Source organism: Dendrobium catenatum, unplaced genomic scaffold, assembly GCF_001605985.2.
Source record: "Dendrobium catenatum unplaced genomic scaffold, ASM160598v2 fragScaff_scaffold_292, whole genome shotgun sequence".
NCBI classification, from domain to species: domain Eukaryota; kingdom Viridiplantae; phylum Streptophyta; class Magnoliopsida; order Asparagales; family Orchidaceae; genus Dendrobium; species Dendrobium catenatum.
In genome coordinates this window covers 330,670-402,423 of record NW_021318754.1, presented here as the reverse complement: position 1 = coordinate 402,423, position 71,754 = coordinate 330,670, and the positions used below count along the sequence as shown (strand labels likewise).

Sequence of the window (71,754 nt, the reverse complement as noted above, 5' to 3'; positions counted from 1 at the left end):
ACTTCCTCCCGGTAAGAAATCTCTCCATCAGAGGAGCAAAAGAATCCAAGCAGAAGCTTGAGAAGGAAATGAAACTAGATCAAACCATATTAGTTTGAGAACTCCAATCAATCTGGCTGAGCTGCAGTTGAGCTTCCAGCAATATCCATGGGAGCCCAAGCAGAGACAGTATAAAGTGGTTGTTCTTGCCACTTTAGACAAAGTGCTTCTCCATCTTCTTCTATCTTCTCCACAGAATAGCTAGAATCTGAATACATCCTCAATATCACCTGGCTCTGAACTTTTTCCCTATCTCCAATGCCGACATTTTTAAATCTGCAATCCTTCATCTTCCTACTCCATTGGCTGAAACTCTCATGTCTCTCAGTTCCTTCCCGAGCAATGATATTCCTGATCTTTCTCGCAAACATCTTCTCAATCTTAGCTCTCTCCGAGCTATCCTCCGGCAGACTAACATTCAAGGCATCGAAGATGGCGGCATAGTATTTCAAAGAGTTTGCAAACCTCAACTGCAGTTGATGGTGATTGTGATCAGCTTCTTCTTCTGCAACGAGCACTATTGCAGGATTCGTGCTCCCAATCACACACATTAGATCCCTTAGAGAACTTCCAGTGTCATCATAGAGGGTTTTGTGCAGCTGAAGAACACAATTTACAGCCAAGCATTCTCCCTCCTTCACATGAAGCATCCAAAGCCTGACATCCTCTAACTGGTCGACGACAGCATGAAACTGGAAAGGAAGTTTCAAAGATTCTGCAAGAGCTGCAAGCCTTGCACCTGTGTTCTGTAGCTCAGGCTTTGATTCTCCAATCCCTGTGACCCTTACATGTATTGGTGGATTGGGTCTGGAAGCTAAGCTCTGAAACAAACTTGGCCATTGCAGTCCTTGCTTGATGTCCAAATCAATGATGTGAACTTTATCCTTCCCTTCAAAAGCTCTCATCAATCTTTCATTTAGAGTAAAATGGATGAATTTGGGAATAGGGGTGGCTTGGTCGAGGAGTCTAAGAGCCGTGGCTTCGTCGTCGTCAATCGGCTCTACGACATCTCTTGGCGGATTGATGGAAAAAATATGAGGCCATAGCTTTACTGCAGATAAGGCCAAACCTTCAGTGAAATAAGCTGCAAGTCGATGAACTGTACTTCCAGTCGGAGAGGCCATTTCTCCAAGTCTAGATAGGAAGTAGTTTATAGATGCATGATCACCTGTGATGATTGCTTCTGTGCAATGTGTGAGGAAGCTCACAAGCTCAAGGCTCTGGTCCTCCGTTTGGGTATTTTCTTGCTGGCTACTTAGCCCAATAATCTCACGCAATAATCTGCTCTCGGAGGATTCATTATGAGGCTCATTCTTGGCATTAGGCACTTCAATTTTGTCAGAATCCTTTGCAGTTTAGAAGAAAACTTTGAAGCATTAGAAGGGCTTCACAACTTGAGGAAGCCAATAAGGTTCAGTGATCTCACTCCATTGTTGCACCTATGTGGCTGCTTGGCCTACAATATATTAAGAATATTTTAACTGTTAATTATTGCTTGAAAGAATGAATAATTCTCCTTTATGAGGGATAAAGCTTCGCTTACGTTGGAAATTAAGAGTTTGCAACTGAGCATAGGCGTCGAGCATCTCCATTGATCGCTAGAGCTGAAGCAATGTGGAGAGAATGCAAAGCGACAATATTTATAATTCTTTAACGCAATCAATCTCTTCTTTTAACATGTCGTTCTGTCAAATCTTATTGCAGCAATCAGTATGAATGAATAAAAATTGATCCTAAATAGTTAGAAATAATCACAATAGGACTATTGATCAGGATTTTTGTATTTGGCCTAACTTTTATCTCCCCTTTTTATTCATATTGCTTAACAAGTTGTATTAGAGTAAACTTCTCAAATCTAGTAGTTCATATGGATTACATATATTAACTTTGTTTATAATAGATGATCAATATTTATAAGCCATGGGGGCTCCCAAACATACACAATTTGGGGAATTCTTGATGCATGATTTATGATGACATCAAAATATATTTATTAAAGAAGAGTGTTGAGTACGAGGAAGAGCTCTCAAATGATCGATAGATTAATAAGACAAGTGAAAATATTGAGTTTAACCCTACATAAAATAGTTGAAATGCGTATATTTACGTATAAATTCAAAATACTAAGCCCTAACATATAAATTTAAAATTTTGAATTAAAAATATGTTTTACACAGGTTGTATGAAATTGAACTTCAATTCTCTTTTACTTCATACTCCATAATAGATGATGATCCAGGGGCCTTTTTTTCGTTTCGAATTGTTTTATAGATATTGATATTATACGCATAACAATATTATCTAAATAATAACGCTATTTACCAAATGTTGTTATTTAGTTAAATGTTATATTACATACATAAAATAATATTATAAAATCAATAAAAATGATTTTATTATGTATTTTTTGTTAGCCTTAAAAAAAATCATATTTAAATGCTATTAAAATATGAGTTAAATATCATTTATAAAATAGCTATTTAAAAAGATTAGTAAATCAAATAGTTTTAGACATCTATTATTAACATAACATTACATACCGAATAATTGCTAAATCTTCTTTGCTTCCATTCCTTCTATTGTGTTTCATTATGAATTAAAAGGAATACTATGTGGATTGCTTTGTAACCCTTTGAACTCAACAACATCATCTATATACTTCAGGGATGAACACTCTAACTACATGAACTTTTGTACCACTACAATCAAATAAATCTCAAACCTCATATTCCCTTCTTCTCTCTCTATACATGCATTTGTTTGTTTTTATGGTAGAGATCTATATAAACAAAATATGATATAAAAAAAGAAATAACTACCTTGAAATGAAGCATTTCTTCAGCTGTAAACGCACGCAAGCTGCTTGCTTGGATTCTCTTGTCAATATATCCGAGGATCTCTTGAACAAGCTCATTCAGCATCTGCAGTCTCTGCTACCTATGAACATGAATGGAATGAAAAGAGAAAGTAAGGAACAAAATCAATTTTTTTTATCCAGCAAGTTTGGAGCTTAGAAGCTCGATTTCCTTCTCTATCTACGTCAAAACAGAGAAGTAAAAAATTGGAAATGTGAAGGGAGAAGGAGAGGTTTTATCAGTTCTTCTTCCTCCTCTGCTTCCATCCTTCCTTATTCTCTGCTCCTCCGTTCTTTCCATGGGAAAAATGCCGCAAAACCAAAAAAAAAGCTCCCGCCGTAGCGTCCGGCAGCTGCGTGTTCGCCGTCTGATCAGAATCATGCGGCGGAGAAACCCTTGCAAGTGACCGTTGGAAGCTCGTGTCAACTTCACCGTTAACGACAAGGTGGTGAACGGATCGCAGGCGGTACCCGGGTCTACGAAGCTTCCCGTCCATTCTTCCTCTTCTCTCTCTCGCACGTGCTCCGCATGCGACCCTTGTTACCGTTAGGGTTCCCCAACTGCTAAGAACGGTAACCTAATCCGCTGCATCTTTAACAACCGCGAACAGCCCAAACTCCCTATGACAAATCTACGTATCACCGATCTGATGGGTGATTCGCTGCATCGTGTGTTTCCTGACATGGTTGCGGGGACAATAATCACCATGTCTCCCTCAGCATGTTTTCCCTCCGCTTGAGAAATAATTTAAGTGAAAAAATATGAACGGAACTCATTCCATTCTTTTTATGTTGGTTTGTGAATAATAGAAATAATGCATAGATTTTTTATTGTTTTTTACTGAAATAATGTCATTGTACACTGATTGGTAGGCATGATGAGAAGTGCAGCTACCGTTCATTCATAAATCTTTAATCCAAACTATAGATTAAATTATAATAACAATATAGATTATATGACTTATTACTTTAGGCCAGACTTCTGTTTTTTTTTTTTTCTTTTTTGCTTAGTTAATTCTATTGAAAAGGTTAATTTTTGCTTAAATTAACATAAATATGAGTTTACAAAGATAAAGACTTGTATGATTCAGTCAAATTGTTTGAGGTGATTTAGCTAGAATTTAGGCTAAATCAAGCTAAATCTTTGTAGCCAAACATCTCAAAAAAGAATAGGCTTGGTTCTTTTTATTGTAATCATGCTTAATTCTTTGGTGTGGCCTGCTTCTATCCCTGTCTTACGTACCCTAATCCTGTTGGTGCTTCTCTGCTAGCCTTATCTTCCTAGGAATGTCTACCATCGTCGCCACTTAGTAATTGCTACTTCAATAGTTGAATATTGCATTTAATGACAATTTCATTCACCGACACCTTGCGCTTTGGCAGACATCATAGGAAAGGCAGAGGCCGATGGCCAATGCCTCATCGAAGAGCACCATAATGTGTTTGATGTTCCTCATTATTGCATGTGATAGATCGTGCATTTGCTTTTATTTATTTGTATTATTTCTCTCTAGCCTTACTATGTGAAATAATTCATGATATTGACTCTTCTAAATCTAAAAATGGATGAGAGCCTATTAGGCTTTCAATAATGGTAGCCTCAACGTGTCTGTGATGTTTCCTCTACCAAACGTACCCAATGTTTCAACTCCATTAAGACTAGCTTGATCAGTTTATTACTTGATATTAGACAATGATGAGACTTTGAGGTTTTATGGTTAGGATAATAGATTCAAAATGTTCAGTGGTGTTTTTGAAATCTTCCTTGTGATTATGATTATCAAGTTTCTTTTGGTTAGTATAAAATTTTCTCAATGAAGTTGACAACAAAGAGTTTTTCAAAGGTCGGAGCGTGGGCTTATTTGCTTGAGATTTTGTTGATGTGCACAATTATGTTGTTTTTCCTGCACATATGTATTTTTAATTCATATAAAATTCATAATAACTTGCATATCCATCTTTATAATCATTTAGATTTAAATGTGATGTTTAGTCTTGCTGTTTTAAACATTAACCTATCAGATTTTTCCTATCTGCTTTAGTACATATGGGCTTTTATTAAATAGGAAAGTAAATTTTTAATAACAAATCATTGATTTGTCAACCTTTTTTATGTGGATCTTCTATATCCTTCCTTACCTTGGGGCATTTCTGGCCTGACCAGTGCAAACATTTCTCTTCATCTTCTCAATGAATTCTCCCTTGTGAGGCTCTTCTCTTAACCTGAATCTAAGTTTTTCTCATTCTCGGAGAAAGGGTTTATATAATTTCTAATTCACTCTTTTCTAATCAATTAGAATGACAAATTATTTTAACTTATTTATATGGTAAATTATTTCATCTAAGCAAATCTCTATAAATTTGCTCTCTTTATAAATTTTCCATATAAAAATATTAGTGTCTAATAAATTACCTAATACATTAAATCTTCGTGAAAAAATAGGACATAAACAAATTTATTACCATGAATTTTCCGATGCATGACAGACATTTTGTTATGTCCTAATTTTTCTCGAAAATTCAATATTTCACTGTCACTTAAAATCATTAGCTACTAAAAATAATATATATATATATGATTGAGGCAAATATATTTTCCTCAACCATATGGAGCCTTATATGCACACATTTCAAAGAGAACTCCCTTCAGAAGGAGTGCTTAACGTCTGTTAGATCTGCTTTAGAAATCTGTGCAGTGTGAATCTCAAAGCTGATCCAAATAACGAATTATACTGTTTTATTTTAATAAATTTATTTTTTAATAAGACTTTTTTGAATTTGCTGAATAAATTATGAGCACATTAATCTGATAGAGATTAGAGATAAAGAACAATAATTTATGTGAGTATTGCAACTTCGAAGATTTTTTTTTTAAATATAAAATAAATAAAATGTTTGCCGGCGCGTTGATCCGGTCAACGCCGCTGCCATTCATTTTCCCTTACCCGCACGTTCCGGTCACCGCAATAGGCAAACCGCAGCCAGGTTCCATGTAGCACTCCCTGTAGCCACTACCGGAGCAGTTTACCCCTCAAAGCCGGATACACGAAAGCCAGAGCTGCCGTGGAGGGAAAGACAAAGCCTTTGCTTTCACTCGTATTCGTCGCAATCTGCTCTTGGGCCAACATCGAGGGGCCTCCGATTATAAAGGAGATATCTTTACCTAGGTTCTTCGATTTTGTACTATTCGATGGGAAATTCGCTGGTTTGTGCTGCCGCCGGTGCCGGCGACAGGTTGGTGGCGGCGGCGAGGGACGGCGATGTCTCGGAGGTGTTGGCTCTGCTGGAGCAGAACGCCGGCCTCGCGAGATACTGCACCTTCGCCGCTCAGAACTCACCCTTACATTTTGCCGCCGCCAAGGGCCACGTTGAGGTTCTTCCCTTCGTATTCTCCAGCCTTCTCCTCCATTTTTTTTTCTCTTTTCTACAAATACTAAGAAAACATGGTATGATCAGATAGTAGAGTCTCTACTGGAAAAGGGAGCGGATGTGAACTCCCGCAACTACTCTGGGCTGGTAAAAAAAACCATTTTTTGTTGTTTTCTGATCCAAGATTTAATTTTTAGTTGAATTTTACCTTAATTTATCTTTTTAATGGAATAACTATGTAGACACCATTGATGCAAGCATGTCGGTATGGCCACTGGGAGGTCGTGCAGGTTCTGCTACTATTCAGATGCAACGTATGTATATTTAGTATTTGCCATTCCCGCTTTGATTTCTATATTCCCAAATTGGCTTATGGAGATGAGTTTTAACTGATAAAGGTTTCGAGGGCTGCGTACTTCACTGGTCAGACGGCGTTGCACTTTGCAGCTGCAGGTGGCTATGTCCGGTGCATCAGGCTCGTAGTTGCAGACTTTATTCCAAGTGCTCCATTCTCAGTGACTGTTGAAGGGTTGAAGGATATCAAGAGCTCGGAATGTTCTTCCACAGTTGAATTTGATCAATTGTATGTTGGTTTTGATCGTTAAATTTTGCCTGAAGACTTTTTTTGAGCTGATTTTTGACTTGTTTGGTTGCTTGCAGAGCTCTGTCGAGGTTGGTGAACAAGGTGGCTGATGGAGGCTTGACAGCGCTGCATATGGCAGCAGTAAAAGGGCATTTTGATTGTGTTCAGCTGTTACTTGATTTTAAGGCAAATGTGTCGGCAACAACTTTTAATTATTGCTCCTCTTTCAGGACCATAGGTATGCCATTTTTTGGTGAAATTATTAGGTCCGGACAGAGAAAATCATCCAGATTTAGATTTCTCTCTGTCTACAGTAAAAGTGCATTACATTAACTGTGTTTTGACTACGCTTTTTATTGTAGGCAGAGAGAAATACAAATGATTTGTATGATTTTAGCTTTTTATGTTGTTTCAGGACTTTATTATGATTAGTTTTGAATCATATACAGGAGCTGGTAGCACTCCTCTCCATTATGCGACATTCGGAGGAAATTTTAAATGTTGTCAGGCAAAGTAACTAGAACTTTTCATGTTCACCATGTATATGTTATATCTTCTCTGCTGCATTTGCACTTACACATAAATCATCGGCTAATACAGGTCCTCCTTGCTCGAGGAGCTTGCCGATTGACCCTGAATTCTAATGGGTACCCTTTCAATCTTCTTCTACTGCTATACTTAATTGAATATTTTAATTTGTCTTCAAGTAAGAATCAGATAAAGCTCCTTCAATGTTCGTTTTTTCTTGTTTTTCCTTCTTTCAGTTGGCTTCCTGTTGATGTAGCTAGGATTTGGGGACGCCATCACCTTGTGCCATTGCTATCACCCAATTCTGAGTTGAAATTACCTTTATTTGCTCCATCAAGCTACTTATCTTTGCCTCTTATGAGCATTCTTAACATAGCAAGGTACATAAAGAGCCTTGATTTCTGTTTGTATATTAGTGCTTCTTTCTTTTACTGCAGCTGATGCTTTCATTCTTGATTATTCTGAGCAATGATATCTCTAAAGGGGTCTTTCAAGAGATTAAAAAATGGCAAATTATTAGTTCCGGACACCAGACAGAAAGAATCATCCGGATTTCTCTCTGTCTACAATACTTACGCTTTGACTGTGCTTTTACTGTAGACAAATAAAAATCCGGATGATTCTCTTTGTCCGGTGTCTGAACCTAATAATTTCTCTTAAAAAACAGATGAACAGTTTGGGGTGAGGTAATAGTTGTGATATAAAGATGGATATCTGCAGAAGCCATTCTAGTTTTTGGATGATTTATTAAGAACATATGCGGCATAATAATTGTGATCAATCTTTCCTGCTATGACCTCTTTGATTTTAGCAGATAGTGTGATTTGTCCAACTCCCCTGAGGTTATTCTCCTCTTATCTAAAGACAATTTTGTAGTCCCATTCAATTGATTTTTTCTTTCTTTCACAAGTGTTCATTGCCTTATAATTTCGGATTCCTCGTCCTTTTTCCATGCCTAATTTTTTACTTTGAATTCATAAAATGAAGTATGGTGACTGCTTGTTTTCTTCACAGAAATCACTGATCTCCTCCATATGCTGTACTTTTTAGGTTATTGCTTTTCACTGAATAATTTTTTCTTTTGTGTGTGTTTGAGAAAATTCTTGATTTAAATAAGTTGAAAGGAATATTGACATTTAGGAAACCCTTCTGAAAATATCGTCAGAAATTTTGATTTTTAAAACTTTTGAGTCTGTATATAGCTTATTAAACGCATTTAATAGACAATGTTCTGTTGTATTTTGAATGATGTAAAGATGATTTTTTTTTCCTTTATTTTCAACATATTTAAGACTTTGATAGGTAACACTTGAGATCTCATGTGAAACCTAATGATCTTGACAAAGTCAGCGAGGATACTCAACAAGTAGAGGAAAAAAAAAAACAGTCCATTTTATTGAGAAAAATTAACTAACCGAAGAAAATCAAACAAGATATAACTGATCCCAATTCGAGAGGAGGATCGATCTCTCCCGATTCCCTAGACGCCGCTAGAGCTCAAAAGAAACATAAACCTAAGAGATCTCAAATTTCAGCCAAATTCAAAATGCCCTAACCCTAGGAAAACCAACTATTTAATACATACAATTCAAAAAGAAACCTCTAAACAGTCCCTACATTCAAATTTCCCTTCTAACTCCCTAAAAAATCCTTTCAAAACGGCTCCGTCAAATCTAGGCGGTCGGCTCCTACGTACAGGAGGCGGAAAACCTCCGCCTGTTTCACCCGTAAGCCGGTCCCGTGTGGACCGGCTAGACCAGTCCAGTGGATGGGTCTAACAGACTTCTTTTAGAAGAAATTTTCATTACATTTGCTTTGAATATGTTACTCTTCTGCGATTCTTTATTTTGCTCACATAGCTCAATATAACAACAAAGAAAACAAAAAGTTGTTTAAAAAAACAAACTTTATTATCTCTGACACTTCATTGGAGCAACTTTGAATCTTGTAGAACTAATGATCAAATATTTGGCTAGTAAAGATTAGTTGATTTACTTATTCTCATAATCATCTCAAATTTTCATAAAATGAAACTCCTTTCAGAGAATGTGGCGGCCTACATTCTTCATTATCCACCTCAGCTGATGAAAGTGATCTTTGTGCTATTTGCTTAGAAAGGACTTGCTATGTAGCCGCTGAAGGTCAGTTTTATTCTCATCTTTTCCATTTCTTCCATATTGTTCACCATCTTATGACTTTATCTTTCCATTATATATACAAAAATTGTCTTTGACTCATATAGTTATTCAGGTTGTGGGCATGAACTCTGTGTAAAATGCGCACTCTGCCTTTGTTCAGCAAGTAGCAGCTCATCTGAAACTACTGGTCCTCCAGGAGCAATCCCATGCCCTCTCTGCCGAAATGGGATAATTTCTTTTGTTAAATTGTGCTATAACTCACATGAAGAGATCAAGCTAAGCCAAAGCCAGTGCATTTACAACTCAGACGCTCTAATGCTTCGTACTTCAGACCCACTGGCTATTTCTTGTGTATCCTAAGCTTATATGATTCATTTCCATACAATTGATAAAAACAGCTCTGTAAATTCTTGTCAACTTCATACCAAATAAGGCATCGTTTGGCATGGCTTTCTTACTGCTTTTTAAAGTCTCTACTTTAAAAAGCAGTAAGAAAGCCGTGCCAAACGAATCTAAGTCTACAATACAGGATTGTAAATATAAGCAGTCTCAAAATAAGTTTTCAGAATATAGATTGGCAGTCTAAATGGCTCAACAGCACTCAGAACAAAGCATCGCTTATGGACATTGGCATTGTTTCTTTCAATTTGGTAGGGGTTTCAGTGTGGTTTTCTTAGTATTTTATTTGTATAAAACGTTATAAGGTACTGTGGCTATTCTTGTATGAAATAAATACCCATAAAGATTGAACATTTTAATAGTTGGAGTATATCAAATTGTTAAGCTGAATCTTATATATATATAAAGAGTTTAATGAATTGAGGAAGGTTCTGTATTTCTAGATTTAGCATAGAAATTCTTATATTTATTTATAGGACATAAAAAATTTAAAATAATAAAAATATGACTAAAGTTATTTTTTAAAGGTAAAATATACATTTTCATTTGGACATTTTGATATGATGCAGACATTAAAAAGTTAGATAAATAACTATCAAATTTTAAGTATAAATATATAATTACATAGAAATTTTATGATGTGTTTAAATCTTTTATTCAAGAATTCATGTAAACAATTATCATACTAAGTAAGAATGATGGATTGCCAAATTTAATGGGCAAAATTATCCATTTTTTATTTCTTTAAAAAGAAAATTATGTCATGAATCATGATCTCTTACCTACTTTTAATCATAATAAGCTTAATAAATTGACACATGATATTTTGACGAAATTATGCAAAAATTCAAAATTAGTAAAGATATTTATAATAAAATGTATAATAAATAGTAAAATGTTTAAATATTTATAGTCATCATAATTAATATCATATAAAATTTGAAAGATCTCAATTGTTTAAGACTATTTTGATGACAAAAGGTAAAATGATAATCAAATATAATTTTGTTAAATTATGAATTATAAAATATAAAATATAGGGCAATGATATTAAAAAAATCATATTCTCTAGGCAATATGCATGAATCTTTCAACTTTCCATTTCTTCTAATGGTACTTTGCTATTTCTTTTTTAATTTACATTTATGTTTGTTACATCCTGGAGTATTCGCAGCAATAGAGAAATATAAAATTTAGCGACTTAGCGTTGTACGAAAATCCTGCACGCACACAGATCAAAAGAGAGAGGGTGTAGCATTTACTAGAGACACCAAGATTATTATGCGGAAAACCTCTGAAAAGGTGGAAAAACTATGGGGCCTAACCCAGTTTGAATGAATCCAATATTATTTGCAGTCGATTACAATTGAGGCCCTTCCTTAGGGGGAAGGTCTTGGCTTGATGTACATTATATGAAATACAAGATAGTAATACAAAGTGTCAATATTGACGTGTTTGTTTGGTAAGAAGGACCGTAGTTGATGGGCGACGTAAGTCGAAAGGACTGTAGTCGGTGGGCGACGGAGGTCGGTAGGATTGTAGTTAGTGGGCAACGTAAGTCGGCAGACGATAGAGGTTGGAAGGACTGTAGTCGGTGGGCGACGTAAGTCAGAAGGACCGTAGTCGGTGGGCGATGAAAGTAAGAAGGACCATAGTTGGCAGGCGACAAAGGTCAGAAGGACTGTAGTCGGTGGGAGATGGAAGTCAGAAAGACCGTAGTCGACGGCCGATAGAGGTCATAAAGACCGTTGTCTGGCGACGGAGGTCTAAAGGATTGGGTCAGATATGAACATAAATCCCGCATCAGATAGATGACGGCGAAAACCTGACAATGGGCGTAAGTTCGATGTTGGGTATAAATTTGGTGATGAGCGGAGGTCAGGCATAGGGTAGAAGTCCAACGTTAGTCGGCGGCCGGGGATAACACCGGTGTTAGATGGTATTCGGGCAAAACTCCAGAGTCACTTGGAGATCTCACAGAATTATGGTGTTAATTGGAGATCGGGCGGAGTTTCAGCGTCACTTGAAAGTTGGGCTAAACTTCGGCGTCCTGTGGAAGTCGGCCAGGATTCTGGCATCCCGTGGAAGTCAGGCAGAATCCCGTCGTCCCGTGGAAGTCGGGCAGAATTTCGGCGGTGGTCGAGGTGGAGTTTCTTCCCTCCTACTTTTCTCTTCTTATTCTTCTTGCTCTCCTTGCTTGGGTCCCCTCTCAAGAGAAATGAGGGGCAATTTATAGTTTTTTTAGGATGGCATGACTCGTAAATAGGAGGAGGATCAAGGGCAAATGTAGAGTGGTTTGGATGGATAGCTGATATTGAATAACTTGATTTTGGACTGTTCGTCAGACATTTGAAGATCTTAATGATATCGGAATTTGGCAATCTTGGGCTCGTTGGATTCGTCACGTTGAGCCGCTCTATTCGACTATAAGCATGTCATATTTGAAAACTGTTTGGTAATCCAAATTATAGATTGAACCTTCTAAATGTGCTTCGGGCCTTTGATTCGGACACATTTGGGCTCGGATTGAGCTGAATTTGGTGTCGTTGGGTTCATATTTCCGAGACAATCAGTTCGACTATAAGTTTGCTGAAATCGGAGTTCAGATTATCCCAAATTTAATTTTTGAAGTTTCCAACTTTATTTTTGCCTCGAGATTCGCGTCCGATCAATATAATTTTTTGATGACATATCAACATTAATTAAAATAAACTCACACATATATCATATATATAAGGTTGAATTTAATATCTCTTTATTGATAGTCAAAACTCTCAACCAATAGAATGACGTCAGCTATCTGTGAAATAATTCTGTGTGGACACTGGACGGTCTAAAAGGGGAATAAGAGTGCACCACGTCAGCTGGTACACAACGTATACACAAACAATGATACATAGCAAAGGAATGACATGGGGTGCTCGAATTTGCCTACGATGTCCTGTGTCCCCCCATAATAATTTTTCCTGCTATTGAAGGCAAGTCAAACTTGCACTATTTTTCCACGATAAGTCAAAACCAATTCATTCGCACCACGTGTCCACCAAAACCCCCACGTCCACCCCACGCCCCCTTCTTCCACCGGAAAATGCGGTCCTCACCGGTATCCCTATCGCCACCTGGCACCACCCTTCCTCTTCCGACGGTGGCGCCACCACCGTCGATGGTGGCGGCGGAGGCGGAGCTATCCGTTCGACGGAACCAACCAATCGCACGCTCAAGTGAATCAGCCCTTGCAGCCCACCATGCGGGCCCGACCGCAACGCATAGCTCAACCTTCGAGGCAAACCCGGCGGCCGAAGCCCATCGACAACGTGGCAAGGCAGTATTTGACACCATCCCAGCTCTGTGGGGTCCATGAATCTCCGCTTCGACAACACGCTGATGTGGATAGCTGCGCTGTCATCCTCCTCCTCTTCCCAGCCACCGCTGCAGCGGCGGCGGCGAGGCAGACAAAAAGCTGGGTCCACCGAGATGCGAACTGTGTCGTTCCACGTGGGATTTTTCCCGCCTTTCTCATCGACATGCGTGACGTGGATCTGCGGCGGCGGCGGCGGCCACTGTCGGACATCGGCTCCGCTGCTGCTGGCGGAGGCGGTGGAAAGGATGACGTAAGGACGGGGGCGGTGGCGAGGTAGGAGTAGGGAGGAGGGGAGCTTGAGGGACTCAGCGGAGAGGACCGTGACCACTAATTCGAGCTCGGAGTTTCTCTTTTCCTCAGACATGGCGGCGGAGGATCGAGTGGTTTAGAAGCTGAAGAGGGTAGATTATATTGCATGGCAACGTGTGATGGGAAATCACGTGGATTTTTCTCATGGCAGCTTGGGCTGGCTCTGGGAAGTTGCTTTTATAGCTATAAATTAATAAAAATCTAATATCAGATTTTAGTAATTATAAACTTTTAAAGTATCTATCAACACGATTTGTGTATGCATTTAATATTGCTACGCTCACTATTAAATAATGTTACAGGCTAGAAAAATCAGGACAGAAATCTATAGTAGTACCACTAGTACGACCCCTAGAGAAGAAATTATTAAGTAAGGTGTCCAAATGCGTCCAAAGGTTAATTTTGACGTGTCATATCATTCAATGCACAATATATTGGAACTCCTAAGATATAATCATCCAAACTTAGCAGTAAGACCATACAAGTTATATGAAATTCAAAATATAAGAATTTTTATTTATTTAATGATGCATAACACTATTTTGTATTTTGGCAGTAGAATAAAAAACTAATAAATGTAAAAGTGGAAATTCGTTAGAGTATATTTCATCATTTTTTTATTTTAAGTTTTGGCGTTATTTATTTGTATGTTATTTAATATATTTCATTAATTTTTTTTCTTCTTGGTTCGTGAGAGTGGTTTGGCCCATTAGGAAAAGCAAAGTGATGAAATGGATCCAAGAAAATTCCAGCCAGGTTCTATTTTGCACTTAAATTCGTGCAGTTTTGGATTGGGATCACAACGCTTGATGTGACTCATTTGCTCAATTGGTTTGATGTGATTGAATAATATTAAGGCAAGACATTTAGAAGTCCATTGAAGGTGCAACCAATTTGAATTTGAGCTTGACTAAATAATCAAATTTGAGAAAGAGTTCGGGTTTAGTTCTATGAGTTTAAAAAAGATTACAAGCTAGTTTATTTATTATGAAAGAGAGAAATATAATAACATTTTAAAAAGAGTGTGAGTTAGAAAAGAAAAGAAAAAAAAGTGTATGTGTGTATATATATATATATTGTTGCGTCCAGGAGTATTCGCGGCTGTAGAGAAATATAAAGTTTATCGTCTTAGCGTTGTAAGAAAATCCGGCACTCAATCAGATAAGAGAGAGGGTCAAGCATTTATGAGACACCAAGATTTTTACGTGGAAAACCCCTGAAAAGGGGGAAAAACTACGGGGCCTAGCCCAGTTTGAATGAATCTACTAGTATTGCAGTCGATTACAAATGAGGCCCTTCCTTGGGAGAAGGCCTTAGCTTGTTGTACATTTTATAGAGTATATTACATGATATGAATACAAAGAATCACTATTGATATGTTCGTTTGGTAGGGAGGACTGTAGTCGGCGGGCGACAGAGGTGGGAAAGACTGTAGTCGGCGGGCGACGTGAGTCAGGAGAACCGTAGTAGGCGAGCGATGGAGGTCGGAAAGACTGTAGTCGGCGGGCGACATAAGTCAGGAGGACCGTAGTCAGCTGGCGACGGATGTCGGAAAGACTGTAGTCAGTGGGCGATGTAAGTCAAGAGGATCGTAGTCGGCTGGCGACGGAGGTCGGAAGGCTTGTAGTCGGTGGGCGACATAAGTCAGGAGGACCGTAGTCGGCTGGCGACGGAGGTCTAAAAGATTGTAGTCGACGGGCGACGTAAGTCAGGAGGACCGTAGTTGGCGGGCGACAGAGGTCGGAAAGACTGTAGTCGGCGGGCGACGTGAGTCAGGAGAACCGTAGTTGGCGGGCGACGGAGGTCGGAAGACTGTAGTCCGACGACGAAGATCAGAAGGACAGCGTCAGGTAGAAGTCCAACAATGAAAAGAAATCCATCTTCGCATAGACGTCCAGCGAAGTCCGATAACCATAGAAGTCCGGCGTCGGGTATAAACTTGGCGAAGAGTGAAGGTCCGGCGTCGGGTAGAAGTCCGACGTCTGTTGGTGGCAGAGAAGAAATCAGGCTTCACTTGGGCGGAGTTTTGGCGTCAGGAGGGAACTCTGCTGTAAATTGAGAAGAATTTCCACATCCCATGGAAGTTAGGCAGAATTCTGGCGTTCTCCCGAAAATCCGGCAGAGTTCCGACGTCTTCAGGCGGCGGTCGAGGAGGAGCTTCTTCCTTCTCCTCATTCTCTTCTTCTTCTCTCTCTTCACTTGAGTCCCCTTTGTGTAGAATGAGAGCTCTATTTATAGTTTTTCTGGAGTGGCATAGCCCGTAAATAGGCGTGAGATCAGGGGCGAATTGGGAGTGGTTTGAATGGACGACATATATATATATATATATATATATGTGTGTGTGTGTGTGTGTGTTAGAAATTTTGAATCGATAGAATGTGTGTTTTATATCTCAATGTTGTAAAAAATTTAGCATGCACAAATAAATTCACTTTTCGTAGAATTCACTTCAAAACACATACATGTCTTTTTCATACACAAAACAATTTCAAACACATGCAAAAGAGTTCAAAATATAGAAATTGAAGCATTTATATCTTCAAATTATATCAGAACAGGTTCAACTGAATACTAAATTTGGAGGTATTACCCGACCTACATCGCTTGAGGTTCCTGCGACCTCAGTTATCACCCGACCTGACTACGTTCTTTTGACCTTTATCACATGACAATGGTTCCTCCGACCTCCATCGCCAACCAACTACGATCCTTCGATATTCGTAGCTTGACTACGGTCCCTCCTACCATAGTCCTGTTGAATATGATCCTTCCAACCACTGTCTCACGACTACGGTCGTTCCAAGCTCTGTCGTCCAACTATGATCTCTCCGACCTACTTCACTAGCCGACTACGATCCTTCAACCTCTTTTGCCAGATTGTGATCCCTTTGATCACCGCCCCCACTATAGCCCCCCCAACTACAATGGCCCTACTATGGTCCTTCGACTTCAGTCACCTAATTAACGTCTCTCCAACATTTGTCTGTCGTCAAATACTATCCTTCAGACCCGTCACTCGACTACAATCCTTGTAACCTTCATCACTCATTGATTACGGTCCCTCCGACTTTCGTCACCAACTATAGTCCTTTAGACCTCAATCATCATTACAGTACTTCTGGCCTCCTCCATTCATTGACTATGGTCCCTGAAACCTCAATCGCTAGCTACAATCCTCAACCTCAGTCTCCTAACTACGATCCTCAACCTTAGTTGCCTTACTACAATCTCGGTACAAACTAGCCAACGTTCTCTTGAGAACAACTCTCATGTTATTGGATTCTTCCTACTATGATCAAGTAATTTACTTAATATGATGTATATTTGCTACATTGAGGCAACACCTTCCTCGGAGGAAGGCATTTGTAATCAATGACAAATACTAGTGGAATCATTTTGACTAGGTCACGCCCTGTGAGCTTTCCCTTTCTTGAGCTTTTCCATTTAAAAAATTTGATGTCTCTTATAATTGTTGCACTTGTCTCTCTTATCTCTGTTCATGTGTGTTAGATCTTCGTACAAAGACAGATGAATGTTTTGATACACAACAATATATAGATTTAATGCATAGAAAATAATTTATCTTAGGATAGGAAGATTTACATACATGCAACCTATTTTTTGTATTTATATATTTAGTAAATATAAAAACTTTCAAATTTATCTATATAATATTTTAATGTTTAAATTATATCAGAAAAAAATGAATATTTAATTATAAAACAATGAATATTAGTAATATATTTTATTTGATATAAAGATTTCGGTGTTAATACGATAAATATTAAAATTTAAGACAGCAATGACACTTATGAGATAAAAGAATTTGGGAACCCTTGCACTATGAAGGCCCTCTCTCCCGATCTTTTATGCAAACAGAGAAAAATATTTGTTTTTTGTTGATTTTCTCCCAACAATCTTACTGCCGTCGGATCTTGAGACATCGCTGAAACAGAGAGATCGACATCTTTATCGCCATGGGATTCTTGGATACGACCTTTATCTTTCTCATCGCCGGCGTTGTGGCCTCTCTCTCCGTCAGCCTCTGCCTCAACCGAGGCCCCTCCACTAATTTGTAACGCTTAATCCTCTATATTCTTCGCATTTATCTCATACAACTGTTGATTCCACACGCTGGTATGTGAACGCCGTAGATTTTATAAAATTTTAGGGTTCTTGGAGTTTGAAATCTGTTTGGATTTGTGCTTTCTTAAGTTAGCATTCTCTTTTCCTTTCTTGTGTGGGGAATTCGTGTCTTTTGGATTTATGGCATATTGATATGAGGAAGGTCTGAAATCTGATCCATATGGCTTCTTTGCGGTTCCTTGGGGTTATGTGGTTGGAAAAACAATGTAATTGTTGCTCTTATGAGACAGATATTGTTGCACCTGAATTTTAACTGTTGCACGCTCTTAAGTAGGTAAGGAAAATGTTATCGGAAGTTCAGTCGCTTTGTTGTGACAATGAAGTTAGAATATAAGTAATGTTTTCATCATTGCAGTGATTCACAAGTTGCTTGTGTTTGATTGAATCATAAATCTGCAAGGTCAGTCTGAAATTAGTTGCTAGAATTATAGCTTAATCAGAATCACAAGTATTTTCTTTGATTTGTTAGTTCTTTGTGGAGTTTGCTGTTAACTTATATTTCAATTCCATCGGTGGAGCTTGATGAGGAGCTTGTTGGGGGTCGTAGGGATAGCATGCCTCCTGCTCGGGGGTTTGAGGGTGAAGCCCTTGAAAAACTTTTTGTACAGCGCCGAGGCATTTTGAACCCCACTGAGTCTTTTTTTTTTCTTTTTTGCATTTTTTCATACTTTTTTTTTATTGTGTGAGTTGTAACCCTATGAAAGTTATGCTCTGACATATGAAAGACTATGAAGGCTGCAAGAGATAGTAGAGAAAAAGAACAGTACAAACTTGAATGACTAGATAACCGCCTAAATGGTTTGATCACATAAAATGGCGGCCTCCCGTTGACCCGATTAGGAAAGTAGATGTAGTAGATTTGACTTATGTTAAGAAAGCTAGAGGTAGACCTAAAAAGACTAAATTAGAAAATATTAGAAATGACCTTTCGTTATTAGATTTAGATTAGAATTTAATTCTTAATAGGACTCAAGTAAACTTATAGCGGCCATTTCTAATTCAGAATACATTTTTTTGATCCAGGTTTCATTCGACGTTGATAATTACTGCTACAATATGCTGTTGGATGATGTAAGCTCTCAAATCTCATCAGTACCTTATTGAACTCCTTACTACATTGATTTATGATCTTTGCAAGTTTTCCGTAGTGCTTCCACTTACAGGAGCACAAAGACCCAATAATATTCTTTTTAGAATTAGTAATGGTTTGCCATTTTTTGTTGGAATTGAACTTTATATATGGCTTCTGCCATGAAAAAAATTTCCTTGTTTTCTTATCATGGCTTTCAACTGTTAGGTGGGCGATTGTGTACATTGCACAGATGAACCCGTTGATTGTTCCCATCCTCAGTGAAGGCGAGTGACTTTGCTTATCTTGGGGCAGCAGCTTTCTCTTATCATCTTTGTTGCATGATCTCCATACAGTCTTAGTAGAACAGAGGTTTTAATGAAGGTTTCGTGTAACCTGTGGTACATTTGATGCTAGTTTCTATGTTTACTAAGCAAGCATTGTATTCTTTCATAAATTATGAAGTTCAAATTTCATATAATGCAAACCTATGGTTTGTTGTCCTGTTGTTTCTTGGACTGAATAATTGGATGTCATGGAAATCTTATCTCTCTTTAATCAAGTCTTTTAGGTATACCTCTATATTTCTTAACTTATGCTAGATCTATTACATCTGCTCTTTTAATGGAGTGAAGGCTGACATTTTATGTGACCAAACTTTTTAAGACGATTCACTCTAATCTTATCTGCCACTGAAGAAATTCCGACCTTTTCAGGTATATGCGTATATTGCATTTTGTCTCTAAATGCAAATTCACTTATCTGTTTGAGCATCATTATCTCTGCAACACTTAATTTTATGCTTCTATTTTAATAACAAAAATACAGTGGTTTTTAAAATTAGGGTGTTTGGACGACTATGTTTCAAAGATAAAATATTTTGTGAGTGAATTTGAATCACCCTATAGTTCAGCCTGAGTAAAAATATATTACCCTCTAATGGCTATGGTTTTATTTTTTATTTTAAATAAAATTGTGAGATCTATGTTTTATTCAATATTACATGAATGTTTTAAGCTTAAATCTTTTATTTAATTAATATGACATAATAAAGATAGATTAAAATTTATCAGCTAAAAAAATTAATAGTTGAAATTAGTATAAATATTTATTCAAGGATATTTTAATTTTTTTATGATCATGACGAATTTCTCACTACTTCTTAAAATAATTTTTTTTAGTAAAAAATAAAAATTTTATGCTAACAAATCGTTTTAAAAAATAATGAAAAGCTGTTCAAAATAAAACTATAGTTGATTTTTAAAACTCCCAACCTGCGTTCAGTGTGAATTACTTATTATAATTTAATTAACAAAGATTACATATTGAGCATGATTAGGAAGTTCTTTAATTAAATTTCATCTTTTCACAGTTTGAACGGTTAAAGCTAAGGACGTTGAGGAGAGAGACTCTATTTCGTATCAATCTCCTGAAAAGAGATTCCAATTCAAAATCCAGCTTTTGAATGCTGCTGAGGAGAGCTACCAATGATTCCCCTTCACTTTCAACCTCATGCACACCGCAAGCCACCTTCTTGTGATGCAGCTGCCTGGTCACAAACGACGACCACCTGCTGGCCTTCGGCTTCCCCGTCGCCTCCGTCAACAAAGAATAAGCGGATCCAAAGAGGGAAACAGAAATCTCCCTCGCCTCTACCAACATTGCCGCAACGCCTGAGCAAGACGTGATCTTTCTGCCGTTCTCCGTCTGTTTCTGCAACGATCTCAACGAATTCGCGATGTTTTTCTTCGTTGAGCGAAAACTAATCGAAACATGATGAAAAGCTTTGATCTTTGCATTGGAGCAATCTTTTCTCCGAATGGAGAGTTGAATGTCTTGGAGATGGGCCGTCGTGGCCGACAGACCGTCCCTAATGGCACCGCTGAGATCTAGCAGCTGGAGAGAGAGGTCGAGTTCCTTCTCCACCCATTTCCTATGATTCGGATGGGAGAAGGATTGTTGGTTTCCGGGTTGCCGGAGAAGCTCATCGATTTCTTCGTAGACTTCTCCGAGCCCTCTTAACCCGTCGCAAACTGACTCTGTAGTTGAGGAAGCGGCACAAGTCCTGACCTTGTCGAGTTCTTCTTCCACTCGGAGGGTGGCAGGGCGGGATCTAAATGGAAAGCTGATTGATCGAAGGTTGAAAGCTTGATAGGCCATGCTTGGTCGATGAGATTGGCTATTGCAGGATGAGCTGCAGGGGTTCTAAGGAAGATGATCTCTTGACATGCTTATATATAGGGTTGTGGTAAATTGTGGATGACAATGCGAGAGATTTGGGAGGGGAGGCATCAAGAATCTTTACAGCGTGGTCTGCCCAGGCATTATCGACATTGATTAGAGCTTGGGATGTGGATCTTGCTACTGGCCTCAGGTAGCTTAATTACACCTTGTACTTGATGTTCTTGTAGGCAGGGACAAATTAATTCACCCGCACGGCTGTGATGCGCAATTTGCTCATGTTGTGGGAAACAGAATATTGAAAAAAATACATAAAAAATCTTTTTTCATCTTGTTTTTTGTAGGATCCATAAATAATAGTTTACACATTAATAATGCGTATGGAAACACCACCAATGATCGAGTTCATCACGATCATCTGTAGATTAAGAACTGAGCACCAGCTGTTTGATGAAATAGCCAAAAGAATGGCTGCAGTAAAATTGCCTGCGATTCCACCTAATGCTACTACTTATGGAGCTACTTCAGCTTCAGAAATTTTTTTTGTGAAAGCAGATACCCTAATATATTGTTATGGGATCGAGTTCAAGTGAGTAGAAATCAGCCATTTAGCTTTTGACTTGAGTCAAAAGTTCATAGTCAATTTTGTCAATCTTTGTGTTAGATCTAGTTAAGTTTATGCACTTAATAGAAATTTTTTTTTGGAGAAATCATGATATGATTTGCACTAAGTTTAAATGTGTGCTAGAAAACTTGTGATGATGGAGAGTTTTATGTCATAGGTTTTCATGAAATCTGCACGAACATAGGTAAATAGTAGAAAAGCTACATGAAAAATCTAGAAAAAAAATTCATGCAGCCTAGCCCAATTAAAATGATTCATCATATATTTGATGTTATAAAAATTCACTTTTCTCCACAATTATAGAAGACGGGATTATAATACTGGGAACACTTGCTAAGTCTTTTTTAGATATAATCGTTCATATGAAAACATCATTTGCAGCTTTTGCCGTTCCATAAAGATCATTTAAAACAATAAAATTCAATTCGTTGAAAAAATATTTATATATTTTTAGAAAAATCTTCATATTTAATTAGTTCACATGAGTGTCGCACATTCGCAAACAAATGTACAAACAAAATTGACAAATCAAATTATTCTCAAAGGATTAAATACACACTTTGAAAAGAATGGAATGTAATTAGCTGAAGAGCTTTCCAAAGTACTATGAGTTTATTGTACTATGCCAAAAATTATAATAGGAGAAACACCTTATAATCTATATTTTTTAGCATAAAAGCAATTATTCTTGTTGAGATTTGTGTCCCAAACCCTAGGGTCAAATCATTTGATGTGGTTAGTACTGAGAAAAAGCTCCATTATTATCTTGATCTTCTTCTAGAAATATGTGATGCGGATTCATTTATAAGTCCTTCTTACCACTGGAGAGCAACTCTTTACATCAATTGAAGGGTGAGAGCCCGACCTATCTTTGTTGGAGATCTATATTTAAGAAGTCTTATAGCTGCTTGGAAAGGATGTTAATGCAATAAACGTTCGCCCATATAGGAAGGACCTAATGTAGTGGATTTCATGGTCAAATTAGGAACATTTAAACATAAAGATTTAGATGAGAAGATTCTACTTCGAATTTTGAATGCTAAAAATCTTTGGAAATAATATTAATAACTCCAAATAAATATAATTTATAAAAGGTTCATATGTGATCCCTGGTTAAACTTCTACTGAATGAGCATAGTTATGTCCAGTATCTTGAAAGGGCATATATCATATATGGTCTAAAGTAGGCCAATTTTTATCTTTGATTTGAGATACAAATGGCGTTAGCTCCATCCCAATAAAAGTTCAATCGATCATAAGGTGATTGGAATCAATCTCTTATGCATAAGTTAAGACCATCGAGTAACACTCTACCAAATAATCATTGATAGGTCAAAAATCTTTGGTGAATTTTTTTCAGTATCTTCTATCACACATTAATGTTGGAGAATGCATCCCATCCTAATAGGCTAAGGGAGATAAAATTTCAAATGGAATACCTCATGACACTCCTTAGGAAGGAGCTTGATTAAAATTACATTCACAAACATGTCAAAAGATTGACCAAATTTATATATGAAGGAAAAATAAAGCATAGAAATATGAACTGAATAATATAATCTGTGTATCTTCTACTAATATCACGAGAGGATGGTCCACTTTTTGCATCAGCATCTATATCCCGTGTTCAGGGAAAGTTTTCATACACCTGAGTACCTGGCTTGGTGTAAGACCATCTATGTTAACTCCAGTCTTATAATGCACCAATGAGCTCTTTTTAGAAAGCCCTAAATAAAATATTCTTCAAGTCATTAGCATTTTAAGTACTTCACCTTTACATTAAATATATGATTACGAACTTCTTGAATGTGATTTTGAGTCATCCTCTTGTAAGCCAAAAGTTGGGAACTAAGTGTCATACAAGACAAAATGCTACGCTATGGGAGCCACCTCTTGATCTTGTATGGGATAAAGTGCTACGTGGCTGGAGTCACCAATTGAACTTTTAGGGATCGCCTCTAGAATCCTATCTTCCTGGTAGATGATTATGAGCTAAAGATATTCATGAGGATGTCAGTTACTTATGTGGGAAAGATTGTGAAACCCTTTAAGTAAAAATAAATTAAATTCTTAAACATCTAGGCACCTTTTGGTGTAATGGTTGGAATTTCAATAAGAAACTCCGCAGTTAAGCGTGTTCATCCAAGAGAAATCTTGTGATGGGTAACCTCCTTGGAAGTTATACCAACAAGACAAAATCATGAGGCCCTTAAACCAAAGTATACAATATATAGATAATTAAGAGTTTGGGTTTTTACGAAGGAGAAGGGGAGGAAAGAAGAGGGGAGAGGAAGAGAGAGAATTTGAAGGCTAAAGCTTGAGTTTCGTTCATCGGGCCAGTTAAGGTTATTATAGAGCATAAGGTAGACTTCTGAACATTTCTTTGATTTTAATTTTTGCTATTGTATAAAATGTTATGGATTGGAATGCATTTTTCTCAAATTTTAAAAAGTTTTCACCATTTAACTTTTTATATATTGTTGCATTCTCTGCTTTGAACATTTTGACTATAAAATTTTGAATTTTCATCAGATGGTTTTGCCTATACAAATTTCTGAGGATATGACTTGATTGAGATTTTTCTAGCAATCACAGTAGTTATATAAATGTCTTAAAATATTTATATAAATATTTTTCTCAAGTTGGAAATTGATCGGATAAATTTAGTGGATAACATATTTCACAAGCACCATGGCTTTTATTTGCAATTTATGCATTACATATATATTGCATGGTAAAGTACAATTCATTTACTCTTGTAATTGCATTTACATTGTTCATAGCATGGCATTAGAGAAATTCTAATATGTAGAAAAGTGCACTCTCTGATGTTTGACCAGTGGCTTAAATGTTATATTCTTCCCTCATCTGTTTAGTGCAGATGTGGAAGAGATTATGACCCCATTTGTTGAAAGCAGGTGTATGAGGTTATGTAACACTATATGTACTATCATTACTATCATGGTCTCATATGCCTAGTGCAGATGTGGGAGGAATTATATCCCCACTTGATGAAAGTTGATGTGAGAGGTTATGTAATATTGTATGTACTATTCTAGCCCAATTTGTCTATGCTGATGTGAGAGGGACTCTGCCCTCACTATATATGGCGTGGGAGGTAAAAAATAGCGGCATAAGCGAAAATGAAGTTATAAATAGACATCGGGACATGTGAGTTAGGTAATTAGACGTTTAGGTATTTCAACATTTCATTAGATCCTAGGGCATCACACTTGTATTATTGTATCATCCTCTTCAAAAGTTCTCTTATCTACTTGCCCTTCCACTAACTCATATCTAGAACGATCAGTCTTTAGACATTGTATAGAAATAGAGGTTAACATAGTTGATAACTCAATTCAATAACTCGATAATTAACCTTCTAGGGCCATTTCTTCTTTGGCATTAGTAGTATACCTTTGTTTGTATTTTTCTTGAAGATATTTGATATTCATAAGTTCTTTATTACAATCACTCGTGATTACATCCAACTCATCAATATTTACTTTTTTCAACATCTTTAAAAAATATATGAATTATATTTACAAATGAAAGTCTAGTACATATATGTTTCAACACTTCCTCTAGAATACGTGAATTTTATGAATAGACATCAAGTGGATTTGAAGAAGGACAAGAACATTCATTATCTTTTCATGATCATTTGTTATGGTCTTTGGACCAGTAGAGTAGTAGACTTTATTTATGGATGGTGTTCCATCTTTGCCTCTCTCACAATTTTGTGAAGTGCGTTTAAATAAAATTTTTGAAGCTTGGATATTTACTTTTTTATTTTTATCATATTTCTTCAACAGAATTGCATGAGATTTTTTTAGATGAGCTAAAAAAATCAACTTCAAATATTTTTTCTTCATCCACGAATTGATATTATGTAGCTAGTACTTAATTTGTTTAATATGAGGAATATCAAGAATTCTTAGTATATCTTCTTCTCCAAAATGAATTGAAAGTGGTGGTTCTATTAGTTTTTCCCACTTCTCATGAAGACCCTATTTATTTTTGACAAAAAAAGAATCCCTTGATAATTCTTTATGGAATTATTTGTCACTAATTTAATTATCAGCTCCTACATGAGATATGTTCATGAGCATCACATGTAATCTTGCATATATTATTGACAAGTACTCAGGCAATAGTGTTATACCATACTCTTGAAATAGGCTAACCTAAATAAAAAGTGGAGATAGGCTAACCTACCAAATTATAAGAACCTTGATCAACTCAGGAGTTAAGGAAAATCAAACATCATAGGAAATTCATGGAATACCAATGAAATTTTCGGCTACGTTAGAATTTTTGTCGGAAGTTCTGTAAAAAAATTATGGGTGAAATTTCTGTAGAAAAAATTGTCGAAGTTTCTAGAAGAATTTTTCCACTGGAAAATCCGTAGGAAATTACCGGCATATATTTTTCCTTTGAAAATTCCATTAGTAATTTCCGGCGGAATTTTGTTGTCGGAAATTCTATCAGTGATTACCTATGGATTTTTTGATATAAATGTTACTTAATTTCCGACGGAAAACATGTTGAAAATTTCTTCATAAAAAGACCCTATTTTATCCCGAGCCCCTCTCCCTCTCTTATTTCAAGTTTTTTCTCCTCAAACCGAAGTCGCCCCTCGGGCATACAACTTGATTTAAGGATTTAATGTAATATTCGTATATCTAATTTTTGTATGAATTTTTAGTGCAAAGTAATACTATGCAGAAATCATCGACCAATACTCATTCAAGGATTTAAAAAGAAAAAAAAAAACTCTTACAAAACATTTTAAAAATTTTGTTGACAAATCTAAGCATCAAAAGATATTTTTACAAACGATTTCATCGAATTTCGATTATGAGATAAATTAAAAAAATCTTGATTTTCCTTATTTTATTTCACTCCATGCATGAAACTCATGACCTTGTCATCAAAGCTTCATTTTTATTTATTTATCAGATATAAAATTAATTAGAACAGAAGCAAATATATGATAGTGGACATGCAAAAGCCAATGACAATGAATTACAGAAGCAGCTTCCTATTTCCATTGACTTCTCCGGCTACCCCATAAGATACCGAAGCAAACGGAGGATGTGGCTCCTTATAGTAAGTGGTGGACATCGGCGGCACCTTTGGTGGCTTGTCGCCGCCTGAGGGTGGTTTGCAACAGGGATCAGATGGAACGTCAGGGACAGAAGAAGCTGCAGAACAGGTGAGCAGCAGGAGAACGATGGTCAAGACGCTCAAGAGCCAAGGTAACAGCCTCGCCATGCTTAAAAGCTACGTTGATCTTTACTATACTTTTCTCACTATCTGCCTTTTTTTTACTCTCAATCGAGCCAAGGAATCCTACTTGCCCTCTCTTATATTTAAGAAGAATTAAGAATGATACTTCTTCTTTCATACTATTTATAACCTGTGTAAGAGCTGTAAAAGGAAATAACAAACCAAAGAAACAATTAAAACCACATCATGTTCTATAGATAGGATTTCATTCTATTCTAAATTAGTAATGAACTAAAACTGAAAATTCAAATCCTATAAATATTTTTTTGGGACATTTAGGCTTAAATTAGGCCAATTAAGGCAAACTTATACGCTCATCACATATGCAAGGCTGGAACCTAAGTCCCCTATGAAACCACCGCCCACATCTCCATTCACTCTTTCTTTGCTTAGCAGTCAAAGCTCCCAACCAACATATGAAGATGAGCTGCGAAATTCCTATAATTATTCTTAAAGTTCTTCAAATACAGCTCACGTCTGCAGAGATTACAAAGATTTAAGTATGACTATGTCCACTGCTGTATCAGTGAATGCATCTAACTCAATTGAAAACTCTTAGCAGATTTAGTTGCTGACAGTTTTGAGGATTTTCTTTACATTGGTCTTCTTTCTATTTTTTGTATTTTTTGGCTAACTGTATTAAAGTCTATGTCTTTGAATAAATTTCGTTTGTTGTGCTGTCTAACTGAATGCATTATATGGTGATGGGTTAGTTTTTCCAGCGATTATTGTTTTTATCTCACTAGAGTTTTGTTCTGTGAGGGATTGTGATTTTGGGTGATCAAGTCATTAATAAGAGTATACATTTTAAATATATTGAGTCTATTATTCAGAGTGATGGTGAAATAGATGGGGATATTATTAGTAGAATTCAAGTTGGATGGTTGAAGTAGATTCGCATCCGACTTATTGTGTAATAGAAAAGCCCCCCTCAAACTTAAGAGAAAATTCTATAAGATGGTGGTTAGACCTGCAATGCTTTATGGGGCATAATGTTTGTCATTAAAAGAGAAACATAATATTAAGTTAAGTGTTGCAGAGATGAGGATGCTCAAGTGGATGCGTATATTTACTCTTATAGACATGATATGAAATGAGCATATATGTGAAAGGTTGGAGTAGCTCCAGTGGAAGATAAGAATAGAGGGAGTCTTCTTAGATGGTTTGGTCACATAAACCGGCGGCCTTCCGATGACCTAATTAGGAAAGTAGATGTATTAGATTTGACTTATGCTAAGAAAAATAGAGGTAGACCTTTCTTTACTAGATTTAAATGAGAATTTAACTTTTAATAAGGCGCAGTGGAGAAAAAGATTCATGTAACCGACCCCACATAGTGAGATAAAAGATTGATGTTGTTGTTGTTTGGAGGTTTGTTCTGCTGTCTAACTGAGGGAACCATCTTTGTAAAACTGAAACATGATGTATATAATGCATTTTACTATGCGGTGCTCATCACAATTGTGTTCATGAAATCTCACGCACATAGGGAAATAAATCTTGCGAGAAATTATTAGTTTGGTAGTATATTTCGTTAGATATTTCTGCAATTACTTGTGGATTGTAATTTATTGTTTTCCACACCCAATTATGGTCATTTATTCGCTATCAAGTCTTGTTTTTAATTACCTACTGACTACTCAAAATCCCAAAATCTTTGTTCATCATTTTCATTATTTCAATTCCTCTAATCATAGATTTACGTTTTGATTTGGTGACTCATAGAAATAGATTACCTAATTAAATTTATAATTACGAGTTTAGTTTTATATTAGTAATTAGTCTAGGTTGATTATATGACAACTTATGTTGACTTAGGCTTCGTTTGGGATAATTTTTTTCTGCTTTCTAAAACAGCTTTCTAGTATAAAATTTTCTTAAACAAGAAATTTTTGGTGCTAAAAAGTTGCTTTAGAAAGTGGAAAGAAAGTTAGGACAAATGAAGTCTTAGATGCAACTATTAGTTATGTATATGTGATTGACTTAGAGTTCTTATTATATTTTAGGACTATTATGTTGACAGCTGTGTTATTTTTATTAGATTTTAACGAGTGTTAAACTTTTGTGTTGTATGTTTCATGATAAGTAGCTTTTATTTATTAAAGGATAAACATATCATTCTTTGTGAGTGCATTATTTTTTATATTTGTAATATGTTCCTCATATGTTTAGTGCATTTATGCATATGTTATGATTCATTATTATTTTGAGGATTTATTTAAGCACTACAAAATTCTTATAAATTTACATATTTAACACCAAGATGTCAAAATCTTTATTTTACTTAAATAAAGCTTAAATTTTTAAATCACATAAAAATACCACTAATTTTAGCTCATTTAAATAAAAATACATAGTTTCATGCATATGTTTTGATGTGATTTAGGCATTAAAGTGTTATATAATTAAATATTAAATAAAAAATGTGTTGATGTGTAAATATATATAAATTTTGTGGTATGTATGTAATTCCTATTATTATTTTTCATAAAGAGGATTATTACATTATAATCATTATAGATCAATTGATGGTTTTTATCATTTATGTCTTATAATATTACTCTAATTTTGTGTTATGATGTCATTTTTAATTCAGGTATTAGATTTACAATATTATCTTATTAAATAAGTGTTCGCCTATTAGCATAATGGTTCTTATTTCAATTTTGTAAAATTTATATTTAAAATTTTCATTTCGTATGAATTATTATTTTTTCCTTTTTTTTTATAAAGGTTATTTAATTGATCACAAATTTCTTTTTTGCTACCTAAAAATGTAAATTAAATTGCATGCTGAAAAAATTTGTGATAATAGAAATTGTTTATTATCTTAGCATTATATAATAGTTATATACCTATATTGGTAAGAAAAGTTGAGAGAAGTAAAAAAAAATTATGTTGAAATATAGAGAGGAAAAACAATCTAGTTGAAATAATTCTGCTAGTGTATGTTATAGGCTACAAATATCGCATTTTCTCATAATTCATGAAATCGTCGATTCAATATTGTATGCATGAACTATGGTTGCTTACATGGTAATTGTTAGGAGAGCTTTGATGCATTAAAAGTGTCTTCAATATTTCATTGGTGGTCTAATTGATTCTTTTCCTTAAAGATGAGGAGACCATAAACCAAAAAGTTTGACATAAGACATGTAACACCTACATTTCAGTGTACCATTCCACTTGTTCTGACCCGATCTAATTCAAAGTAATTAATTGAATTTTTGTATTTGAATCTTTTTGCATGTGTCTGAAAATATTTGATATGCATGTGAAAGTCTGCATATGAAGGAAATCCTAGGGGTTTATTTGCATGATTTGAAAATCTAAAAAATTTCTTTCGGGGGCCATAATGTTAGGTCAGACGGTACAGCTGCGTTGTGCTCCTTGAAATTTTATAAATTAATTCAGCATTGTAGTGTTGTATGCTCCTTAAGGGAGGGCTACGACGCGCACAATCGAGCCCCGCGGTTGGGTCTTGATTTTAAAATAACAATATAAATTTTCACTATTTCATTTCATTACATTTGTGAAATTAACCTCTTAAGTAAAAAAAGTTAAACTCTTAAATATCGATGCGCCTTTTGGTGTAATGGTTAAAATTTTATTTAAAAAACTCTGTAGTTATGAGTGCTCTTCTCAGAAAAATCCTGGGATGGGTGACTTCCTGAGAAGTTACACCAACAAGACAATACGTATGGGACAGTGTTATGTTACAGGAGTCAACACTTGAATTTATAGGAGCCACCTCTATTCTATTTGCTTAGTGGATGATTTTGGGATAACGATGATGATGTGGACATCAGTTACTTTAGTGTGGGAGATTATGAAACCTCTTAAGTAAAAGAAGCTAAACTCTTAAACATCGATTCACCTTTTAGTGTAATAGTTGGAATTTCATTTAAGAAACTACATAGTTAAGCTTACTCATCCTGGAGAAATCTTGGGATGGGTGATCTCTTGGGAAGTTACACCAATTGGACAAAATCGTGAGGCCCTTAGGTCAAAGTGGACAATGTCTCGATAGTTAAAAGTTTGAGCGGTTACAACATTCCCTTAAAGCAACCGGTAGGAGAGAGAGAGAGGATAAATCATTGAGAGAGAAAGCTATCTTTGGGCGATTTTGAACCATATTTAATTGTAGGACAAGTTCTAAAAATTGTTCGGCTCGAGGTAGGTTGCATTTTGCTTATCTCAATTTAAAAAAAATATATGAGAATTTTAAAATTATATGATTTAATTTATAATTCTGTTATCAAAAAATTTTGATAACTTGATATTTGCAAAACTTTCACAACATTATTTTTAGTATGTTCTAGATATAATAGTTTTTTTTTTTGAAAAAAATTTCACCTGGTAAATTGAAAATTTTGAGTTTTTTTTTTCTACTAAATTAGAAAATTATTTTTGTTTCTAAAAAAATATTGTAGCACAATTAAAACTTCAAAACAATACTCTGAATAATCTCTGATAATTTGATTATATTCTGAAATATTAATTTTCTGCTTATTTGTATATTCCCCTACCTACTATTAAAACATTCTAATAAATTTTAAAATGAGTTTATTTATAATTTTCATTGCAGTGCAATGAATTATATGATCATCTATTTGAAATGTGTGATTCTGAGGAGATCTGAAAGACGTGAAGAAAGTTCTGTTTTGATGCTAAACGTGCACTGATGCCAAAGGCCATCACATTGTGATGCTATATGCATGTTTTGTTCATATGTTATATGTGTATTCTATTTTGATGTAGGGCATTGGGAGTAAGAAAGGCTTATTTCTGATATTCCGGCATGAGAGTCATAATGGCTAGAATTTTCTAAATTCTATTTTGATGGGAGGTATAATGCTTGAGAAAAATCTATTATTTTTTGCTATGATGTATGAAGTATGTGTTTATTTATTTTCATTGCACAATATATTTTAAATTCAGATATATGCAAGTAATATCATGCTTTGTATATTATATTTCTTATGAACTACTTTTAAATTCAATTAAATATATAATAAATGATTTATTTGAAAGCTTATATCAGTGAGTATAGCTTGCTGAGCTGTGTTGGCTCATAATTTATTTGCATTTTATTTTAGGGCATGAGAAAGGAAAATAGCTCTTAAGTAGCGGAGTCGAGGTCCGATCTGTCTATGTTTGTATTAGTATTTCTTTTCTGATTTTTGTATAGTCATGACTAGTTGTTTAAATTGCTCTATTGTATAGTTCAATATGTAGCCATGTACCGTAGTGCAATTATTATATATACATTTTGATGAGAAATAAGAAAAATATTAATGAGCTATTTTATGTATACTAGAAGTTGTTAGCATCTCTGTAATCTATTGTTCCTTTTAAGTTTAATTGAAAATTGAAAGAAGAAAAATCTAAATAGTTCCCCCAAAACTCTAATATTAGGCTGGTCTGTTGCAAGCCAACTCGATATGACCTATTCTATTTATGGATCTTATCGGAGTGGATTGTGATAGCATAAGTCTTGGTGTCGACGTTGAGCACTTACATTGATGTGGGTCGAGCTTAATGTTGATAATGGGCATTGGTAATTGTGGTGATGGCATGCAACAAAATTGGTAGGTGCTGGCTTTAGTGTCAAGAATGTCCATTAGCCGAATTGCCAATGGTGTTTGTTGTTGTTGATGAAGATGGTGATGGTGGGCAATTATAGTAAGGCTACGATGTTCAAGCAATGATAGTCAGGGGATATTGGTCATGCAATAATAGTCAAATAATATTTACCATACATAAGGTGGTCGGGTAACTGTAGTTAGAAGATAGTATTTCAGTGACTATAATTAGGAAATTATAATAAGGTGGTTGTAGTGGGACAATGATGGTCAATGGCAATGATCATTGAGCAAAGCTCTCTTTACCTCTAGCTTAAGTTTTAGTTCCACATATTTTCATGTTCCAAACTATCCTTCATATGAATATTACATATTTATTTATATATTTTGTGAGTAACATTTTAGTTATGTTAACAAAAATCCCAAAACAATCTAGTATGCATTCATATGATTCTTTTGATCATAGAGTATTTTTTAAGCATTTAGTTATTTTAATGATACCATAATTGAGCGAGCTTAGGCTCGTTAAATTTCTCGTTTTGACTATAAGCTCATAAGATTCAAAGATTATTTAGTCTTTCAAATAATATTATAAAATTTTAGAATATGCTTCAAATGTCTGAGTCGGAAACATTTGGACTATGATCAATATGCTTTGATGATTCCATGTTCATCTCATCAAAATATTTGATTTTACTTTAAACTTATGGAGTATTATCTACAATTTTACTTGTCAAAAAGGGGTAAATAAAAAGGGGCAATTAAGAAAAATCATATTTAAAAAAAACCATAAAAAATCATTTTATATAGTAAATAGCTAAAATTTATTCTCAAATAAAACTGAATAATACACTCTCTAATTAATTTAATTATAAAAATAACTTTTCATCTAATTGTTAGAGCATAATAATAAAATATCATTATTATTAAAAAAAAGAATATAAAAATAAAAAATTAATATAAACGAAGCAAAAAACTCTCAGAATATTTTCAAACTAATATAATAATACTACCAGAAGGCGGCGCCCAAGTTGCCAAGGAGGAACCCTAGTGTTGGCCGCCTCCCTTCCAACTCACACCGCAAGCCTGACTCCATGAAAAATTATTACAGGCGAGAAAAAGCAATTCCTGAAATTCATTTTTTTCCTTTCTTTCCACCGCAATCAAGCCCTTTTTCTTCTGTTTTATCTCCGTTTGTGAAAATTTTCTCTTATTAGAGCCCTATTTTTGGTCGTTTTAGTCCGCATAATGAGCTGGATCGCTCTGACGACCGATTGAGAGGGTGGTTTGTTTGTTTGTTTTCTTCTCCTCTCGAAATTACTCTAAAATGTCCAAATTTTTAATTTTTGGTTGATAATTATGTATTTTTTTAATAAATCAGTGTGAGATGCTTGCTCTATATCTTTCTAACCTACCAACTCCGTCACTTATATTAAATAATTTATCCTATAAATCCTCCTCAATAGCGCTTCCCTTCTTTTCCGTCTGCCGTGTACTTGTTGCGTTTGATTTGAACGTGGTAAGAAACCTTGTGAGGAATTGGGTACAAAGCAATCGGATTTGCTGTCTGATCTCTTTCTCTCTATCTTTTGTTTGGTCTGGTTCCATTTTTTGTTGATTGTTGATGTTTTTTAATCTCTATGATGGGATTCGACAATTAGTGTTTGGGCTTTCGACTATTTGGTGTATTCCTCTGCAAAATATTAGCTTGTAATGTTCTTAGGTCTGATAACTTTTTTGTTGTTGATGTTTTCTAATCTTTGTGATGGGATTCTGCTTTTAGGTTTTGGACTTAAGACTTTTTTGGTATATTTTTCTGCTAGCTATTAGCATGAGAGATTTTGATTCTTTAATTGGAATAGGTAAGAAGTGCTGATGGCTGAATTGGTTGGTCCACGGCTTTATAGCTGCTGCAACTGCCGAAACCATGTTTGCCTTCATGATGATGTTATTTCCAAAGCCTTTCAGGTGAATAAATTACCCAACTTCTGGTAGATTTTGGTGCTTTTTCTTTTTCACTTCTTTTGGTTATATAAAAGATGAAATTTTGTAGTTTTTTGGTGCTTTGTTTTTTGTTATTTCTTCACATAGCATGAATTCACAATGGTAATTCTTATAAAAACGTTTTTCCTATAACTTTCTTCTGCAAATTTGACCAGTAGAGATTAGTTGGATTTTAGTTTACATGTGTGTGGATTTTCTCTTTATGCATGGGATCTCATTTTGTAGAATTTTATTGCATTTCAAACCCATTATGATTCACTTTATTCATCATAATATGTTATTTTTGCCGAGTTCTTCTTGGTGAATGATAAGTGTCTCCCTTTCCACGCCACCTTAGGGAAGAAAGGGGCGAGCATTTCTGTTTTCTCATGCAATGAACATAGTTTTGGGCCCAAAGGAAGATCGGCTGCTGATGACAGGACTTCATACAGTTGCTGATATATATTGTAGTGATTGCCGTGAGGTGTTGGGTTGGAAGTATGAAAGAGCTTATGAGGATAGTCAAAAGTACAAGGAAGGAAAGTACATACTTGAGAAGTCCAAGATCATAAAGGAGAATTGGTATCAGTTTTAAGTTCATTCTTAAGAAATCAAAGATTATTAAGATGAAAGTCTACTATTTGTGGTTTCCAATTGCTTGAAAACTGAGTCTTCAAACACAAAATTTTGTGTTTGATAATTCTGTTTGTCCATCTTGTACATGTCAATTGATTGAATGCCATCTACGTCTATGTATTCATGTTGTTTTAATGTCTGCAGTTCGTGTTTTGGATGCTGTTGAATTGATTGTGCATAATCTGTAACCATGTGGTATTATTATTGTAATTTGCAACCATGTTAATGAATTCCTTGGTCTGGCTGCACTTGCCATTATGTTTCTTTGCATGATGAAGATGGCTTCATTTGAGACGGCTTTCTTACTGCTTCTTAAGACATCTTTTTAATATAAAAAAAATTTTGCTTCATAAAATAATTTGGAATCTTAAATTTATTAATTAATAAAAATTATTTAGATTTCTAAAAAATAAGATACTTATAATTTATTATTTCTTAATTAGAAATAAAAAATTTCTAAACTTGAATATTTAAAATTAATAATTAATTTTTGAATTTTAAAAAAAAATGTCTGGTGAACAGTGTGATGTCAATATTGACATTACATTATGCACCCGCAGTCAAATAGTGGCAAAAATACTGCTCAATAAGATCAAAGAAACACCATACGTTTGTATGGCGTTTAGAGATGCCCTAAAACATTAAAATTCAAAGTGAAATTAAACTCGTGTTTTTCATTTTTGTCAAATTCTGAATGATTTGATTGTGACATGCATGAATACATTTGTTCAATTGTTCAAAAAAGAAAAAAAAATGGCACTGCTTTAGTTTTGTAAATAGGTAAGATCTAGGTATTATGTATGTAATCCCCCTCTACAAAAATACGGGATGTGAAATTGATAAACTATCAATCAATAATGCTAAAAAATTAAAGTTTTGATTGGGAATTTGAAAAAAAAAATTATTGGGAGTTAAGCAAAAGAAATTAAGGATTTGGATGAAGAGGAAAGGAAAAAAAAAAGAACAAATTCTTTTCATTTTGATTTGGATATCAAAGATGAAAAAATAGAAAATTATTATTATTAATTTGATTAAGAGTTAATATACAAGATAGAAATAGAAATTTTATTATTGAATCAAAATCTCTTTGTGGGTGATGCCAAAAACCTTACTTGCAAGACTTTCAAGGCTCCAGAAGATTAAAAGGGGGAAGGGGGAGAAACTCAAAGGATTTTACTACCGGCTAAATTTATAAGATATGACTTTTTGGTGTAAAATATGATCCTTTGACCCCACATTTATAAAGTTTTGGGCACTGTAGGAGAGTCTACACCTTGACTTCATATCAAATGAAGAAAAAATGTATAATGAGACAATTGGATACATGTGGACAAAACTCTAGTGAACATACATGATAATATATGTCAGAACGTAAGTAAGTATATGTTGATAGCTCCTAAGATGGAAAAATTATTTTGTGCGGAATCCATAACCCAATGAAAATGTGCCAAGTCTGATACCGAGCTTAGTACAAAGCGGTACTCGATACCGCTCGACACCTAGGCGTAAACCGGATGGTTCTCCCGTCTGGTGTCCGTACAGAATAATCTCTCCCTAAAATGAGTGGTTGGAGGGAGTTGTCAACTTGTTGGTGAAGTCACCGACTCAGGATATGCATAAACGAGTCTCTCTTGTTAATTGGGAAGATGATCCCTCAAGCTAGAGTAAGTGGCCCTCCTAGTTGGGAGAAATTATTAGGTGCGGAGTGCGTCCGGAGACCAATAAAAATGAGTCACGTCACCTCATTGGTGGGTACCCGCACTCGGTACTGCTGGGTACCACTAGGTACCCAGTACTTGTGCATACGATTCTCCCGTCCGCACTCCGCACCTAATAATTTCTCGGGGCGAGTGATGCTAGCTATGGGCTATGGCAATTGACCACATGGGTTATGGAAAATGGCCCTTTTGACAGGTTCGAGTGAACCCACCAGCTAGGGAGAGTGACTCCATAGGCTTGTCTGTAGAGTCATTCCTTGAGTGTATATGGGTGCACCTTTGATTCCCTAATTCTTTTATATCTTTGGAGTGTAACTTGTAAATCAAACAAAAGAATTAGGTAAAGCATTTATCATTTTTGTCAAATAGCAAATGAGAAATGATATATTCCACTGCCATGTTCAATTCTCATCTCAAGAACTGGGCAAATTATTGCGTCCGGTGTCCAGATTCGTCTGGGACACCAATCCGGTGTCGTCACGCCACCCAAATACACCAGGACCCAATATATTTGGGTGACGTGGCGTCACCGGATTGAATGTCTTGACATCCGGTGACCGGACACAATAATTCGCCCAAGAACTGAGCCTCATTTATCTCTTTAATAATGGTGTTGATTTGATCGGTAAGCACTTTAGCGTTAGCTGTCTATAAATATGGTTTGGGTGCTTTCATTTGAGGCTAGATACTCCCTCTCCCCCTTCTTAATGTAGTTATATAGTTTCTTTCACTTTTCATGGTCGATTTGTTTCAAAAAAGATAATGAATGTGCTGAGCCACGAATTGTGACAAAGATTATTTACAAGCACAAGCAGGTCCTGTAAGCTGAAGTTCAAAAAGCAATTAAACTCGCCGAGAGGAGGAAGCTCTTGGTGAGAGAAGATTTTGATATATATATCTTGCTTTTTAGTAGGTGGGTCTTGCGATTGCCTTGGATCTCTAATGGAGGAGAGATTATTCTGTACGGATACCAGATGGGAGAACTGTCCGGTTTACGCTTAAGTACCGAATACCACTCGGTACTAAGTTAGGTACCGAATGTGATGCATTTTCTTTGAGGTATGGACTCCGCACATAATTTTTTTTTCTGCTGGAGAGGGTTGAGTAGCATCAATTCACTCCTAGAACTAAGATTGACTGCCCTTAAACCAAAAGCTACAAGAACATCAAAGGTCATTGGCCACCAGTACATAAATGTCCATGCTCTTTTAGTGAGATAATTGTTCTTATAACCTATGAAATCTACCATATAAACATGTTTTTTTTTTTTAATGTTCTTTCAATGCCACATATGCTTAATTGATTTCATAATCATGGTGGTAGAATAAAGCTGCGCAGGTTTTTTTTTTTTTTTTGTGATGAGGAAGCACTGTCCTTAGGCCAGTGAAAACCCCGGTCGACCTAGCATGCAACCCACAGCAATTTACACGGGCCAACACTTAAGGCTTTCACTGCTTGCAAAGAGATTCGAACCAGGGACCTAGGCTTTGCCCAACCGGCTCTTCACCACCCGGACAAGCAGCGGTGGGTAAGCTGCGCAGGTTATCTAAAACTTGAAATATTTTATGCCATAGAGTAAGACTTCGTTTGGATTGGCTTTCTTACTATTTTTTAAAGTAGTTTTTAGTAAAAAAATTAAATTTTAATAATAAAAAACTGTTTTAAGAAGCAGTAAGAAAGTTATCTCAAACGAAACATAAATGTTCTTATATTAGGGCAGCAGTTTCAATACAAGCTGCTGCGAACAAAGAGTAAATGCAGAAATTATGAAGAGAAGAAAAGAAAATTTCGATATTGTTAAAAGAATGATTAAGGTAGTAAAATTCAACTTTTCATTGTCTTTGTTTAGAATACCACTCAACTCTTTATGGTAGAGTGAGAAGAGTCTAAGCTGAAACTATGAATAGTCATATTGTTTGATAAGATGCTCCTGTGTCTTTGTCACTAGAAATGAGTGACAATTTGCTTGGCAAGCATGACATCTAACAAATTTTTCAACATGTTTAGTATTTTTTTTTTATATAATGGGATATCCACCCGATGCCACTCCCGAAAGTGCGCTTGGCAGCCTGAATAATTCTCGTCTGACCTAGAATAGGCACCCACCCAGAAACCTCCTGACCCGCTCTTGATTGGGCCCCATTTAAAAGTCGTTGTCGCTCGAGGGGAATCGAGCACGGATTGGGAGGTTCCCAACTGTACTCGTCCACTAACGGTGGGTAATAAGTTTAGTTCTTTCATGGAATATTGACTACCCCTCTTTCTGGTTCTGCCCTGTTCATCATCATTAACATTTACATCACTTGCACCAATTATAAGAACCTATTTTGACATTTCTGCAATGCTATTGTGTTTCTCACGGCTTGACTGCGGGGTTGATTGGTCAACTTCTTGAGGTTGTTGAAGGTATTGAAATCTAACAGAATATATTCTTAATAAATAGCATGTCGGTAATGCCGCCATTATGATTTTGAGGTTTTCCAACTATCATAATCTTTTGGCCCTTAACAATAAATTGTATTAGTGCTGTTTGATTTGACCTAAAATAGGTGTGAAATATTTTAAATATAAGAATTTTAAAAATATTAATATTTAATTTGAAGTAAAAGAAATATTAATTAAATTTTTTATATATTTGAAATGCGTTATTGAGTGTAATTTTGACATATTTCAAATTCTTTAGATTCAAATAATTTTCAAATAGATCATAAATTTTATCATTATTATTGGTTGTCGTCGCCTCTCGTTATCTCCATTGGGAGCCTTCGTCGGTCACTGCCAATTGCTATTGGCCACCACTGCTTGTCGTCAGTTTTCGCCACTTGCAGCTGTTGTCGGCCACCGCCAACCACTATCGACCAACACCAATGTTTGCATATCCCCGTTGGTCGACTTTTAATCTATTTTATGTTCACATTAATTGTAATCTTAAAAAATAAATGATTTATATACTGATTAAAAAGATTTAACTCTTGATTCAAAGTTGTTTAGCTACTTAAGTATTTGTTTAAGTAGTAATAAAGTAGTAATTCAATTTAAATGTTGAACTTAAGATATTTATATTAAAATGTTGATGTTGCAGCTAATGTTTAAAGAGTAATGCTACATTGCTCCAACCTATCGCTCAAACTAAAGATACTTGAATTAGAATAATGTTTGATACGACATGAAGCATGAATTTTAATAGAATTTTAAAACTTAAATAAGCTAAAAAGTCCAACAAGTCACCAAAACTTATAACTGAAATCAACACAAGGTAAATGATCAATATGCATGTTAGCAATCAAATCATAGCAGTAACATTTATATGATTATAGAGAGAAATCAGTAAACTAGCACATGTGTCAAATGAATTATAAGATATGACTTTTCATATTTCCTTGTATTAATTTAGGGTTTAGATTATAATAATCTACTGAGTTGGTAGCTAGATTTGGGATTCAAGTTTTATTTTATTTATATATTTTTTCTATTTTTTTATAATTAAGAACTAAAATATAAATTTTTTTTCATATTTAATGAGATGCCCGCCGATGAACATCCATCCTTAGAAGCTTCGGCTGAGAATAGTCTATCCTCTATCCGTGTGTGCTTCATAAAATCAATTCGTTCAAAGTCCAAGAAATATTTAATATAACGCCCACCGGTGAAGTAAAAGTTCAGCTTTTGACCGGAAGGCCGTCGATCCTCGGTCGCCTCTTCTTTACCTAATCTCTACCCTCTCTACGTTGCCCTGCTGGTATTTAATTGAATTAGCTCCCTGTGAGATCCGAGCTTGGGGTTGGGTTGAGGAGGACTTTAGAGGAGGAGGAGAAACTTGGGTGTGATTGTCTTGGAGAGGGAGAGGAAGGGATTCAGATGGCTAAGCTTTATGTGGAGACGACGCCGCCACCGGATCTGAACAAGAACACGGAGTGGTTCATGTATCCGGGGGTGTGGACGACCTACATACTCATACTTTTCTTCATGTGGCTCCTCGTCCTTTCTGTCTTCGGTTGCACCGCCGGCATAGCCTGGACAACTGTCAATCTAGTCCACTTCGCTGTATGTTTCCACTAATCTCTGCCTTTGGCTCTGCGTTAGGGTTTCGGTTGTTGTCAGTGGTGGTATTTTTAATAGCGGCCGTCGCCGGTCTCTCGTTTCTTGTTTGGAGTTCTGAGTAGGATTATAGGTTCTTTGAATTGTGATATTTCGTTGATTGTCCTTATCCATTGGGTAGTTTGACTTTTTCTCAAACCTTATTTTTTCTTTTTTCCTTTCTTTCTGCGTTTCTGAGAATTTAAAGCCGAATTTTAGGATGGTTCATGATTTTAAATTTTATTGGCCTCTTCAAAATTCTTCGTTTTACTATTCATGTGGCAATTATTTTTGTTCTTTGGCCATGACGCACTTTTTTTTTTTTTTCATTTACAAGTGTTGATATTCAATTGTTGGTTATCATTTGTGTATAAGAGAGTGTCTTCTGTTTCAACTATTCCTAGGCTTGTGATTTTAATGCATTGATTTATAGCTTGTTGTAACCCTGCATTTGTCCATGGCCATGAAGTAGCTCATCTATCGGACCAACAAGAATTTATCTCGTAACAAATATTACCAAACCAAGCCTTAGTTGGGTTTTGTGTCGCATGATTGACCTATTTGATGATTTAATGCCCAACTAATATTCTATAGATGGATTGCATTTAAGGATGACAATTGAACTGAAAACTGAAACTAGATCATAACATGACAAGAATTTTTAGAGTCTGGGCAGTCAAATGTGGGTTTTATAAGGTAAGAACAAAGAATTTGTGTTCTATGTTATTCAAGCATGCATGTTCATTAATATCATGAAATTGAAATTCCATTTTACTTAAATGCTTATTGTTTAGAGAATTGCATCTCTTAAAATTATAAATAAGAGATGGACGTGAGCCATTTTATCCATAAAATATGACAAGTTTCACATATTGTTTATCTGATAAACTCATACTGAATAGGCATGGTTTGGGTTTCCTAGAAGAAATTTAATATGGTTTTAGCGGAAGCTAAACATGATCATTGTTCCTTATCTAATTGGAGAGGCTCTCTCATACTTGAAAGTGGATTTGTAAATTATGCCGCAATCTGTAGTCTTATCATGATTTGCATATCCTCTTGATATTTAGAAGGTTATAAATGAATTAATTACTTGTTATATGGTAGAAATTTTTTAAATATTTATGTTCTTTAGCTTGAGTTGACAAATTTACTTTAATTATGACCTTATTTAGTGTTTTTTAAAAGGAAATTTTCATTTTATATATTGTTAGAGGATATTTCCTACCATGTAATCTTATAGTACTGAAAGTTCCTGTTCAATGATTGGAAGATGACGATGTATTTTCTTTCATGCTTTCTTGTTGTATTCTACATGGGAAGGTGAAGAACCCTTCTTAGATTTTGAAATATGATTTAAAATTTTCTAACAACATAACATAAAACTTTAGGGCCTATTTGGCTTTATTTTTTGTTTTATTATTTTAAAAATATTCAAAGCAACATTTATTTATTGTCATTATTTTTTAAAGCGGCTAATTATTCATTTATCAAAAGATAAAACTAAATTTTGAAGATACATAACTTGGCTAGGGAAGGTGCGTGATATTCATTTGCCTTCGAGCAACGTCTCCTTGAACATGAACTCAATAAAGAGCTAAATATATGTTTTCTTACATGTAAGTATATCAGATAAATGTACGTGGTAAGCAAAATCTAAATGGAAGCTCTTATAAAAGTAAAAAACTCTTGTTATAAAAATATTTTCATTGGCTGTGAAATTTCAAAATCCTTATTACAAAAATGGTGATATTAGCTACTAGACTTCAAAACTCTTGTTACAAAAAATATGTCTATTAATGATCTCCTCTAAAATGTTTAAACAAAAGCTCATACAAAAACTTCATTGTCTGCAATATCCTCCGAGCTTCATATACCCGACTTGATGTGAAAACATATATGTGATAAGAGTTGTTTAGGAATTTAACAATATATATTGAACATGAGCTTTGCTAGTTTCAAACTTATGTTTCACCCAAGTCAAATTCTTAGAATTTTCGTTAATAGATTAAGTAATGAAAAGCGGTTACAAAGAGATTAGCAAGACAATTGCAAATAACAACGAAAGCAAAATAGTAAGACTAATAGCAATAAAACAAGAATCCACAGCGTAACATCAAGAAGGGTTCACCAAGAGTTCCTTCTCACTCGCTCTTGAAGTAGGGTTTAGCGGAAGAATGGTAGAAGCAATCCCAATGATGCCACCACAAAGACATGTGGCGCGTATGGCCTTGTTCGCGGGAGAAGTAGCCGAAGGAGAAGAGGTCTTAGATCGGCCGACGAGAAGCCAAGGTCCTTTGGGTCGTTGATCTTCAATCGTCTCGGCGAGGCAATAGAGGATGCGGTTGACGTAGCTCTCCACAGAGTCTTCGTATTCCCAATCCGGATCGAAGAAAGGAGAAAGTAGGATATCGATTTTCCTTGTGCGTTGTAGGCAAAACCGCGGTCGACCTTAGGGTCGGTCATACACCGAGGGTAAGAAGGAGGAAAGAGTTTGTCTTCTTCTTTTGGCTTCTAAAGACATGAGAGGCGTCAGCTTCCAAGGGGAAGGAGGCAAGTGAGGGAGGCGGCCAAGGAGATAGAGGGGCGGCTTGGGTTGGGTTTAGTGAGGTGGAGAGAGGGGTTTAGTAAATCTGAAATTAAATTCAGATTTTTCTAAGGGAGGGGAGGGATTAATTTGAATTTCAAAATTTATCCCAAAGAGGCAATAGGTGCCGGCGGTTTAGGGGGTATTAAAGGGGAATTAATGGTGATTGACACTTAAATTGGAGAGAGAAAAGGCTTGGTAAGGGGCCGGCCATATAGGGAGGGGGATTGGGGTATTATTTTAAGTATGTGGCCCCTTAAGGAATAAATAATGATTAAAATCAAATCTGAATTTAATTTCAGATTTGATTTAAATGAGGTTTCCTAAATGGGTTTCTAGCAAAAGGAAAGTATTTGAATTTAATTATATAATTGAAGTCCCCATAGAAAAATTTCCTAATTGACTAGGAATTAATTTGGGAAAGTGATTAAAGGCAATGGAACTTTTGAATTTCAGAATTTTGGAGGCAATGTGGCCGGCGGGTTAAGCTTGTGGAGGAGAGGGGTGGTGGGGTGGAGGCCGGCCGCCAGATTGGTGAAGTGGCCGGCGGCTTGATAGGGGAAGAGGGCGGCTGGTGATGGAAAAAGGGGCAATGGTGCCGTCGATTTGGGGAAATAGGGAGGGGTTGCCGGTTGGTATAGGGGAAGAAGGGAGGAGGAAGAAGAAATTAAAATAAAAGAACCAAGAGCTCACCCGTTGGTGGGTTGTTGGGTATTCTGTTGGCCTCTCCTAGGCTTCACCACTCTCATGAACTCACAAAGAGATCAATAAGAAAACAAGTTAGAATTTCATTCATCAAATCATTCATCATTCTTTTATAAAACATAAGACTACTATATATAGGTCTCAAACATGAAGAAAAGAAAAGTACACAATTGTCCTCCGGGCTACAATAAAAAAACACTCCGCATAGGGGTAAACTCGGAAAACAACAAAACTAAATAAAACATAAAGAAATGCATCAAAAGTAAAGACGCTGAATCGTAGCCGTCGATCTATGATTCCGTCGCCGGTACACATGCCTGAATGATGTCCTCATCACTTCTTTTGTTTGGGTATATAGACTTGTTAACGAACAAAATGTCACATTAGTTATCAATAAAATTTAATTGCATGGTTGTTTATAAAATTTTATTCGCTAACTTACCAATTGCCTGTATGCACACATTCAATATTGGTGCTAGCTACAAGCTACAATATGGATCATATTATTTTGACTAAATTGAAGAGACAAAATAAAATGAAAGAAAAAGTTAGTGCATTTGTTTTGTATCACTTATAAGGCAGTCAACTTCACAATTATTCTTCAACATGTTATTTAAGTTTTCATTATATATCGCAATCTTCTTCTTTCCCTTTTTAGCAGTACCTCTAAATTCAATAGAAGGGTCCATATTATTTTCAGACAGCTCATCATGCTCACACTTCTTATGATCACTATCTACATATTTCTCACAATCATTTGATAATTTATGCTCGTAATCCTCATTCTCACCATCATTATCGCTTTCATCTACCTCCACATCCTTATTTTTAATAATTTCCAAATCAACAACTGCCTGCTCAGTCAAACCATTAAAGAGTTAAAAAAAAAGTATCATCAAGCCATTTGAAAATTACTTTACACTGTTCATTATTTTATGTTTGACTAATAGAAGGCATACAAATATTATACTGTACAATCAGAAAAAAAAACCCTACGACATAATCTTAAAAAAAAAAAAACAATGGGCAAACTTATCATTCAAAAACATTCATATTGATGGTCGACAATATTTCTTCTTGTCGATCTCCCTGTGACATCCTTTGTATTGCTCGAAAATAGTGGTTAGCCTTAAAAAATAGTTGTAGTTCCCATAGCCTTCAATGATTAAAAAAAAAGCTCAAAGAACTCATATCGTTGTGATTTTTTATGCTTTCTTAGTTAGCCATGGTTAGAGATTGCTATCGTGATTGTCAAATGCATTTTATGTCATGATGTCCGCTCGCTTGCACTCCCTACATCATCTTCACAGGATATGATGCTTTGTCACTTGCACACTTCTTGTTGGAGATCGTCGTTTGGACGTTTCTTTGACAATGCTTCACCACTCACAATTCATATGTCAAAAGTCCTAGTTCCTCTTGCCACTCCATTATTGCAAATAACTGACATGGGCACAATCTTGATAAATGAGTCAAAAAAATTATAAATTATAAAATTGTTACTAAAATGCTCCTCAAATTATCAATTAGTGCGAGAGCAGTGGCACTTTTCGTCAGTTTGGACAGTTTTTTTAATAGATGGATCAAATTGGATCAATTTTTAATAGTGGAGGGACTAAATTGAGCACTCACTAATAGTCAGGGGACTATTTTGAACTTTTTCTCCGTTTAAAAATTTCACACTCAAACTTGTTATCAATCTTTTCTTGTTTTCTAATGTATCACTCAACTAGAATGGATGTGATAGGACTTGTGAAGCCCACTTCAAATAGTTTAGCTATTACCGAAAATGATGATGGTGGGAAATTGAACGCCTCCAACAAAGTACCCATCTTTTGGTTCAAACTTCTAATCATAACCATATGGGGTCCATAAGTTTTGTTAATCTTAGGTATAGAAAATATATGATTTCTTATTATGATAATCATCATTTCTAATATGTGGGGAAACCTAATGATAAGTAACATTGCAATTGAAAAGCATGTCCAATCAATGGCTAGGAACATAATTTCTGGTGCAAATATATATTTTAGGCATCAAGGGCATGGAGTAGGGAACACATACTACTCATGATCTATTTAAGTGAATGCGTAGGGAATTATCAATGAAGATGGCTATTATGTGAAGTTTTTCTTGTTAGCAATCATAAAGCATCTCATTCAAGGAGCTTCTTAATGGTTTGAAGTGTGAATTTGTAAGCTTGATTTGATATTGATTGAAAGCCATAATCTCATTGTTTTATTATGCTGTTGGATAGTTTTTTGGATTAATCCTTGAATAGCTATAAGAGGTTTATGGTAATAGGTTTCGACTTAGGTAGTTTATTTTGAGATAAGTGATTGGAATGACCTCCAATAACTAAGTTCAAGATATTTGTTTTGTAGAATGCAAGCAAAAGTGATTTTTTATTTTTTAAACTCACCTTTATAAAGATGAGAAGTGAGTTTTAGTCATTTGGGGTTGTTGCAGCTATATGTAAAAGTAGATATAGAATTATGTTCATAAGAATAGTTTTTTGAAATTTGTTGTTGGCATTATAGTCATTTTTCTCTTTAAACAAATTATACACTAACTTTATTATAATTACCTTAGTTTAGCATATATGGTTATAAAAAGCTGCTTCTCATCATAAAAATTTAGACAAAGGAATAAGAAAGTGGCAGCTGAATAGAGTCGTGGTAGTTTTTTATTAAGAAAAGCCATGATGACGTTGGCCCACATGAGCCCTTAGTTTTGTGGGTTTGAGTTTCACCATTAGTTTTACTTTTAGTATTTAGTTGCATTGGAATAATATAAAATTAATAGGATTATAGGTTGGTGCATTGCTTATAAAATTAGTAGAAGGATAGGTAAAAATGGATTTCAATACAATCTAAACAAATACAAGAATTGAGTCATATGAAATGAGTGTCTGGTAAACGAATAAAGAACAATAAAACTCACTTCATTGAAACTCAATTCTAATCACTTTTAAACAATTATGTCAAAAAATGATCCCTTAATACCGATGATTGCAATCTTTTTTCCTTTTAGTTTGATAAGTTATTAGCTCTGTGCTTATGTGAACTAGGATTAGTGCTTTAGTTTCTTAGGTTAAGTGTCTATATTGGCTCAATTTTTGAAGTGTACTAGAAAATAGATTTGAAATTTTGAAGAGAGCTATTAGCCTAATGATGTTCCTTATTCAGTTCTTAATCTGTTGGTGTTTTTTACTTTTGCGTAGCCTTCAAAATTTTTCGTTCCTTTAGTAAACTAATCCTCTACCATAACATGGGTTTCAAAGTAACTTATACTTTTTTTCATATTTCTTAACATTATTTCCCTAGAAAACTTTTAGAATCCTTTATCGTTTAACACATCTTTGAAACCATCCAATTCATTTGTACATGTTTCATTGGTCATACTCATATGAAAGCTTACTTCCAACTCATAGGTTTCAAAGCAGCTTATAATTTGGCACATATTTCATACCATCATTTTCTTTATACAACTTTTTGGGACCCTTCTATAATGTAAGACATCTTTTAAAGCATCCAATGTATTAGTACATGTTTCATTGTTCATGGCAAAGCTTACTTCTCAACATGTAGTTTTGGGAGCAATCAGGTTGATTTAAGCCTTATTTGGTTGCTTTAAACCTAGTTTGTTTGGGCTTATCCAAAATTGATTGATCAAATTTATTTGGGTCTTATTCAGGCCTGACTTCTAGGTTCAATCAATCAGGAATCCAATTTCTTTTTTTTTTTTTGGTCATCAATGCTCCCACATGGGGAAGCCAACATCCAAATGGAGAGAGATGTCGCCACACTTCTTAGTAATAAGAGAATGTGAAAGCCTTAGTTGCATTGTCATGCGTTCAAACGGTGTTTATACATTGAGTTGCCTATACATCTTTAAAATGAGCAATAATTTCAACTAAAAAAGTTTCTCAAGTCTCCGTGAATACATGTGCCCTCATATTTTCATATAGGCTTAATTTCGTTGATTCATGTGCCTTTAATTTCCATTTTCATTTATTTCTATGAATCTGTGTGCCTTTTCCTTTCTCATTTTGCTTTCGCCAATCTCAACTCGTTGCCTTCCATTTCTAGCATGAAGTAACCCATAATCCCTGTCTGAAATTACTGCCATAGCTGTCCACCCCCACTTGCTCCATTTGCACTTGTAAAGTTGCATCATCGCCTTCTATTTTGTGCCAACAAACATTCTTGCATTCTTAGTTTGCTTAAAAAAATTTTAAATGCTAGATTGCTAAGGCCTTCGGTGAATGTGTCAGTGAGTTGATTGCCTATTGTAACATGAGTGCAAATCAACCCATTGTCTACTTTTTTAATAAAATGTCTGTCCACCTCCACCTGTTTGATTTAATCATGTTATAATGGATTTTGGACAATCTTAATTGCATAATTGTTATCACGATACATTCCTATAGATTCTTTCCATTTAATTTTTAGATTTTTTATAATATTTTTTTCATAAAGATTCATATATACCTTGAACAATTACAAAAATTGGTTATGCTCTTAACCTTGAGTTCATGAGTTGTTTTTACTTGAAGTTATAAGATTTTCCCTGAGTAATGTGTTATAACTTGAGGTTGGTCTTCTATGTATCAATATCCCGCATAACCATCATCAAGATAGCCTTCTAGTTTTAGAGTTTCACGCCTTTTACAGATAATTTCATTTTCCAATGTTAGATTTTAAACACTTAAGGACTATAATAGCTTGAGGGAATATTTCTTTGGTTCACGCATGTTGACTTATGAGGCTTATTGTAAATGCAATATCTGGATGAGTATGAGATGGGTAAATTAATTTTTCAACTAATCTTTGATATCATCATTTGCCAACTAAAATTCCTTGTTCATCAATATTGAGTTTCTTCTATTGGAGTTTCACATGACTTGTAGTTTGTTATATTTGTTTCTCTTGATAGGTTTAGAATGTATTTTAGCTGTGAAATAAATATCTTTTTTTTTTTTTCTAATTAAGCCACTATTATGCCAAGGAGATGTTTAAGATTACCGAGTTCTTTGATTTTAAATTTTGTTGTAAGTATTTATAAGTGATTCATTTTCTTCATCCATAACATCTATGACAATTATATCATTAATATATATAATATGAACTATCACATTTTCTTTAATTGCATGTTTAATAAAAAATGTATGATCTCATTGGCTTCGTTTACATCCTATTACACTCATAGCTTTCGTGAATATTTTAAGCCATGCTCTTGGAGATTGCTTTAATCCACTTGATGCTTTTTTTAGTTTGCGTACCTACTTTTTTGAAAAGCAGTTGTTGAATCCTGGTGGGAGATCTATAAAAGTTTCTTCATCCATATCACCATGCAAAAAGACATTGCTTACATCATATTGTTACATAGACCATTCAAAACTAGTAGTTAAAGAGATATGAATCATATCCATTATTATAATTGGGGAAAATTTTTTCTTGTGACTATTCCGTTAGACCTAGTTTTATAGCTTTATAGACTCCATTTTTATATTTTAATGTAAAAATTTACTTACATCGTACAACTTTTTTTCCTTTAGATAGCTCAACTAGTTTTCAAGTGTGGTTCTTTTCTCAGGCATTCATCTCCTCTTATGGTTTTTTCCTAATTCTTATTTCCTAATACCTTAAGTAGAGTTTGCGGAATTTTAATGGTATTATATTTAAGGAAAGCTTTATAGGTATGAATATTTTTAAAAGATGTGTATTTAGTTATAGGGTATAGGGAATGTTCAACATCTTTTCTTGTAGCAATTGGTTGATCAAGTTCATTGTTAGAAGAGGTTGGAAAGTTAACTGACACAAGTTCCAAGTCTTGGATTTGCAAGGAAGTTTAGATGGTCTTTGTCCTTCTTTTATATACCTGGAGTGGTTTACTATCCGAAGTGTTAATCTTTGTGGGATTAAGCTTTTGTCTCTTGTGTGTTAGTAGTTGAATAATGTAGAGAAAAATAACAAATTCATTAGACTTATCACCTATATGATTGTTCTTACTCTGAAGATAAGTCTGATTTAAGTCTGATTGTTTTTTATTAAATGTGACATTTTTTATATAGAAATTTTCTACTGATAAGATAATAACATTTATATTCATATCAGTGTGAATATTCTAGAGGAAAGAATTCAATGAGGTAGTTGAGTAGTTCAAGGGACTTTTGAAATCAATCATTTTAGAAGATTCTATTAATCAAAATTGTTGAGGTTAGAATAGTTGTTCACCAATATCTTTTTGCGACATGATTTTAGAACTGACTAGTCTTGATAACCTTAAGTAGATGTCTTTTTTTTAGTCATCCCATTTTGTTTTGGCGTGTTGAGATCAAGGTTGTAAAAGTAGGCCAGAGATAGAACCAGAAAATAGAGAGGTTCAAGGTTCAATGGTTCGACCGGAGTTGGACCACGGTCGAACCAGAAGATGTAATAAATATCAAAATATTTAAATGTTATCTGAATGATAAGATAAAAATGTAATAATTATGAAATAATGTAATTTTGGGATTCAAAAATAAATAAAATTCATACATAAATAATATATTTTATAATTTTAAATTTAAATATAAATAATTATTAAATTATGTTATATATTTAAATATAAATATCCCCAATCATTGATTTTAGTTCACATTTAATAGAAATTTAGTTCATATATAAATATATAAATTAAATTTATAAATTCATACTACATTATTTATAATCAAATGATAGCATAATACCCAACAATAGTTGCTATAGGGCAAAAATCGATGTAGAATTGAGGTTAGCCAATGATGATTTCATTTGAAGATGAAGTATAAGATGGTTGTGGGGTTGTTTTGTTAACAGAGTTGGTGCACAATAGTTTATTATTGTGACAAAGCATGCCAATAATTTCAATTAATAAGCATTAATGCAAAAGATTGGCATTCAACCAATTGGACTATTGTTGTTGTGGGAGGATATTCAAGGATCTACAATATGACTATGATCATGGGTTTGCATATTTGGGCATCAATGTGTTAAATTTTTAAGATTTTTTTTAATCTTTTATTTATTATTTATTGAATTTTTCTTGGTAATTTCATGTTCATTTTTTGGTTTATATAAAATATTATACATGTCGTTCTATGTTATTTTCAAGTCTTGTGGCGCATAGAGCTCTGCAATCCATAATATTATATAATGCACCGACATTGTTTAATATAAATATGAAGTGTTCAACACATGCAGGACATATCATGCTCTTGACACATGTTGGACATGCTGTCAATGTGACTTATCAAAATAAATAAATAAATGAAGGGCATATATAACGAACTTGTTTTGAAAAAGATAATTAAATTATGCATTTAACAATTAATTTGTTTAAATGCCTTTTTTATAATCTTATTTTTTATTGATTTTGTAGAAGAATACAAATAATTATAATGTGAATTAGATTGTATGTATTTTATACTTGCGTGTGTATTCAACACATGTCTGTATTATATTTTCAATAATAAATGTGTCTTATAGCTATATTGGTGCATCATGGATGGTATTTTTCACAATATTTATTGGGGATTGTGTTGAGGTTTTATTCTCAAACACTTTAGGGCAACTATTACAAGGTGATTTCCTCGCAACACCTAAGCATATTGTCAATACTTCAAAATTACATGCGTCTTGGCCTAAGACATGACATGGTGCACTTTCCATGCTGTTAGTGATACAATCAAGTGTATAAGATAGAGTGCACTATGTATGCATGGCACATAGAAACAATATTTTTTGGGAGGAAATGAAATTTAAAATTTTTTTTAATCGTACATGATGACACTTTTTTTATGATGAAAGCATGATAGTGCCCTATCCTGTTCTTTGAGAGCTCTTTTGATTGGGTTACATTACCTTTTTTTTTTGAGAGAGAGAGGTGGCAATGAATTTAAAAGCATCCAATTTGAGCTCACTTTCTATTAGTAGTTGTTGGTTTGATTATTTAAAACATATCTATTGTTTCCTTGCTGAAATAATAGCTCGGTTTGCATGTGCATTTTGGCTTTTTTCTCCTTCTAGAACTATTTTCCTTTGATCTTCCTCAAAAGTTTAATGTCTTTTGGAAGCATGCGTGATTATTTGTTGATTTAATTGTTTTTGCTGTCATGTGTTTGTTTGATATCACTGAGAAGTGGTTTCATGTACATTTAATTTATCTACCTATTTTTTCACTTATTTTAATTTTAGTATGCATAACTTATGTAAAGTTAGTTGATTAAGTTGGAGTTTATATGGGGTGTGATATTCAAGTTTCATGTATGTTGAAGAGCCTTATGTTCTGGCTATATGACATTAGTTTTCCATTTTTGGAACAAATTTTCTTATAGGCTGGATTTTTAATATAGTCTTCATTATTTTTATGATTTTCACTTTTAAAATGTCATATTTTTGCACCGTCTCCTACCTAGTGCAACATATACTATTATGAAGGATGCACTTTATGGAACATATAACGAGGAAATTCCCCAGTGACACCTTGAGGCCATTGCAATGTGGTGGGTTAGAAACCATACATTTAACTTTTGATGACGGTCAAGGTTAGATGATCCGCAAAATATTCAGAGTAGGCGAAATTTCGTCTCTGCCTTGGGCTTATTAGATTAGTGATGTGGTCAGGAGATAGGATGAAATCACTGAGGCAACAATGACGACCCAAATTGATGATAACAGTCTCATGATTTGGGTTGGCTTGCACTTTCGTTATTTTTTTTTTTTGTTCATCGTGGCTTTCTTCTAAGTGCATCGTCCCTCTATCTTTTTTTAATTAACTCTTCTAGCCGGGAGCAGATTGTCCCCTATCTCACACTCTTTTTTTTTTATTGTTGCCATTGTTTCCTATGCCATTTTTTAAATTGTTTTTTGACTCTGTGGCTAATGCTGCCTTTCTATTTAGTAATTATAGGCTGACCTTTGCTGCGTTCCTATAATATTTTGGTGATGGCCTTAGCTATTCGTTGAATGGATCTGTTCCGTTTCGTTTTGATCTCTTAATTCTTGTTTCTCCAACTACTATTACTCTTCCTACAACATACCATGTAAATTCTCATCATTAAAAGCTAAATCATATTCTGGGTGGGGTTTGCAGAATTAGCTCTCATCCATCTAATCAAGGCACTTGGCTTGTTGCTTTGTGCATTAAGCCAGTTGCCGATGCAAAGCATTAGAAGTACTGCTCTTCTTGAATATGTTTGAGGCATCATGTTGCCTTACCTGGGCACCAAGTTGAGGCATGAGCGCCAAGCTTGCTTTTAAGAATACTACTTCTGTACTTCATTTTATTTGAAAACTTTTTATTCAATATTTTTTAGTTTGTCTAAAACATCTTTTTTTCCAGATTACTTATCAGTTTTTCCATTGGAGAAAGGGAACACCCTTTGCTGAAGATCAGGGCATATACAATAATTTGACATGGTGGGAGCAGATTGATAATGGCAAGCAGCTTACACGTAATAGGAAGTTTTTGACTGTTGTCCCCGTTGTCTTGTAAGTATCTTTCTGATGCTAAATAGGTAGTTTCTGATTAAATGCCCTATCACTGGAGAATACTTCTTTTTGGGAAGTAGTGGGACTGCATAAGTTCTCACTAGACCATCTTAATTTTAAATCAACCAGGTAGCACTAAATTGCCCAAACCCGCATAGCTTTTACGTTCTTAAGGGAAATAGAAGGGAATGATACATTGTCCCTGGTTCCTATGTGAGTACTTGCAAGCTATGCATTTGGACTGGTTCAATTTCAGGCATCCTTAGTTCTTTTTTAAGCTGGTTCCTTAAGATTAGATAGACGTTGGATTTCATACATAATAATAGAGCTACAGAAAATATGTGAATCACTATATCATTTTTAGTGGATTGATCGTATAATGATATTTTGGTTAGGGGTATCAATTATTGACTCAATTCGAACCCGACTTGAATAATCTAGGTTCAGGTCGACCCATTTAACAAACGGGTCGGTTCGTGTTTCAATTTTTGAGCAATTTGAAAAATCGGGTGTGGTTCGGGTCAACCCGCTAACCAGAATTTGACCCGAGTCCACTTGTCCATTTGTGTCGCCTCGCCTGCACTCGCACAATGCTCTGTGCGGTCCCGTGAGACAGTCCTAGCCCGAGCACACGCAATAGCGCACCAGCACCGCACTCGCGCGGTCTTGCACCTGCCAGGCCGCCCTCTTCCCTCGCATGCCTACTCTCGCAGTCCCGCACAGCTCTGCAATAGCACATGCCCCGCACACCCGCACTCCTGCTCTCCAGCTTGTACCCGCACACTCACGCGGTCCCACCAGGTCGCCTCGCCCACAATCCCGTAGCTCGCGCAGCTCGCTTACGCACTCGACCCATTTGCAAAATCGGGTTAGCGGGGTCGGGTCAACCCGATAACTTGACGAGTCAGGTCCGAGTTTGAATTTCTGACCCGTTTGCAAAACCAGTTTGGGTCAGTTGAATTGGACATGGGTCAACTCCAGGTTCGACTCAGAACCTGACCCAAATACCTGTTTTGAGACCATTAATTTTAGTTCATCCTACATGCTTTTTTGACATCTTACGCTACTTGTATTATATAACAGGTCAGACAGCTAAAGTAACTTTAATTAAGTTAAAGTCCAAATGGAATCAACATCAAGATACAGATACGCACACAACATATCTTCTACAGTCAATATACTTACAGTATATGTATACGAGGCACTTACGAGTTGTTGCAGCACCCTCACATTCAACAATCATGCAACGACAATCAAATACATTGATCCTCATGCAGGCAAAGGTAGCACATTTATGGCTCATGCAAAGTACCTACAAGTTGTTGTGTCAAAAATACTGTAACGCCTCCACAGCTAACAATTGTCCAATAAAAAACAAAGGCACAGATCCCTGCAAGCAATGATTGACATGCGATGAATGTGAAGGGATCCTTGCAAATGCCAATGAAAGGATGCGTGTAGTAAACTTAATTCACTAGCGGTCAACATCAATTCACAAGTTGTCATATCGGTTCGCCTGCAAGCGATGACAATTGATATGCAACAGATATGATATTCTTCTTACCAGCACGTTCGAAGAAGTCACGACTAGCATAATAATCTATCCACAGATGGAAGAGGGTTTACAATGAGCGCAACGCAATGCTTACAAATAATGACGGTTGATGTAGTATGCATGTAAGCAACAGTGATAGATGTGTTGCAAACATAATAGACCCCCATGAACACAGATACACATATAATACATCATCTGCGAGCAGATACGAGGGAATTGCAACAGATGCTAGCATCTACGAGCTGTCGTCGGAGACTCGTTAGTGCACGACAATCTACCTGTATAAAACAACTAGAAAATAACTATATTGCATGACATGCCACCGGATCCACAACATGCATACAAGCGGACAGAAGGCACTTATAAATTCTCAAATGAAGTCCTGTGCACTTCTTAACAACAACTCATCTGCAAGAAGCAGCAAATAACCATAGTTTCACGCCACGCCACGCCATCGAATCCGCATCCTTAAAAGCAGACAGAAAGTGTTTACGGGCTTCTACGTAGAGCATTGTGCACATCCAAATACTGACCATTCACACAACTGATCAGCGCCAAATATTTCAAAATGCCCTCGCCTATGTGCTGCAACATGTGTACATGCAAATATAAAAGTATACATGCAAGCATATTAACATGTATACATGTAAGAATATACACCCACATGACCTCCGGTCAACTTGTTATGAGTACACACGTGATGTCTAAGGATGCTACGCGGGTCAAATAATAAATTTAATTCGAGCCCGATCCTTCTATGCAAGTAGATAGGAGTTGGTATGGCTCGAACTATCAAACAAATATGCGGTCATAGCGTCGATCGAAATATTTATTTTAATAAGTTCATATTAGGCCTTCTAGGCCTATAACCAGGAAAATCCACTAATAAAGACTTGAAGCCCACAACGAACACAATCCTATGTCGCTAGTAGACAAAGTCGATAGAGTTCAATCATGAAATTGCACGTGAATACCCTAATGATGGCCATGTTGACAGAAAATTTCAACTGAAGGGGACCCAAACATTCAAGAAAATGCCTCCCAAATGCCCATAAAAACCCTAATTTCTAAAAATCATTAAAATTTGAAATAAATCATTAAACACTTAAAGCGAAACCCATTCATCTTCCGCAATAATTAGTAAGGGTGGACAAATATGAAAATTATTTCAATTCACAAAAAGCTAATATTTGGTCGAGAATATTATTAAGATTCATTCTCAAATAGTCTATTGCCAGCAAGGACGTAACATTGATCTTATAATCGGTGGTTTGGCTGGATGGCTTTGTAAAGACCCATGGCCTGGCCAGATCGGCTCCACATTGTTAACGATTACGACCGCGATCTTCTGACCTAGTGTCTTGGTCCAACGACTTTGCTGCCCCCAATGACATCAAATCCTTAAGATACGAATCAATGGGATAGAATCGATAAGGCACAGCCTTCTGTTAGCTAAGGTGGATTCAAATTTGTCCCCTTAGACAAATATTCATCTCAGGTCTACAAGGTACTCTTGGACGAAGCAGCACATGGTTGCCGACAAAGATCCTTCTGTCAGGTTGGGTCGACTACCTCCTCTGACTAAGTAGAACAAGGACTACGATGGCCCGGGACGACAAAACCATGGGATCTTGATCGGGTCCTTCATCCATTCCCCTACCATCCGCTTTAAGTGCAATATGGTGAAATTTCTAATTTTAAATATTAAATTTTCAAAACCAAATCATGGTGCTACTATATGCCGGATGCTATGTATCTGATTGACTACTAGCCTTAATAATCGAAAGTTCTCTCTCGTTATCGGGAGGGATAATTAACTATAGGGTCTTGCGCCTATAGGAAACCTGAACTCAGATCATAAAGTCCTCACAAAATGAGGGCGGAATCTCTAGTAGTGTCTTATTTTATGCCCAATCTGCCTTTTGAAATTTTAACTCAGAACTTAATTCATTAAACTCTTTTGAAAGAGGAGAGGCCGGGGCACGAATTTTCTTAGCCCGCATTTGACTACTAGTATTTGGCTGAATAACTATTAGAAGTTGAGCCTGACCTTAGGAGCTTGTTGAGGAGTGGTATTTAAATCAAATCTAGGCCTATGTATCTATCTAGATAAAGTCTCAATTGATCTAGCAGGGAATGGATTAATATAGATGCCATGGAATTTGAAACCATAAGCATTATCCCTGTGTTGTGGGTTATTTTTATTGTTATGTGATGCACACCCAAGTGGGGATGAGTGAAATGAGTATCTAAAATAAATTCAGGTTTTTTGTAACCTTAGAAAAATTAAGGTACGAGTGTGTGATCAACAATTTTTAAGATATCACAACAATGTGAATAATATCACTACTAGATATATGATTGGACATGAAATTACAATACGAATATGAAGTCTGATAACAAACAAATCAAATATAAATAGGCAAGCAAAAACGAATAGTAATCTTAAACATGTAATTTTTATTTGGTTCGACACCCAACTGATCAAAGCTCACACTTAAGCACCACGCTCAACCGATCAAGATATTGACCTAGGTCCACGTTTGACCATTCCCACTTTGGATTCAACTATCTATTTGTTGTTTTGCTTTCCAAAAGTTGGAGAAACCATAACCTGTATTTTCTCCTTAAGAGCGAATACAAGAAAGCTACAATACAAAATGTTTTTAAAAGTTTAACTCCCTCTATTTCTGGTAACGAAGATTTGAAAAACCTAGAGAATAGTGGAAAAATTTAATAAAACTTTATGAAAACAATTGCACAACTTGTTGCAAATGACTTCAATCATAGTGGAAGCACTTGGATATTGTTCTACAAGAACTTGATCAAAGCCTCGAGAGAGACCACAATGAACTCCTTCAAAATAAAATAAAAAAGGATATTGCTTTGAGAAGTGGAATGATGGATCTATCTCATCCACCTTCAATTGCTCACAAAACTTTAGTTTTTAGGCCAAGAAAATATATTCAGCATGTGCTAAATGCCCTTTCCTGGATCCTTCACGTGGCTCACATGCTCTTATTGGCCTGCTATTTTGTCCATTACCGGGCAACATCACGTATGACATTTGAAATTCCAAATCTTTTATATTATACTTATAAAATAGATATTTAATATACTAATAAATATTTACTCATTTTAACTTCAATTTTAAGTGGCAATTAAGCCTCTTGGATTCTTGATTAAAGTTTTAGCAATCTGATTCCATCAAATGAAAAATTTGATGCATAAACACTAAACTGTAACTAAGCACATTATCTTAAACAATTGTGTCATGCGAATCTCTATCTTAGCTTGCATTCAATGATTACATCAATTCAGCAACAAATTGCATCAAGTGAATTACTCTTCTAGTTTAATCAAGCTTCAATTTGGATTCACACTCTCTTGCTGACTTAATTTGACTGGTTATGCACATTTCTCAAAGCAATCATTAATAACCATCACACAAGTTTGTTATTATTAAAATTTAGATTATCCATCTAATGTGTTCATGGGGTTAACAAAATTCATGACATATAGCCAATTGACCTTGGGGATATATACATAACATCCATAGGGATGACATCACATGATCTCTTACCTTTGTAACTACACAAATGGATAGGAAACATACAAGTGCTTTGTAACCTTGGCTTTCTTTGACCGGTTGTTAGACCGATCAAGGCTACTTCTGTGATAACATTTATGTGACCTAAATTATTTCGACAAAACATTTTCCTTTTCCACTTTTTGTAGATATTGTAAAGATCTCTGGTCTTCCAAGTGTCAAATCTGGTTTGATTTTAGAGCCTTATAATTATATTTTCGAGTCCCAATATCCATTGTCCGTTGCAAAATGAATCGGTGAAACTTATCATTTGAATAATAAGCGTCCTGTACAATGTCTTGGGATTTATGATGGCAGTTTTGATGCCTACCTGTCCAGTTCATGGTGTTTTATTGAATTACCTTCTAGGAAACAAAATTTTGTCAGAAATTAAGAAAAATGGTATTTTAGTTCCCTCAAAATGAATTTGATGGCGTGAAGACCCATTCTTATCAAATTTCAATCAAGATAGTCTCAGCTAAAGTATTTCATTACCATATACTAGTAGTATAAATGTTCTTAAATCTAAGAAGATGATGCTATTGGTTGATCTTTCAGGTTTAGCAAACTACTCCAAATTCTGTGGAGTTGGACATATCCTTCTTCAATCTAGCTTTCTATGGAAATATTTAGCTAGTAACATGAATTTTGATTTTCTCATTTGTTCTTTTAATAAACTATTTGATTTTGATGGCTTCTTTGCTAGGTATTTGATAGCTTCACACACAACTGACTACCAGCAACCAATGCTCTTTCTAAATACACTCGCAGTGATTATATTGGTTGTCGCCAAGTTCCCAAACATGCACAAGGTTCGCATCTTTGGAATCAATGCAGGTCGTTGATCAAAAGCCCTTTGCATGAGAGATATCATTGTGGGTTAATAACTGGATCTTCCTTCTTATATAGAACACCGGAGATAAGAGGTTAGTGTGATCTTTTAAGCATTCTGGCAACCTTACATGGTTTCCAATGTACAGAACTACCGTTGTAAAAGCTTAATATTATGTGCTGCTGTGATAGCTTAGAGCAAAATATTCTGTAGACTTTTTAAATTTCTGGTCTTGTTAGAGTGCCTTGCTCCTGTACATGTATAGTTCTCAGGGCTTTGTTTGAGGTTTGTATTGTAAAACTGTTCTTAAATGTGGTTAGGCTATCTCTGTCTCACTTAGACATCTCAGTGGCCGCAGTAACATATGATAGCTCCATTTATATTTCCAACAATGTGATAAATGCTTGTTTTTGTGAGGAACTTTTGAAATGCTGTTTGTTAATGATTTGGGGATTTTGTATTGGTGAAAGTGAGTCATTTTGAAGTTGTTGCAAAATTTAATAGGATTGGCTAGTTGCGTCTTAGGCCTCTTTTGGGTCAGGTTTTTTAAAACTATTTTTTAATTTAAAAAACTTTTGTACTTAAAGCTGTTTTAAAGAACAGGAAGAAAATTGTCCCAACAAAATCTGAGACATTTAAAGCTTGATTTGCGTTATGCAGGAGAAGTAGAGAAAATATTTGTTTATGATGTCAAGGACGCAAGAACAAACGGATATAATAGGTAAAGGTTCAATGAAATCATAGATCTAAGAGAGAGGCCACATAGGAGAAGGGAGAGAGTTATATAGAAATTAATGCTTCCTTTCCTATTCTAAGGGAACTTCCATGCTGAATTGTTTACAAGACGAAAGATTGCATGATGTAATAAAATCTTAGGTTCATTTAGGCTAATTTTTTTACTGTTTTATAAAGTAAATTTTTAATATTTTTTTTTACTAAAAAGAAAATAATAAAAAAGTTGTTTCAAACGAAGTTTTAGGCTTTGTTTGTGGCGGCTTTTTTATTGCTGAAATTAGCTATCTAGTACAAAAATTAATTTTTTTGTATTAAAAAGCTACTTTAAGAAGTAGAAAGAAAGCCGTCCTAAATGAAGTCTTAATCTAAATGGCATTTATTCTAATTATGTCATGACTCTTTTTTGTCATTTAAATTATTTGCTGTGATTTGCATGAAAATATAAATATTTAATATATGTTATTATGATTATTTTGTACTCTATTTTTTTATTTTGTTTGTGATTATTCAATGATATCTATTTATGATTCACATGATTTATCACAATTTATTAAAATTATACAAATAATTTTACAAAAGATTTTCATTTTTTTTAAATGAGGTCAATCTTTCTAGTAGCACCCCTGTTCTCCTAAGTGCCAAATAATCTGACTTAATAAAACTTATTTTCATGAAGTGAATGGTGAATGTGGTACATTAAATATAAGCTAAACATAGCACTAATCAGCCCTTCTCACTATCCAAAATATATACTTTAATACTCTATATCAGATGTCATATATTTTAATATTATATGAAAATATATTTCTTATCAATTTTTTTTCCTTTGCAATTATGTGAAAAAGCATACAATCTTGAGATCCCTTACATAATATATCAAAGGAATTTTTATTAGGTCCGGACGCCTGACGTAGCTCTACATCCGGACGTCAATAAAATGACATCACATGCTCTTTTTTTTTTACCGCGCGGCCCGACAACCCAACCCGGAACGAAAATCCAGTATTGTTATGTTTATGTATTGCTAGGTATTGCTCGGTATTACTTGGCAATAACGAGAAATACCGCTCTGTCAAGACCAATACCGAGCAATATCGAGCAATACATAGCAATACCGAGCAATACCTAGCAAAACCGGGGTATTGCTAGGTATTGTTAGGTATTGGTCATGACAGAATGGTATTTCTCGTTACCGAGCAAAACCTAGCAATACCTTGGTCTGTACAAATCAGCTAATACATAGCAATATTGGGTTCCGGTCCGGGTCGGGACGTCGGGCCGCATGATATATAAAGAGTAAGAGCATGTGGCATCATTTTATTGACGTCCGAATGTAGAGCTACGTCAGGTATTCAGACCTAATAAAAATTCATACCAAGAGACCAATCCAAAACTTCTACGTTGGAGTATCATACACGACATATATATTGACAAAGGAGTTGTTAAGTCAAAGCATTCAAGTTTAGCATGAACATTCAAATAATTAATTAATCAAAACCTCTTTTTTGTTTGGATTAATAAAACACCTATTAAATTAAATTAAATTAAATTAAATAATAGCTGATATCAAGCATATTGATTTGTGCTCTGATCACTTGAATATAAAATTAATAATAATAATAAAGAAAATAACTTTTGAAATAATATTTTGTGATTAAGTTTAATGCCTCGGTCTCAATATAGGTTTCATTTTGGATAGCTTTTGATCACTATTTTTTGCTTTTTAAGAAATTTTTGTACTGCAAAACTGTGGTAAAAAAGAATACGAAAATTATCCCAAACGAAGACATAGACAACTACTTCATGGAAAGTAATTTAAAATGTATGAGTTTTTTTCACAATAATATTTATTATTTGTTCAATTTTTTAAAAACAAATTATCTTAATCTTAATTATATGGATTTAATTTTCATAAAGCTAAACAATAATTTATCAAGTAATAATATTTTATATTGTCTAATTCAGACAGTATGAGTTGTATCCTCAAGGTTCAATAAATTAATATTATTTGAAAAAAAATCATTTATTTAATTTTCTTTTTTTCAACTTCATAAGAGTATCCTAATTAGAAGTATATGCAGCACCTAAACGAGACTTCTATTAAAAATGCATCCATATTTATTAAATAGACTATCAAGAAATGCTGCATACACTCGCATGAGAGCCGTTTGGTTGGATAAAAATGGAATATCAAGTAAAATGAAATATATTGCAACAGAAGTGCAACATATTTGAATTATTTTGAATGGGTTGGATGAATGTAAAATAAATGCATGTAATTTTTTTTGTTTAAATTGAAATAAAATAAATGTAATATAAAGGTCAATGATGATGGTGACTAGCGGCTAGCATATTGTTACTAAAACAATAGGAGGTAGCGGGTTGATGTTGGAACTAAGTGATGGGTGGTCGTAGCAGTTGTAATAATCCAATTTTTTTTAAATGTTTTTTTTTTAATGAAAAGTTTGAATTTCAACACCGTGCTTTGCCAAAGAAGAAAGAGGGAAGAGAGAATAGGTTGTTCGGGGCTTTTTCATCCATTAATTTTATACAGAGATTTTTTCTATTTGTTGTAACTCAAATCTCACTTTAATTTTTAATAATTTTGATTATTATATAGATTTTTTTATTGAATATAATTGATTGTTTCTTACTATATTTTTATTGTGGCATTTGTATAATCAAGAAAGAATAACTATTAATATTATAAAATGGGTTAGCTATTAAAACATAATACCTTACGCAAGAGGGTGGGCGAACAAGCTTTCCTTTAAAGATATTTTGTGGTGTTATTCTGGTTGTAGCCTGTAACAGATGATCGATGACACCGACGGGCAGAGAGTGACAACTCTTTGTTGATTTAATGAATTCACTTGTAATGATAATTAATTAATTGAATATGATAATTGATTGATTGGATAAGTGATAATTGATATAACTGATTACCAAGTAGGAATCCGTTGGGATAAAATATGTTGAAAACACAACGTTAAAATTGGATGTTCAGTCTTGCTAAATCATACATTTATAAATGCATACATTCATAGCACTAATAATATTGACAGGATTGGATGCATTGATAATACATAAACAAATGATGCATATGAATATATAAGATAGATTTTTTTAATGATTTATGGATGATTTTTGCACCATTGTTTTAATAATTTATTGAATTTCATATAAATTATTGATTTTTAGATTCTTTGTAATGATTCTCTACTTTTATTATTGACCATTTTGAATTTTATTAATAATATTTTATTATTAACTATATTGATTATATTAAACTGAGCATTTTATGTTTATTCTTTAATCATTGCATTGAAAGCTCTAGTGAGTTTTGGATTACTGTTAGGATTTGAGCTCATTATGTGGATTTTAATGATTTCAAGTTAAGGAAATGATCATGACTAGTAGGAGTAAGGTCAAGGGCGGAACCAGCCTTAATTCTTAGGGGGGGGATTATAAAAGATAAAAAATATATTTATAACAAAATTCAAACAAGTTATTATATTAAAATAAAAATTAGAAGCTTTGCATTCTAATTTGCATCTTATGATAATGTTGCATTACAACTTCATTTAGAACCAAATCAAATACATCTTTCTACTTCTTTCTCAATATATGGCACTGGACAGTTGTTGAGCCAATCATCACTCATTTTACTGCGTAATATATATTTAATAATTTTTATTGTTGAAAATGCTCTCTCCACTGTAGCAGTGGCAACAGATAGAGTTAATGCTAAAACAAGAAGCCGGTGAACTAAGGGGTACACAATATCTTTTTTAACGTCCTTAATAAATTATTTTGCAAGATTAGTAATGCTCTCCAAAGTTGAGAACTCCTCGCTTATACATATATCAAGAATGTATGTCGATAGCTGGTGCTCTAAAGCCACAAGTTCAACTATAAAAAAATAGGCTGAATATAGTTTTGCAAGCTGAATTAATTTCTCCTTATTATAAGCAGAGAATGAGTTACTTGGAAAGCAAAGAAGCAATTCAGTACTAGCTTCAGAGAATATATTATTCAACTCTTGAAGTTGCATATCAATAATAGTGTAAAAGAATTCCACACAATAATGATGTAAATTTGTCACGTCATCATTTCTGTGTGTTGATCATCAGTTAGCTTTGAATGTAGAACTCATAACAGAAACATCAACTTCAAAAATATTACAAAAATGATATACTTCTTCCAATAAAGAATTCCATCCATTATCTCTCATCATCTGTAACTGTTGTTTAGAAATTTGCATAACGTTTCATTTGATATATCCTATCAAAAAATAGGTCTTCTTATATTAAAAGTTAGTTATGTACATGAAAGAGAGTTAGTCTTTGAATACTCTCACATTATAGCTCCTACACCATTTATCTACACCATTCATTAAGATGTTAGCTTCCCATGTTTGATGCATAGCTAAATATTACATGAGGAACGGAGGTTTCTTATAAGGAGTAGAGGTTCTTGAAAGAACCCAGGAAGAAGATGAAGACCCGAATGGAAAGATCAAAGTAAACTTTTATTATCTTCAGTCATATACAATGACAGGGCTATATATAGAATTCCTAGCTGCATGCCTATAAGAAGCTAATGACATGTTTATTAAAAGTATGACATTGTAGTTAAACTAAATATATTATCCTTTGTCCTCTAACATCCCCCGACAAACTAATGGATCTTGTATCTCTTAGTTTGAGCCTGAGGTAATGAAACCTTGGTGTGGATAAAGGTTTAGTGAGTATATCGGCTATTTGATCTGTTTGAATAGTTGCTATTCTTGGGACATTTACTTAGGCTTAACAACCTAATTACTGGACTCAACATGATCTACAATACTTATTTAAAAGAAGTTGTATATTGTGATTGTTGATCTAATCTTAAACAAAATGTTGATCAATCTCTATGTGCTTTGTTCTAGCATAAAAAACTAGATTATTTGCGAGAGAAATGGCGGACGTATTATCATAAAACAAGTATGTTGGTTGATCCGATTGGATGTCAAAGTCGGTGAGAATTCTTTTGAGCTAGATGATGTCGGTTGTGAGGGCTGCAAGTGATCTATACTCGGATTCGGTCGATGATCGAGCCACCGTATGTTATTTCTTGACTATCAAGAAGATTGGTGTGTTACCTAAAAATGAGCAGTAGCCGGATGTAGATTTTTTGGAGATAGGATCACCTGCCCAGTCTGCATCTGAAAAGGATTGAAGGAGAAGATTACTTTTTGTAATGGGTAAATCATAATTTACCATACCTTTGATGTATCGTAGTGGCCTCTTGAGCAGATAAGTATGTTGTGGAAGCTGATCGTGCATGTGATGAGAGAGGAGATTTACGCTAAAGGCTATATCAAGTCTAGTCAATGTTAAATATTGTAGTGCGCCCGTTAATCTCCTATATGTGCTTGGATCTGAAATGACCGAGCTAGTTTAAAATTCCAACGGTAGCTTTGTAGGGTTTGAGAGGGAGCTGCAACCTAGCATGTTGGCTTGTTGGAGAATGGAGGCTGCATATTTTTCTTGTTAGAGAAAGTATTGAGATTGTTGCTTCCTGATTTGTATTCCGAGAAAGGCATTTGCCTCACCAAGATGTTTCATGGAAAATTTGAGGTTTAGTTGATCAAGAAGCTTCTTGATTGCTGCTTGATTATCCCCCGTTATGAGTATGTCATCAACATATACTAGTAGATATATGTTGGCAAATTTTTGTTTTAGAAGAAGTAACAGTGAATCTTATTTATTGTGCTTGAATCCAAGGGATAGAAGATAGGGTGTAAACGTATTGTACCATTGTCGTGGGGCTTGCTTTAGACCGTAGATGACTTTATGAAGCCTAAAAACGTAGTTGGGATTGGTAGAGTCCTCAAATCCTTTCAATTGAGCCATGTATATTGTTTCCTGCAAATTTCCATGTAAAAATGCATTTGTAACATCCAGTTGTTGGACGAACCAATTGTGATGTAATGCAATAGTTAAAAGAATCTTGATTGTGGGTAGTTTTGCTACTATACTGAAGGTCTCATTGTCGTCGATGTCATGCTCCTGATGATTACCCAATGCAACAAGCCGGGCTTTGTATCTTGCGATGGAATCATTTGAGTGATATTTTGTTCGATAGGACCACTTGCACCCAAGTATAGATGCATTTGACAGAGGCTCAACTAGAGTCCAAGTTCCTTGTGTTTGCAATGCAAAGAATTCCGCTGCCATGCCTTTCCTCCATTCAGTGTTTTTGAGAGCCTCAGTATACGTGGTAGGCTTTGCACCCTACTGAGAGGTAGATGTAAGATGAATAAGATTTAATCTTACTCTTTGTTTGAGGGAACCAATTTGTCTGCGGGTTGTCATAAGATGACAGGCGACATTGGGTGGTCGTGGAGGATGGAAGTGACAGAGACAAGTTGAAAGAGTCTTCAGGATTTGTGGTGTGTGAATCTGCCAAAACATGTTGACGGATGGCTTGGTGGGAGAACAACTATTTTGATTTTGAGTGTTTGTGATATCTCGAGAAGAGATGCGGGTAAAAGAGTAAACGTAGATGGTTGATCAGTGGAAGTATAAGTTCAATTTGATGGAGTTAGATTTGAAAACGGAAAAATGTATTCGTCAAACAAAGTGTGTCTTGATATAAAAATTATGTTGGATATAATATCAACGCATTTATATCCTTTATAATTTTCAGAAAATCCAAGAAACACACAGGAGTGTGCCTTTGGTTGAAGCTTGTGCCGAAGAGGAGGGGATTAGAGGAAAGCACGCACAACCAAATGTGCGGAGGTGATTGTACTCCAGTTGTTGATTGAAAAGAAGTTTGAATGGAGGTTTGTTGTTTGTGTTGGGTGATGGCATTCATTTTATTAGATAGATGGATGTAATAGTGGCATCATGCCAATATTTGGGAGGTACCGAAGAGTGAAAAGCAATGATCTTATGGTCTCGAGGATATGTCGATATTTTCTTTCAGCGATGCCATTTTGTTCCAGTGTATAGGGGCAAGAGATTTGATGAGCAATGTCGTTTTCAATGAGAAACTTGGTGAGATGATGGTTCTTGTATTCGATTCCCCCATCGATGTGAAGACATTTAATTTGGTGCAAGATAAGTTTCTTAACAAAGTTTTTAAAATTAATAAATATATGTGGTACTTCATATTTCCGTTTCATAGGAAAAATCTAGCTGAACCTAGTAAAATCATCTACAAGTAGAACATAGAATATGTATGCTTGAATCGACTCCACCGGGGAGGGGCCCCAAACATCAAAGTGCACAAGCTGTAGCGGAGTAAGTTTTATGTTTACAAACTTCTCAAATGGCAATTTATGTCCTTTAGCGAGAGCACAATAATGAAAGGAATTGAAAGTAGAGTCTATATGAAGATGGTTGTTACATTTAGAGATGATATTAAGGATCCTAGTATGCGAGTGGCCCAATCGGTGATGCCAGGAAATGGGAACCGTGGTAGTGGCTGTAAGAGCAGATCTATTTGAGGACGATGGCAGTGTCTGTAGCGGATATAATTTGTCATGGCATGGTCCGCGGAGTAGAACTCACTGCGTCGGAATATCCTTGAAAATGAAGCCATTAGAATAAAAAATAATAGATATATTATTATCTTTGGTTAGCTTGGAAATAGATAAAAGATTGTATTTAAGTTCGGGAATATGCAATATTTGATCAAGATTAAGGTTACTGGATTTTGTTTGTAGCAAACCTGGATCGGAGTGGGCTACTGGAATGGATCGCCCGTCTCCGACTGTTACATTGTCGGAACTTTGATATGGGTTGGTAAGAGACAGATTATCCAAAGAGTTTGTAAGATGTGATGACGCCCCTGAATCAAGAAACCAGTTTGTTGAAGGTTGATCTTGCATTGCTGCTAAGGCTTTGTTGCCGGAACTGGGAGTGTACTGCATATTAAGTTGATGCCAATAGTTTGCGGCATTGTGCCCTTTCTTATGTCAGATCTGGCATGTGGTGATAGAGTCGGATGATGAACATGTATTGATCGAATTGTTGTGATATGATCTTCCTCTCTGCTTCCGTCCACGGCCTCTATACGAATAGAGCGCAAGATTTGGGTCAGCTGGCGTGCTGCTTCGAGCGGCGTCGGTCGTGATGTTTGCTTCCTCACTGAGCAACAACAAATAGAGGTTGTCCAGGCTTATTGGGGTAAGCATTGTGCGGATTGCCGTCTTGACTGCTTGGTACAGTGAATGTAAACCATTTAAGATATAAAGAATTATAACTTCGGTGTCAACGGCGGAGCCGGCTACTGCTATTTGATCAACGAGCGATTCGATTTCCGTTAGATATTGGGTCATGGTTGATGTCTTCATTGAGATGTTGTAGATTTGTTCTTGAGCTGTATCACTTTGGATATGTTGGTAGATTGGAATCGCATCTCGAGTGCGGTCCAAATTTTGGACGTGGATTCGAGATGGATGATGTATGGTAGAACGGACTGCGAGATTGTAGAACACAAGGCCGCTGCAAGATTCTGATTTGTGAGTAGCCATTGTGTGTATTTTGGATTCGGAGCTAGAGAGTTGTCAGATTGCCGACATTGCTTGTCGGAAGTGGGAGAGAGGGGATCAAGAAATTTCTCAAACCCGTTTGCGCGAAAAAGTTTGATGATCTGAGAACGCCACAACGAGTAGTTCTCAGTGGATAGCTGCGTTGGTACGATGCTTTTCAGATTCGCCACCACGAATTTCAGAGACGATGGAATGAGCACCTCTTCGGGATTCACCGTGTCCAGGTTTTCATCGAGTTGAGACGTCGCTAAGTTAGCCATTTTTGTGGAGCTTCGTTTCACGCCCGTTCTGATACCATGAGGAATGGAGGTTTCTTGTAAGAGCAGAGGTCCTTGAAAGAACCCAGGAAGAAGATAAAGACCCGAATAGAAAGAGCAAAGTAATCTTTTATTATCTTCAGTCAGATACAGTGCAGTGCTATATATAGAATTCCTAGCTTCACACCTATAAGAAGCTAACAACATGATATTACAAGTATGCCATTGTAGTTAAACTAAATATATTATCCTTTGTCCTCTAACATTACAGATACTTTATTTTATGGTGTAAATATTCATTACAAGATTTATAAACTTCCTTTTAAAAAAAAAATGATTGCTAGCAAGCATGGACTACAAGTCAAGCCAAGGTACTATGGTCATGTTGCACATAAATCCTCATGTTATAGAACATTCACGGATAATACAAAATACAAATGCACTAAAAGCCTTTGAAACTCTTCTAATTTTTGTGTTAACAATCTTTTGGATACTGGACGCTATTAGCATTCTTCTTACCAAAAGCTTTATTTCATTACAATTATTTTCTACCTATGGAAAATATTATTGGTAATTGAGAAGCATTTTCTGCTTGATCTAGCTACAAAGTGATTCTAATGCTGAACATCCTAAATGACTTTATAAAACTTGTATTGCAGCAAGTCCATTATTGATCTCTATTTGAGTTCCAAATTTTGGCAGCAGAGCGAGAAGATAAGAAATGTGGAATACCGAATACCTTGCTGATTGTGAGTGTCCACTGGCCAGTGCGGCAGTGTCGGCGAGTAACGCCTGCAGTCCTGCGGGCAGGGGCCGTCGTCCGTCGACGTCGAATAAGCGACGAAGCCCGAAGGTGGAAGAAGAAGTGACGAAGGTGAAAGGCACTAGGCAGAGCCGTCGGCATCGAAGGCGGTCTCTCGCTCGCGGCTCGCCATAGAAGAGAAACGGGGTCAGAGGCTCGGAGCGATTGTGCGGGAATTGGGATGAATGGGAAAGACGGCGAGAGCAACCGGTTCGAATAGGGCAAAATAAATATTTTAAGGGTGAAAATTACAAAAATGGCCCTCATATGAGTTTTTTTTTTTAATATTGCACCCGAGCGTCGGCGCAACGACCCTTGCCCATTAGTTATTATATTCAGGTCATCCCCCCTTCAAACATGAATGTTTCCCCCGTGAGTAAGGTTGGGGAGGCGACGGGCTGATAATGGTAGCAAGAACTTACAATAGTTGTGACATATAATTTATAGTGTATTTAAAAATTAATCAAATATAATAATTTTCAAATACACTAAAAATGCACTGAATGGTAAATGCACAATACTCTAAAATTTTACAATGTATTTCTTTTACTTATGAAACGCTGATATTTTCAAAACTCCTTCATTTTAAATATTTTATAGCCCTTTACTTCAAATCAAGCAACCCCATAAGTTAATATATATTCCACATATTCTTATATAAGAAGAAAAAAAATTATGTTTGAATATCGTAGTACAAAACGGATCACAATATATTCAAAATTTTTGGATTTATGTTTTTTTTTTTATTTATATTGAGATTATTATTAATATCTTAAATTACATTAATTTTAATATAAATTTATCAGCTTTGAAGTCCATTTTAATATCTTTTGCATTAGGATACCCAAACATAATAGTTTTTTTTCATATAACCAGATATGAAATTAGCTCAATTTATGCTCGTCTATCAAATTTCTCTCATCTACAGTAGAGGTGTCAATATTTAATACAACCCAAAATTTTGAATCGAACTCAAAACGAAAATTTTAGGTTTGGGTCTTGATTTTCGAGTCGTTTTGAATTTTGGGTCCGGTTCGGATTGACCCGGAACCTCGAGAATGACCCGGTTTTGACCTGAAATCGTCCTTCACAGCTAGCAAACTCGAACAACAACAAAGGAACCAGTGAGCAAACTCTCGTCTGACCAAAAGGGAACGTCATCCAAGGAGTGAAGTCGAACAGCAGCAAACTCCCGTCGTTTCTTCCGATCAAAATGTTGCAACTTCTGATCCGACCAGAAGTGAATGTCGTCCAAGGAGCAAAGTCGAACAACAACGAAGGAGCTAGCGAGCTAACTCCCGTCGTTGCTTCTGATCAAAATGTTGCAACTTCCGATCTGACCAGAAGGGAACATCGTCCAAGGAGCGACGTCGAAGACCAATGAAGGAGCCAGCAAGCAAACTCCCGTCGTTCTTCCGATCTAAATGTTGCAAATTCCGACGACGAACTCACTCATTGTCACTATATGAGTCGGGTTCGAATTGGGTCGAACAAACTCGGATCAATTCCGGGTTTGACTCGAACCCGACCCATGACCCGATTTTGACAACCCTAATCTATAGCTTAATAATTTTTATTCATAGTAAATTAAAAAGTTTTAGTTGAAATTCATATAAACTTAAACAAAATTATATTAGAAATCAATCAATCTTCTAAATTCTACAAAAGTTTTATCATTAAAATCTCATTATAATATATATAATTTAAATCTCCATATAAAATAATATTTCATTTCATATC

The 71,754-nt window shown here is 35.2% G+C and overlaps 7 protein-coding genes across 8 annotated transcripts in view; 4 read left to right on the top strand and 3 right to left on the bottom strand.

Annotated features, from left to right (window-relative positions):
- Positions 1–1,781, bottom strand: part of LOC110105108 (scarecrow-like protein 28) — a 2,626-nt gene extending 845 nt beyond the window's left edge. Inside the window, exons 1-2 of the mRNA XM_028693461.1 lie at positions 1,583–1,781; positions 1–1,495 (exon numbers count right to left, since the gene is read on the bottom strand). The exon at positions 1–1,495 is cut by the window's left edge and continues 845 nt beyond it. Coding sequence (XP_028549294.1) covers positions 108–1,163 — 1,056 coding nt within the window. The 5' untranslated portion in view covers positions 1,164–1,495; positions 1,583–1,781 and the 3' untranslated portion in view covers positions 1–107. The remainder of the gene's footprint in view (positions 1,496–1,582) is intronic.
- A 4,099-nt stretch (positions 1,782–5,880) lies between these two features.
- LOC110105137 (probable E3 ubiquitin-protein ligase XBOS33) lies at positions 5,881–10,271 on the top strand. Its single transcript, XM_020834515.2, has 10 exons — positions 5,881–6,266; positions 6,350–6,409; positions 6,505–6,576; positions 6,661–6,845; positions 6,923–7,083; positions 7,295–7,353; positions 7,446–7,492; positions 7,610–7,753; positions 9,417–9,514; positions 9,624–10,271. Exons 1-10 carry the CDS (start codon positions 6,084–6,086, stop codon positions 9,869–9,871), a joined length of 1,257 nt encoding a protein of 418 aa, XP_020690174.1. The 5' UTR covers positions 5,881–6,083; the 3' UTR covers positions 9,872–10,271.
- Positions 10,272–12,933: 2,662 nt separating this feature from the next.
- On the bottom strand, positions 12,934–13,643 carry LOC110105109. Its single transcript, XM_020834482.2, has one exon. The coding sequence runs from the start codon at positions 13,633–13,635 to the stop codon at positions 12,934–12,936; it is 702 nt and encodes a 233-aa protein (XP_020690141.1). The 5' UTR covers positions 13,636–13,643.
- Positions 13,644–17,386: 3,743 nt separating this feature from the next.
- On the top strand, positions 17,387–19,371 carry LOC110105120 (V-type proton ATPase subunit e1). Its single transcript, XM_020834492.2, has 3 exons — positions 17,387–17,655; positions 18,750–18,797; positions 19,024–19,371. The coding sequence occupies exons 1-3, from the start codon at positions 17,558–17,560 to the stop codon at positions 19,088–19,090; spliced, it is 213 nt and encodes a 70-aa protein (XP_020690151.2). The 5' UTR covers positions 17,387–17,557; the 3' UTR covers positions 19,091–19,371.
- Positions 19,372–20,142: 771 nt separating this feature from the next.
- Positions 20,143–21,443, bottom strand: LOC110105111. The gene has a single exon (XM_020834483.2). The coding sequence runs from the start codon at positions 20,953–20,955 to the stop codon at positions 20,143–20,145; it is 813 nt and encodes a 270-aa protein (XP_020690142.1). The 5' UTR covers positions 20,956–21,443.
- A 12,016-nt stretch (positions 21,444–33,459) lies between these two features.
- On the top strand, positions 33,460–35,357 carry LOC110105115 (protein yippee-like At4g27745). Of its 2 annotated transcripts, none has more exons than XM_020834486.2 (3): positions 33,460–33,589; positions 34,341–34,446; positions 34,820–35,357. In XM_020834486.2, exons 2-3 carry the CDS (start codon positions 34,354–34,356, stop codon positions 35,054–35,056), a joined length of 330 nt encoding a protein of 109 aa, XP_020690145.1. In that variant the 5' UTR covers positions 33,460–33,589; positions 34,341–34,353; the 3' UTR covers positions 35,057–35,357. The 2 variants fall into 2 exon arrangements, with proteins under 2 accessions (XP_020690145.1, XP_020690146.1); XM_020834487.2 differs by lacking the exon at positions 33,460–33,589 and adding an exon at positions 33,600–33,997.
- Positions 35,358–40,379: 5,022 nt separating this feature from the next.
- LOC110105123 (ORM1-like protein 3) lies at positions 40,380–60,089 on the top strand. Its single transcript, XM_020834496.2, has 3 exons — positions 40,380–40,859; positions 53,551–53,699; positions 59,550–60,089. The coding sequence occupies exons 1-3, from the start codon at positions 40,674–40,676 to the stop codon at positions 59,686–59,688; spliced, it is 474 nt and encodes a 157-aa protein (XP_020690155.1). The 5' UTR covers positions 40,380–40,673; the 3' UTR covers positions 59,689–60,089.
- The last annotated feature ends 11,665 nt before the right edge of the window (positions 60,090–71,754 follow it).

Excerpts from the sequence above, each read along its gene's own strand:
- LOC110105120 (XM_020834492.2), top strand. The coding sequence starts at position 17,558 with ATGGGATTCTTGGATACGACCTTTATCTTTCTCATCGCCGGCGTTGTG. Across the intron at positions 17,656-18,749 it reads CGAGGCCCCTCCACTAATTT|GTTTCATTCGACGTTGATAA; the intron begins GTAACGCTTAAT and ends TTTTTGATCCAG. Across the intron at positions 18,798-19,023 it reads ACAATATGCTGTTGGATGAT|GTGGGCGATTGTGTACATTG; the intron begins GTAAGCTCTCAA and ends TTCAACTGTTAG.
- LOC110105137 (XM_020834515.2), top strand. The coding sequence starts at position 6,084 with ATGGGAAATTCGCTGGTTTGTGCTGCCGCCGGTGCCGGCGACAGGTTG. Across the intron at positions 6,267-6,349 it reads CCGCCAAGGGCCACGTTGAG|ATAGTAGAGTCTCTACTGGA; the intron begins GTTCTTCCCTTC and ends TGGTATGATCAG. Across the intron at positions 7,493-7,609 it reads TTGACCCTGAATTCTAATGG|TTGGCTTCCTGTTGATGTAG; the intron begins GTACCCTTTCAA and ends TCCTTCTTTCAG.
- LOC110105115 (XM_020834486.2), top strand. The coding sequence starts at position 34,354 with ATGGCTGAATTGGTTGGTCCACGGCTTTATAGCTGCTGCAACTGCCGA. Across the intron at positions 34,447-34,819 it reads TTATTTCCAAAGCCTTTCAG|GGAAGAAAGGGGCGAGCATT; the intron begins GTGAATAAATTA and ends ACGCCACCTTAG.
- LOC110105109 (XM_020834482.2), bottom strand. The coding sequence starts at position 13,635 with ATGTCTGAGGAAAAGAGAAACTCCGAGCTCGAATTAGTGGTCACGGTC.
- LOC110105111 (XM_020834483.2), bottom strand. The coding sequence starts at position 20,955 with ATGGCCTATCAAGCTTTCAACCTTCGATCAATCAGCTTTCCATTTAGA.
- LOC110105123 (XM_020834496.2), top strand. The coding sequence starts at position 40,674 with ATGGCTAAGCTTTATGTGGAGACGACGCCGCCACCGGATCTGAACAAG. Across the intron at positions 40,860-53,550 it reads TCAATCTAGTCCACTTCGCT|ATTACTTATCAGTTTTTCCA; the intron begins GTATGTTTCCAC and ends CTTTTTTTCCAG. Across the intron at positions 53,700-59,549 it reads ACTGTTGTCCCCGTTGTCTT|GTATTTGATAGCTTCACACA; the intron begins GTAAGTATCTTT and ends CTTCTTTGCTAG.